The following is a 72089-nucleotide window of genomic DNA, read 5'->3' as shown; positions in this document are numbered from 1 at the left end:
GGGAGGGGCGCGAGGACTTTTCACAATTACATGTAGGTTTCAGCCCAAGGAGGTTGTCTCTTTGCCAAGAAAATACACAAAAACGTATTCTACTAAGTAAAAGCGACGGGATTTAACTAGCTTAGGTGTGTAGGAAACTGTGGTTGTGGTGGTAAAGTAAAGTAAAGTCGTTATTAGGAAATTTGAATTAAAAAAAACAAAAAAAAGATCAAGCCTAAACATGTTAAGAAGATACTGCACCAGCCAATCAACGCACAGTTTTCATTACAACACAGACTTATTCATATAGAACATTTTGAATAGGGTAAAAATACATTTGACTGTGCATATTTTAGTGAGATTTGGTAAAGAAAAACAGCAAATAGGTAAATGAGGAATAGACTGTAAGCACGCAAGGCATTCCCCCAAACTTATGCATCATACTTAATCATTTGGTTAAATATAAAATGGGGAAAATGCAGATAGTTTTAGCCTTTGAGTCACTACATATTGTTAAACAAAGCAGGAAATGGGCTACTTGGGATTGGTAGGTACATGAAGGTTACAAGGTTTCAGTCCAAACTAGATTAGTCATATCAAAACAAAACCTACAACTTCTTCTATACAACACTAAACTTTTAGAGTAAGTTTAATTTTGTTTAATGTTTCCAGACAAAGCTGTTGCAACAAAAAAGTTATACCATTAAAAATAGGTCAGTTATAGTCTGTTTACCTTTCATTGTAATCCACGGATACAAGAAACCGGACCAGTGATTGAGTTATTATCTTCCTGTATCTAGTGATCAAAAGGTGAGCAAGGAGGGAAGTCATTGCGCAGAGATGTGATGAAACTAATAGGATTTGGGTCTGTTAGTGTAAGAAAACAGAGAACTTTATCAGCCAATCAATGCGTTTCAGAATTGTGAAGAATATATAAGCACTGTTGCAATACCAACTGACAGTTTAAACAATATATTAGTCTATTGAATGGTGAAAAGTCCTCAAAATGCCATCTTGAACAGGAAGCTGAATGTTTGCAAAAGATGAACAGGAAATAGGCAATTTGAGAATAGGTTGTAAGAAACCAAGGCATCCCCCAAAGCTTCTGCATTATTCAAGAGGAGGAGTCAGCAGTGTAAACTACTGTAGCCCATAGTTTAAAGAATCCATTTTACACTATTTTCTGATCTATGCTATAATGTTGTTTCCTCATCACAAACAGACCTGGAGTGTCACACATGTTTAACACACAAACCCATTTAGTCTGAGTTCTTCTCTCAAGCAGAAAGCACTCTATTCCACTTTATGATGTCATCTGGTAATACAGGAAATTCTCCATTGTGTTTTTAACCTCCATACACCTTCACTAGAATAATTTTAGCCCTGAAGCTGCCAATCTCTACTGAACAAAAGGTAAAATGTAACTGTTAACTTGAAAACTACGGCTTCATGACATCACAAGATGGAACAGAGCATTTTTGAGCTTTGGAGATGTAGACAGACTAATAATGCAGGATTACATACATATATTACATATATTTTGTAAAAGAGGTAACACTATGTACTAACTCTTAGACTTACTTCACACTGACACTGAGACCGGAGCAATGATTAAGCTTTGCACTATAATAAACACTGTGTGAAATGTATTTATAAAGGACTACTTGATACGCTGCCTGAATATCTCACTTGTTGAACTTTGATACAGAAACTTTTAATACAAGATCTCATGCTTGTAAAAGTCTAGGGACTGGCTGCACCAGAACTGAGATGGGAAAAAGGGCTTTTGTCAGTTTTGCTTCATAAAAATGGAATATATTTCAAGAACAAGCAAAATTGTTTATATTGGTCCCACAAATGCACTTTAATAATCTGGTGACATTTATACTCAGACCTGCTCCTGTTTTTAATGTTTTAAATTGACTTATATACTTCTTTGTTTTGTTTGTTGATTTTTTTCTGTATCTTGAACAGGGCACTCATGAAAAACAGAGTCTAAGTGCTCTCACTGGGTCTCCCTGTATAAATAAAGATCAGTTTAAAAAATGAAATAATGCTGTTACTTCCATTGAGAACATATTATATAGTCTAATAGTAAAGATCCCCAAACCACTTTCAGTTCAATATTAGATCTGTAATATCATGTTTGTTTTTTTTCTTTAGTCTGCTCTCCACCCCACACGGCACTCACCAATTTCAGTATGGTCCATTGAAACCAAGAATGTTGGAATTTTCTCAACAAAATAAGCTGGAAATATCCCATTTAAAAACAGACAGAAGCCGTATATGGTCATTTTTGACATAATATTCAAGTAATTTTAAATGAAAGAGTGGGAGAATGCATGGTTTGATTGTAAATGGATGGATATTTAGATGTATTTTCATTGTTTGTAACTGGCCCAGGGACTGCAGATGGAAACTAGCTGTAACTAAATCTGGCGTAAAGCATCTCTTCTTTTATGAGATGAATGTGTTTGCACATGCACACTGAAGAGACGCAAGTAGCAAATCACAAAGGCTGCAGTTTTTGAAGTGCCATTATTTCCTCCACAAATAACAACATCTTCTGTCTTATTCTGCATAAAAAACTGCTTGGGCTGTAGTTCAGATCTGTTCTGAAATGCCCTTATGTCAGATGCCCTCCCTATCTCTCCCTGGGGTCTTATTTTGCATAAAAACTGCTCACCCTGTAGTTTCATCTGTACAAACATGTTCTGAAATGTGATTCTTGTGTTAGTTTGTCAGTTTGTCATATTTCAGTCCTTTGTCATTTCTTTTGGAGGCATTTGGAGGGTGAAGTTTAAATAATAACCACTAAATTGATTTGTCGTTCAAAATACAAAACTGGAACAATATATTTTGGGGCTCCTTTTTTATCATGTGCATCTTTTTGTTGCAATACTGGGGAGATTTCTGCTATTTCTATGTTATATGGAAAGATTTGAGCTGTAGAGGGCTGAAAAAGTCATTTTCATTCTGCTATGTATTTGTTGCAGCTCATGCATTTTAATGATGCTGTATTAAAACATTTCAACAGGAAGTAGTAATGTCAGATACTTCAACTGACACACGCACTTCTGTTAAAATGACCTTTATAGAGTTTTACATGAAGTTGCTGCATGTTTTTTCTTTGTTTTGTTCTCTTGTTTAGGCAGCTCCCCAGCCCCCAGGCACTTCCCGGGTTTGGCTCTTTCATTGGACCTTCAACACAATCAGATGTGTCCTTTTTGTGAATCGTATTACTTACACCCATAGCGTACTTTAATTTAACAATATCATTTGGAAATGTTCAGAAATACTTAAAGATCCGTTCCCTGCTTGTATCTATGGAGATGTTTTTGTTTTGTTGGTAATCAGAAATATTATCGCTTTGTCTGGAATATGCTTTGTGTACAGGAGCATGCTAGCTAGCTCACTGTGTCTCAAACATAGACTATATATATAAATTAACATAGCTAGCTGTCGCGTTCCAGATATTAAGTGATCATGGGTGCTTTCGGCTCCATTGGCTTTAAATCCCTTTAATTTTTCCCTGAAAAATAGTGTTAATATGTTATTAACCCGCTCTACATGATCCTGGTATTTTTATTTTGCTATGTTGTCCATGAATCAAGACATGAACATTAATAACAGACAAATCAGGCATCTCCTTTCCCTGAGGTCACTCCTGCTAGCTTTATCCCGGTCCCTGCTAAACCAACAGTTCGGGCGTGAAGGGGCATTACCTTCACCAGCCTTGTTCCGTATTGGCTCTTTGGTTGCTATGATACTCGCTGTCGGAATTCCAAATGTGTAACTCTGCCCCAAATTCGCACCTATAACTGTTAGCCTTTCCACTGCTCCCACCCTGCTAACGCTACTAGGCAGGTCAGATCTGTGGAGAGGCAACCCTGGTAACTGTAAGAATGTATGTTATCAAAGTATTTTTGTGCAGTTAAAACATCCATATTGAAATAAATGCTAGATAGATAAATTTAATGACATACTCTGGAACATTCCTGGCAATGCAATAACATCTCCATAGAGACTAGCAGGTAACAGAAAAGTTACACAGTGCACCTTTAAGAATAGACAACATATGGCTTTCGTAGCTTTCATTATAATCCACAAAAAGAAAACCAGTCCAGTGATTTGCTTATTAGCATGCGTCACCTATGGTCTCAGAGTACTGAAAAACGGGGATTTGTTGGGGACTGCTGCCATAGAAACTAACTATTCAAATCAAAACATTCTATCTTTTGAATCGTGAAAAGTCCTCAACATGGCTTCCCAACAGGAAACAGGAGACCAAGGAATGAGTTTCACTGGGAGCACAAATTTAATACTAGTATTGTAAATCAAAATTTCACAGTTCACAGTGAAAATATAAACCTAGTAGCTGCTTTTTAAATTTTATTTACTTTTCAAAATTTGTGCAAAAATGTAAATAATAGCAATTGCATCTACAATAGAACCACTGTCTCTTTAAAGTATCCCTTTAAAGCCAGCTGCCCATCCTCCACTCTCCCCTGCACTTTCTAATACCATATGGATTGCCTTAACGTAATTACGTAACTAGACCACTAAAAGTATTGATATGTAAATAGTTTCAAGTATACTACTGATAATTACAGTGCTTGTTTCATTTGATTAAATGCTGTGCTCTGAGCACAAGTTAAATACCAGCTATAGCTTAAGGAACTCCACCCACCATAGAAACTGTAAACAAAGGCACCAGTTTCCAGTGATGGGGAGTGCTTTTACTCAAGTAACTGAGGGCATCATTTCAAACTCAATTTTAATACAAAGAAATAGACCCGATACTCTTTATTTAGACAATAGAATGTGATTTTCAACATTAAATGGTAGTACTTTCTTTTCTATTCCCATGTGTGTTATATCTGTGTACTCCCTCAGTGTCCAGTAGGTTCATAGTGGTCCATGGGTGTACACTAGTCTATGTGTCTTATACTTGTAAAAGATACAGCTCAAGATCATTCTAAGATATTCAGGAAAGGTGAATATGACCTTTTTAGTATCAGTACTTGTTCAAATGAGTATCTAGTTTCTATACTAGTTTTAGTACTGATTTTGATCATCCTAATTAGTCATTTTTACTAGCTAAGCTATTTGTTTTGAACTAACAATACTTGTATGTAATATACAATGGTTTGGAAAAAATCACTAGAAAAGCCTTATATTGTCCAAGGAAGAAAATTTATATAGATTTTTAAATGTATCATTTATTTATTTATTTTTTATTATTATTATTTTTATTTTTTATTTTTTATTGTCCAACGGCACATAGTTTCCATTTGCCTTTGTCTTATTATTCAACACTATTTGAAGTTATGTAAAATTAAGACCACTATCAGAGTAGTAAACAATCAAAAACTTCTATCTTTTCATTTGCCACGTCTTCAAAATGGAGTCTGTGACTGGTCATGTCAATTTTTCCTTTCGCACAAAGGGGAGGCAGGAGGACAGTTGGTAGAGAGTTCATCCACTGATCCAAAGGTTGATGGTTCGAGTCCCACAGCAGCATCAACGGTAGAGCGGTTACATCCTCTGACCCACAGGTTGCCGGTGCAATTCCAGCTCCCTCAGATGAATGCTGACATTGTGTCCTTGGGCAAGACACTTAACTCACCTCACCCCCAGTGTCTCTGTACACTAGTGTGTGAATGGGTGAGTGGTTCCTTGATGTAAAATGCTTTGAGAGCCTTGAAGGTGTATAAGTGCTATAAAAACATGACCAAACCCCTCGTGAGTAACTTTTTCAGACATTAACTTTACACTCTTTCTCTTCTAAGTCATTTTATTTTGAAGTACCAATACTCTTGAATAAATACAAATATAGTTCTGCCCTTTGCTTGCTCTTAATACAATATGTAATCTCCAAATCTTATACCAGATCTGTTGCTGTAAAAAAAAAAACAGCAACAGATGCTCAGTGAAAAGCGGTTAGTTTTTTATCACACATTAATTGTCACCAAACAGGTCGGACGTATTCAGCCTCTCTCTGAGTCTGAAGCAGGTTTGACAGGCATTTCAATGTGAAGGCAATACAACGGTGCTGACAGATTAGCATAGCGCTGATAGCACCTATAAGAACAGATAGTACACACTGTATATGCAATCAGATGAGGGCTTTACTAACAGTCATATAAAGGATACTTACTTTAAAATATATTCTCTGACATGGGCTGATCATCAGTGGTGGAAAAAGTACTCGGATTTGTGACTTAAGTAAAAGTACAAATACCAAAGCTAAAGAATACACAAGTAAAAGTATCACATGAAAAAATTAACTTAGGTAATGGTATTAAAGTACCCGTTTAAAATGTACTTAAAGAGTAAAAAGTAAAAGTAAGATTTGTTAAATATGAATGCTTTTCCTGCTTTTCAGCAGGTCTCAGACTATAATAAAACTACTTTTACTTTTTAGTCCTGTTCAAAAAAAATGTAGTGGAGTAGAAAGTACAGATACCTGCTCTCAAATACAGTGAAGTAAAAGTAAAAACTATCAACTTTAAAATGTACTCAAGTTAAGTACAGATACATAAAATGTTTACTCAAGTACAATACTTTACAACTTTTACTTTGTTACGTCCCACCACTGCTAATCATAGTACTGTATTCTGAATACTTTGAATCCTTTCAGTTTGAGTTGTATATTATAGTGTAAAAAGACACAATTAAAAAATCTTTTGTGCAGTTTGAAGCCTAAATTTCATGATCAAATACTGCAGTGTTGCAGTGACTGTATTCAGCCAAATGAAATGAAAGAGTAACTCCAAGAATACAGTTACTCAAAGTCAGTGGTGGAAGGTAACGGAGTACAAGTAGTAAAGTACTGTACTGAAGTCAGATTTTACAGTGATTCTTTTTAGTTTTACATCACTACATTTGAGAGCAGTATCTGTACTTTCTACTCCACTACATTTTTGAACAGGACTGAAAAGTAAAAAGTACTTTTCATATGATTTGATAGATTGTTTGTTCGTGGTAACATCCTGACTAAAAGAACCAATTTGTATTTTCACTGTTGAACAAAATGTCTAATTTTTAATCAATATCTCTTGCTATTTACTCTTAAAGTACATTTTTAAACAGGTGATAAAACACTTTTACTTAAGTAGAGTTTATCATGTGATACTTTTAATTTTACTTGAGAAACTTTTTACCTCTGTATCTGTACTTTCACTTAAGTAACAAAAGTGAGTACTTCATCCATCTCGGCTCAAAATTAGCATGAATGTTCTGTACACGTATTTAATTACTTCCAAATACTGCTTATGGTACTTCAATCATCAAGTTGCAGTGTGTTTGGACATGTTTTTGTTCACATACACATGAATTACAGACTCAGATTGTTCTACCAGTGCCTCTCCCTCAGATGGAGCCAACAATCTATTCTTGTATAGAGTTTATAATAGAATTGTAAACATGGATGCTACTGGAATATCCCACAGTATGGCTTTAAACTTATCTAAATGGTACTAGTTCCATTTTTATATAGCACTTTTCCACTTTAACTTACTCAAACATGTGTGAATGAAACAAAACACATGATGAGGTAACAGCATTATGACATGACTTAAAGCTCATTAGAGTCCATGTTGTGTAATATATGACCTTGTTCTTTAATGCTTTTTTTTTGTTTCCTCGTGTTTTTTGTAGTGTTTCTGTTACACAACACGGTGAGTACGTGAGCTGCCGTCTCCCCATGCGTCTCCGTGAGGGTTTGGGAGGCCTCCTGCTTCTTCCATTGTTCTCGCTCCACAAAGAATCTCAATCACAATGAATCAATGTGGGCCAATGCTTCTGGATGAAACCGAGCAGACAGCACCAAAATGTCTCAAGAAGTGTAGTAAGTAATAGTGCAGCAGGGAGGTTAAACACAAGGGGCTTTAATACAGGGTGAGGATAGGTGCATTCTTTGGCTGTTTAACTGAGATGTGGCCTCAAAATTGTAAATGTGGGAGTGTGGTTGGATACATTTAGCAAGAGAAATACTTAAATATTAATTGCAAAGTGATTTAAAAAAAAAAAAAAAATTGTGAATATACATGTACATCTTGGTAGTTGGTAGTCGGATTGAGGAATTTCTATTGTTTATTCAGTTCAATTCAAGCTTATTTCTATAGCACATTTAAAACTTCATCTGACCAAAGTGTTTCACATAAAAGTCAACAGAAAATATACAGGTAATACATAAAGAATAATAAAACACCAAGATTATTATTTTAGTTTTTCTCTTGCAAAATGTATCAAACCACCACATTTACAAGAGAATGTCCAGTTGCCCTCACCCCAGTTAAACAGTCAAACAGTATATCTATACTCACCCTGTAATGAGGGCAACTGAAACAGACAGACGCTGTAAAAAAGAATCTGTCGTTCTTACAGGAAAACTCTGACAGCTGTGGTTACCAGAGTCTTCCTCTAAAAAATCCAGCTATACAGTAAATAATAACTTACCACAGAAATCAGTTTAAATCAGTTTGAATCAGTTTAAATCAGTTTTGAATTAAGCTTTTCCATATATTTGACATAGAATCTATTCATATATGTATTTTTATGTTTAAATGCAGTTGTATTTAAGTTTCTTATTAAATTATTTCTTACTGCTACTCCTGTAATAATTACAAAACATGCAGTAGTACATGACAAGAGAAATGTATTACTTTGAACATGTATTTAACAGTTTCAACATAGTAACTAGTTGTAAACAATTGGATCTTTTTCAGTGTATAGAACACAAATTGCAAGGAAGCTACATACTGGCCGTTTGACTTTGACTGAATCCAAGTTTATTAGCCTCATTACCTCTGAATATTTTCTGGAAACTCAACACAATTTGTTTTTACAAAAAGACACAGTTGATCATTTTTAGAAGATCAAACACTGACTGATTTTCAGCTGACTTAAATGAACACACATTGATCTGTTGCTTGTTGAATGGCACTAGCTTACACTATGTTTTTGTTTTTTGTAATTTTAACAAATAAATGTGATTATAATCACAAATCTTCATACTTTGTCATGCAAATTTACATGACAAAGTACTGCTACAGTATGGATTCCTTTTAATTTGGGAAAGTCACTGTATTCTGAAAACCACCAAATGAAAGAGTAAAAGTACTGGAATACAGTTACTCAAAATTCAGAATATGTATTTTTAGTACTCTGCCTATAATACAATATAAATACTATATAACTGATACAGGAATGGATGGACGTCTGTCCCCATGTTAAGATGTCAGCTATTGGATATATCTGTGTGTCTGCCTGTCCATCTGTGTATATAAATGTATGTATGTATCTATCTATGTATCTATGTGTCTGTCTGTTCATTCTCCCAAAAGTAATCACATACATTAGTTTAACAAGTTAGTTACCACTGGTGACCCAGCTCTTTTGTTTACATGTTTATATTGTTTTGGCTAATACTTTTTATCATGTTCATTTTGTCTGTTTATACCACACATGGAGGATTTCGTTCTTAATATTAGATGTGTGCCCTTTGACCCCCCGGTCTGTGTGTGTCTCTGTGGCCCCTCCCCCACAGCTGCTGAGACAGAAACAAGTGTGTGTCTTTGTTTACTTGGATGTGATTCAGATAACTCCTGTGTGACGATAACCCTTTACCTACACTTTACAGTCAGGAGGTGTATGTTTACAAAAGGCTTTAGCATGTAAATACTTGTACTTTTATATCAAGTACATTAAGGTAAAAAGAATAAAATACAAACATGCTACAGTTTTCTTAATAACAGGGTTTATAGCTTCACAAAGAGACAATATTGGTCTTTAGAGAAATGCCATATCATTAATATGGCAACTTTATGGAGCCAGTCCCTCAGATAAGGTTCAACATTGTTCTACAGTGTGAATGCAGCACATATGGGGTTTGTTTCTTGTTATTGGTGACATTTTGAGAACCTTTCACCATTCAAAAGATACAATATTTAGTTTTGAATAGTTTCTTCCTATGACAACGGTCCTCATTTTTTCTTAGTCACCCATGAATTCACATAATTTACTGCAGCGGTGGAATGTAACGAAGTAAAAGTAAAAGTAAAAGTAAAACCAAATTCAGCACAAATCTTTATCAAAATCACTACATTTGAAGCTTTTTAAGACCTCAAAATCTGCGTGAAATATTTTTACTTTTTACTGTTTAAGTACATTTTCAAATGAGTACTTTAATACTTTTACTACTTAATACTTTTAATACTTTTTTTTTTAAGTAGATTTTTTCATGTCATACTTTTACTTGAGTATTTTTTTGCTCCAATGTCTGTACTTTTACTTTCTATTTTACTTATCTGAGTACTTTTTTCCCCGTTGACTTATTGTAATGAATTCCAAGTCCATCTATAAAACCTTCATGTCTTTTATAAACTGCTGAATCACGTCTTATCTACAGATAAGACATTTTATCTACAGAATTGTATATACTGGTTTTAGTCACATGACCTTTTCCGGCTGTGGACTTAAAAAATACTGCTCTGTCTTTTACTTTATATGTTTATGTTTGTAGATCTGGTGTTAGCAAAACTATCACTTTTTCAGTGTTTGTTCTAGGTTTTTTAAGGAGATATTTGTCACTATGGGATCAGTGACAAAAATGCAAAGGAACAAGCCTGACTTATTTAGTCAAGTGTGTGTTTCTGACACTTAAATGTACTGTGCTGCCTTCACTGGTCCGACACAGCATGGGAACTTTGTGAATGGGCCACACAGGGAGGGAAGGGGGGAGGAAGAGAGAGGGAGAGAGAGAGAGAGAGAGAGAGAAATAGAGGGACTGAGCGAGAGAAAGAACGAGAGGGAGAGAGAGAGAAAGGGTGAGGGTGACAGAGGGAGACAGACAGAGAGAAAGGAAGAAAAAGGGATAGATAGAGAGAGAAAGAAAGAAGCGAGAGAGAGAGAGGGAGATGGGGAGAGAGAAAGAGAGAGAGAGAAAGACAAAGAAGAGAGGGAAAGAGACAGAGAGAGTGGGAAAGAGAGAGGGAGAAAAAGAGAGAGAGAGAGGTGGTGTCTGTTTTTGTGTGTCTGTCAGGAGCAGCTGACCGTATTGTTCTGCTGCATTCACAGTCTGGCTCCTTTCATAATCCCCCGCTCCATCTCTCCATCTGACAGACGACAATAATTCACAATCTCTCTCTCTCCCTCTCATTCTCTTTTATCTTTTTGTTTTGAGTTTCTTTCCTCCTTCTCTCTCTCTCTCTCTGCCTCTTTTTCTTCTCCTCTGTCCCTCTCCTCTTTATCCCACTCTTTCTCTCTCTCTCTCTTCTACGACTCATGATGTTTATTCAAATGACCCAGCTGTTCTTCCCTTTGTGACAAAACATGGCTACTTATCTGTTCCCCTGTGTCTGTTTTACGTCCCAGTCAACTTCAACTGCAAGTCAGGTCTTTCTGGTCCTAGTTCTGTTACTTCAATGAGTATTTGAGTAATATATCTGACAGTGTAACAGTACTCTTACTAATACTCTTTGTCTCATGTTTTGGTTTATCCTTTAAAGATACAAGATTTTGGACATTCTTATGGACACACCGATCTGATACTGGTACTGATACTGAAACTTTGGCTGGATTGGCTCCCAAATATCGCTTCAGCTGATCTCCTGGTTGGGTCAACTGATATAATAAGACTATTTACTGTTTGTAGTCAGCCCAGAAAGTGTCATAATGCTTGAATTTTAAGTTATTCTGTAGTTACTTGCAAGAAACATAACAGCTACTTAACACATTTGGATCAGTTTTGTTTTATTTTATTTTAGTTCAAAGGAAATAAATGCTGTTTTCAGTTTCTGCCATAGACTGTATATATAAATGGACATAGCTAACCTGCTAGCCGCCGTGTTCCAAATAGGAGATGATCATGGGCTGCACTTCCGGCTCCATCGACTCTGGCTCCAATTCACTTTACATTATAAAACTGTCACCCTTCTCTCTGTAACTGCTGCTGTGAGCCTCGCCATTTTGGTCTTAGAATGTTCATATTAACTCGCTCTACATGATCCTGGGGTTATTATCTCACAATTGTGTCCGTAAATCAACATATGAACATTAATAAGAGACAAATCAGCTGCTTTCTTTCCCCTAAGTCATTCCCACTAGCGTTAACAACAGATTTCATTGATACCTTTACTAAGCGCCCGCTCTCTACCAAACCAGCGGTGCGGGCGGGAAGGGGCGTTAAAATTCAACAGCTTTGCTCCAGATTGACTCTTTGGTTGCTACGATACTCACAGTCAGAATTCCTTATATGGAACTCGGCTCCAATTTGTCCCGTGTAACTGTTAGCCTCGATGAGCTTCATTTGACTGGAGCCAAACGCTGTGGGTGACGTCACACTCACTTAGTCCACATCTTTGTACAGTCTATGGTCTCTGCACTGGTATCGTTTGATATCGGGTATCGGCAGACACTTAAACCATAGTATCAAAATTCAGAAGTATCAGAACTGAAAAAGCTGGATTGGTGCATCCCCGGGCCACATACTATAAATATTCTTACTTGAGCATTGCGTAGTAGTTCCCCAAATACTTACATTCTTACCTAAGTAATTTCTTCCATCACTCCTTTGTACTTTTACTTTTACTAAAAGAACCCTCTTGAGTGCAGTTTAAGGCTGCCCCACACACCTCTGAGTATCTAAACTGTAAAACGATAGATATATTTCCCTCACATGTCTGCTCTTTGTCACATGCATGGTTTAAAAATTCTACAGAACTATAGCGTTGAACAGCTGCTATGACTCAGAGGCCACACCTGGTGATAAAACATGTCTCACCTGTTTTATCAATTTGCCAGTGTGGATCCACTGGTACGACTGCTGTTAAGAGTTTAAAGGACCAATCTATGCTTCCATGAACATGACCTCTCTGTGTTCCCAGATACAAGGTAAACATGTTCACATCGAATATCGAATATATATTTACTCATCATAAGTGTAATGCTGCTTTATTCTTAATTATAAAAACACTGGACGCCATGGCTGAGTTGATTATGTTATAATTTTGTGTTTTTCTCGGCTGGGATCCAGAATACACACTTCACGCTTTCTAATGAGTGTGATTGACAGGTGGATTAGCCAATCAGGGACATGCATGGTCGAAAAAATAAAGGAAAAAAAATATCACAGGGGGCTGAAAAACATTGCAGATTTCTGTAATTGAGCGAAGCAATAAACCCTGTTAATCTGAGGTGAGGTACATTTGATTTTATTTGTAAATTATAAATGACTAATTAGATGATTATCCAGTCAGTAAGCCCAATGAGCCTCACGTGTCTCTCATTTGCGTTGCCAGTTTCAAATCTTAAATCCAGTTGGTTTAAACCTAAAATGTCTCTCTCTGATCTGAATGGTCACTACCTAAACCCCAGTACCTGCAGACAATTATGAATCAGTGTTAGTTTGGCCTGACCTGGGCATATCTGTGTCATTTTTGCAGGTTTAGGAACTAGCAACCCAGGTTCAGTTGTTTTCACTTTGATTTCATTCTTTATTTTTGTATGGATTTTGAATGTTGCGGGGTCTTGTTTAAGCTTCTCAATCAGACTGATGAGACTGACAAAGGCGAACGTATGATTTATTGTCAAGTTACTGTACACAAATAAATCCAAATCAAACTAAGCTGTTATGAAAACACTTATACACAATACTATACTAATACATACATGATTAACACTATAACAGAACAAAAGTGCATAGAGTTAAAGACACAGACTGTAGATTACTACAAATACAACATAAGGATTGGCACATGATTTGTATCGGCATTACGGTTATGACTCGATCGGTGCCCTGTAAAAAGCACAGAATGTTAGTAATCCAGGGTTATCAAGCAATCTACAGTTGCAAGTTGGTCAGATCCTAGTTTTTGCCACCCGCCGCCATATTGGTTCTAGTTGCTAATGTAAACAAACTTAAACTAACGCCAAAGGAAACATGCCCACATATCAATATTAAACCAGTCTCCGGGAAAATTTGAACTTTCCAGTGTTAGATTAATAATTCTCTATAATATAATAATAATAATAATAATAATAATAATAATAATAATAATAATAATAATAATAATAATAATAATAATAATAATTAATAAGAGTCTTATAAAATGAATTGAATTGTACTGTTAATTTTTTAGAGTTTAGAACTGACACATTTTGCATATCTCCAAAACAATAATTACAATATGATCCATTTTTTGATAAACCTCCCACCTCTGCCCTTGAGCAATGCATTCTAAGATACTGCTAATAAAATCATATGGAGCAGTTTGGACTTTCCCATAGCAAAGCATGTTGAGTTATTATAGATAAACATCATTCAGACACTTTCATTTCAGCTATCTGCTTCATAATTCACTCATGCACTTCCACTTTCCCATTTTCACAACTGACTTTATATAATGATTTTAACTCAGTACTAAATAAACAGGGGGCGCTATACTCCTTATGTTATAGCAGTGATGGAAAGGAACAAAAGTCCAACAGTACTGGACTTGATACAAATTTTAGGTATCTGTACTTTACTTAAGTACATTTCAAAGTGGATACTTTTTACTTTTACTTCACTACATTTGAGAGTAGTATCTGTACTTTCTACTCCACTACATTTTTTTAACAGGACTGAAAAGTAAAAGTATTTTTTATTATTGCTTGAGACCTGCTAAAAAAGTCTGAGCGTTTATTTTTTAGCACATTTTTAGATTGGATTTGAACAAAATTTACAAATAAAAACAGGTAGGAAAAAACAATCAATTAAATTTTTTGATGAACAAAGTTCTGCACAAATCTGTATCAAAATCACTGCAACCGAAGCCTTATTATATCTGAAAATTTACTATTTAGGTGCGTTTTTATCATTTTAATACTTTTACTTCAGTAGACTTTATCATGTGATACTTTTACTTGAGCATTTTTTGCTCCAGTATCTGTACTTTTACTTAAGTAAACTGTGTACTCCTTCTACTGCTGTATTATAGTGATCCTTTTGTACAGACGGTGGTTTCACTTGGTTTTCTCGGCTTCTGTCGGGGCTCCTGCGTCTGTGGAGGGGCGCTTCTGACTCTGGAAACATAAATAAAACTTAACTTATTTAGGTAAAAAGATGTAATTTGACAAATGTTTCAGAAGACCAGCTACACGGCTGCTTCCTCACTGGGTTCCCCTTGGGTCCTAGCGCCATCTAGTGGCCGTTCTACCTTTTATTGCCATTGACAGTGCTTCTGCATTATGGTGAGACATAAAAATAAAATAAAGCTATAAAAAATAAGGGCATGCATTAAAATAAGGTAAAAAATATACCTTGATACAAATACAAAATATACAGTAGAGCAGAGCAGCAGTGTAATAATTAAGATGTGCTCCAAACATAACACAAATGCCCTTTAAATAACAATATGTAACAATAATACTGAAAAAATGTAAAGACACACTCAGTAACTTTACTAGTGATGACTCTGCAACCTGCTTGTTTCCAGTTGTGTACTCTAAGCATTTATTTACAGACTTTCCTCTTTTAATGTTAATTTAATAGTTATTATTTGTGATTATTTATGTTTTGATTTGTTGTATTGTGATTTTAATGTCTTTTTTATTGTAAAACACTTTGAATTACTTTGTGTACACACTGTGCTATACAAATAAACTTGCCTTGCCTTACTCTTCTCTCTTGTTGACTGGCATCACTCTGACCTGTCTAATACTTGTCATTTATTGTCCTACCAGGTTTTTGAAGAAGAGTGTGATGGAGTTCCTCTTCTCCTGTTTCTTGGGTGGAGTTGGGGCCTCTTCTCCAGCAGGTGGTGCTGCAGTGGTGGGTTTGCTCTCTGCAGGAGCCTCAGGAGACTTTGCTGCTTTTGGAGCTTCCTCTTTGGCTGGACCTGCCTCTGCTGTGGCCGGGGCGGGGGTGGCTTTGGGATCTGCTGCCTGTTCAGGTACAAAACATTAAAAAAGAGTTCAAGATTCACACAAAAATGGAAAATTACTCATATAAATTTTGTGCTTTTAAAGCTTAACATGTAAAGGATTCACATTTAGTAATTTAGTCACATTTATAACAAATACAGTCGCCTTATAACTAGAAGATCAGCAGTTCAATCCTAACTGAATATTGCCTGTCTGTTGTGACCTTAAGCAAGACATTTCCCTCACCTCTCCTGAGTAACAATATGGCCAGTGGCACATTCTGGCAGCCACATGTTTAGGGCAGCTATGGTTACAGGTTACAGAGTGTTGGGAATGAATAAAGAATGATATGTAAAAGTACTTTAAACTGCCCAAAACGCTTCATACAAGAATGATGTTTAACTGTTGTTACTGCAGACATCAATGAGACAAAAGTATATAGAAAATATATCAAGTAAAGTAAAAGCAGTATATGTTGCAAGTAGCTGGGATCTAACTGCCAACCTCCCTGTATAGTGGGCAACTATTTCCAGTGGTGGAAGGTAACAAAGTAGAAGTAGTAAAGTACTGTACTTAAGCAAACATTTTAGGTATCTGTACTTTACTTGGTGTATTTTAAAGTGGATACTTTTTACTGTTACTTCACTACATTTGAGAGCAGTATCTGTACTTTCTACTCCACTACATTTTTGAACTAGACTGAAAAATAAAAGTTTTTTTTTTTATTGTGTGAGACCTGCTGAAAAGTCCAAGGGTTTATTTTTACACGTTCATAGTTTGAAGAAACAAAAATATACAAATAAAAAGAGCTGGAAAAAATATTGATTCAATTGTTTCTGTTGAACAAAATTCAACACAAATCTTTATCAAAATCTCTACATTTGAACCTTCATTAGATTTCAAAATCTGCATGAAATTGTTTATATTTTACTCTTTAAGTACATTTTGGAGCAGATACTTTAATACTTAATCTATTGATAAGTAGATTTTTTTTTTTTTTTTCATGTGATAGTTTTTTTTTTTGATCTGTCCTTTTACTTAAGTAACTTCTTCCACCACTGACTATTTCTGCCCAATCAGAACCATAAGCCTGTGTAAAAACTGAGACACTTTTTAGTGACTGCAACAAGACAAAGCTTCAGAAGACTAGATGTGTTAGGGTCCAGAGAAAACATTGAAAACAACATCATTTAATAGACTATAGACTTGTTGCGTCTGTGTAGCGTTATAACATATATGTTTTTCTATTTTGTTAAAGGGGCCATATTACTCTATTTTCTGATCTATGTTATAATGTTGTTTCCACATCACAAACAGACCTGGAGTTGTGTTTTGTTTCATTCACACGTTTAACACACAAACCTATTTAAGATGATTTCTTCTCTCAAACAGAAAAATAACACTCACACAAATTAGTAGCATGTACTTTAAGGAATATTTTTGTCTCAGAAGCTAAGCAAGGCCGGGCCTGGTTAGTACCTGGATGGGAGACCACTGGGAAAATCAGGTGCTGCAGTGGGGTGGCAATGTTTGTGTCCTTCGGCAAGACACATTGCCTATTCTGAGTGTGGTGTGTATGTGAGTGTTGGTAGTGGTCAGAGCAGCCTCACTTCCGTCAGTCTGTCCCAGGGCTATTCGTAACAAGGATTTAACAACATTATAAATCACACCTAATAGCTAATTAAAAGTGCACTCAGTCACTTTTCGGGTTGAGGGCTTGTTTGTTTACGTGTTTTTGCTTTACCTGGAATATCGCACAGAATAGAATTAAACCTATCCAGGCCCGTCAACAGAAATTTCAGGGCCCAGGGCAAGAACTCTCACATGGGCCCCCCTCTAATAAAAATTAATAGAATGATAGTCCCCTAAAAACCTGGAGTCCGGTACAACAGACCCCTTTGCCCCCGCTGTCTACTCCCCTGAATTTACCTACGTCCAAGGAAACAAGCAGCTGACGCCACCAGGCTAAGTTCCAGGTCAGATCTGTGGAGAGGTAAACTCGCTCCCGATAACAATTCATGTTTTTCAAGGTATTTTTTGGCAATAAAAACACCTGTAATTGAGTGAATACCTGAGAGATAAGTTTAATGTCATACTGTGGAACATTCTGGGTAAAGCAATGACATCTTCATAGAGTCAAACAGCTGGGGGATCGTCCACCCAAAAAAAACAAACCAAAAAAAACCCAAAAAACCTCATTACCCGATATAGACATTCCCATTTTAATTACATTTGAAGTTGAACCATTCAAACCATTCTCATCTGTTCTCAAAACTGTCAGAGCAGCACATAGAAACATGAAAAGCACACATTATAGACACAGACACAGAGACTGCGACCACAGCTTCACTCTGGGGGTTAGTGCTTTTACCGCTGCTGGAGTTTTCATGAGCAGCTGCAGTCCACTGGAGGCCGTCTGGACTGTGGAGGTCACACGGTCGAACAGAGCCTCAAAGGTCAAGTCAGGACGTTAATTTAACTCATTACATATGGTGTATTTCATGTATTAGATTTAAAACCACAGTGCGGAACATTTCACGTGTGGTGTCCCTGGTAACAAGAGTAAATAAACTTTCCTTAACTATGCAATGCTCTATGACAATGCTTTTTTGCAGTGTTTGTGTTCAGAAATAAGTAAGGCACAAGATTCGGTTTTATTTGCAATATATGACTCATTAACTGATAAAATGACGCTGTGTACGCTGGTGTGGCAATGTGTGAGTGAATGGGTGGGTGGTTCCTTGATGTAAAGTACTTTGAAAGTGAAGGTGGAAAAGTGCTATATAAAAATGTGACCATATATTACACTTGATAACCTTTTAATAAACCCATGCATTACTCCAAGTGCAGTAATCCTATATGCAGACTGTACATGTGGGTTTTTGCATTCACAATCAATACATGATGCAAACTGCACATGGATTTTGGGTGTTTTGTGTATTTTTGTACCACACCCAGGCCTGTCAACTGAAATTTCGGGGCCCGGGGCAAGAAGCCTCACATGGGCCCCCCCTCTAATATAAATCGGAAGAGAGTCCAATTCTCTGGGCCCCTAAGACCCTTTGTCCCCCTTGATAAATATGCTTTTTAATGTGATTTCATGCCTCTACAGTTAGTGGTCCTAAAATTTTGTTTCACCAAATGAAAAAAAAAAAAAAAAAAAAAAAAAAAATCATAGCATAATATCAGATTTACAAAAAAAAAATAAAAATGGTAATAAGTTCACAAAATATCTAATCGGCAGTGCCCCAAACCAAAAGAGCAGTAGTCCCATGAAGATGAGCACGTTCTACCTCATCTCCACACATATAAGTCAGGGATCAAATCTGCGGAGAGGCGAGCCCAGCCGCAGTAAGTGCACATGTTTTTGAATGTATTTCTCACTAACACAGACACTCCTAATCCAATTAATGTCCTCTATATGCATTTAACACAAAGTTCCACAGAAGGACGTTAAGTTTACATGTACATATGTGTATTTGAGTGCTCTTACTTTGGGTTTGAAGAAGGAGAGCACAGACTTCTTGGCCTCAGGTTTCTTCTCCTCGTGAGCGGCTGGAGCAGGGTCGGGTTTAGCAGCGGCCTCTAGTGTTGAGGCTTTGGAGGCGTCAGGCTTCTATAAAAACACAGGGATAGTGCTGTCTGTTAGAGGAGTTATAATGAGCTTTACAATGTCTGTTTATGTCACAGTGGCATTAGGCACCTGTGAATAAGAAGAAGAATAGAGATCACTCAGTGTTGTCTACAGAAGATATAACCCAAGTGTAGGTGGTGAGATTTCATCAAAAATGGACGAACATGAATGAACAAGTTTATACATTCAGTGGTGGAATGTAACAAAGTAAAAGTAGTGAAGTACTGTACTTTACTTATACATTTTAGGTATCTGTACTTAACTTAAGTACTACAAGAAAAATTCAAATCTGTCAACTGGACAAAAGGTTGTAACAGTGAAGACGTTTCATCTTCAGTTCTGGTCACATTACTGGTGGACACTGTCTTATATCTGTCTTACAATGTTTGATCCAGTTGACAGATTTGAATTTTTTCTTGTACTATGGATCATACCTGGACAACTATGAGATTACACAGAGATTTTTACTTTAGTACATTTGGTACAGTACAAGTGGATACTTTTTACTTTTATTTCACTACATTTGAGAGCAGGCATTTGTGCTTTCTGCTCTACTACATTTTTGAACAGGACTGAAAAGTAAAACTATTTGTATTATTGTTTGAGATCTGCTGAAAAGCCTGAGGGGTTTATTTTTTTAAACTTCTAAAACACCAGAATTGATTCAATTGTTTCAGCTGAACAAAATTCAGCAAATCTTTATCAAGATCAATACATTTCAAGCTTTATAAGACCTCAAAATCTGTGTGAACTAGTTTTTTTGTATGTTCAGTATCTTTGGTATGCAGTAGAGATGCGCGGATCGGGCTTTTCTTGATCCTGCGGGCCCCACATTTCTGATAGCGCCAGTTATTTGCATAAGTAAACTTTATTATCAAACATAGTCAAACATAGGCCAATGGAGATGAATATTAGATTGTTTTAAAAATATTTTATAGGCTATAGTAATAATAGTCTACATATTTTTCTTCTATGAAAAAATTACCTGCCACCATACATAGATTTTTTTCCAGCCCACCCCAATCTGAGATGCCACGCTTTTTTAGTGTCCGGTATCTGTACTTTTACTTAAGTAACAAAAGACCGTATTTCTTTGACCACTGACTGTATTATATAGTTTTTTACTTGTTGAGTAAAGCCATTCTTGATAACCTTGGGCAGCATGATGATTCTGGTCTATTTTAGCAGAAATACAGAGTGTTTTGTGTGTGAAAAACATGCAGAGGGTTGGCGCTTTGTGGATTTGTGGATGGGAAAGTGTCTGTGGTTTTCTCTCATCTGGATTTAACCAGATCTTGACCAATATCTTTTGTCAAAATTGTGTGTTCAATGAAAGTGGGGCAAAAGTCTTTGGGGGAGCTATGAGGGTACATTGACCATTTTCAGGGAGGCTAGTGCCCCCTCAAAACCCTCCAACCCCCGGCACCGCCCCTGTCTTCAAATATTTGTCAGAACATTCCACCTTCTCTCTACTGAGTTCAGTACAATTAATTCAAGTATGTCTCCCTCTGCTGGCTGTATTGAAAACACCTCAAAACAATCAAACAAACTTCAAACCATTTGATCAGTTTATGGAAAGAAAGCAACACGTATCCCAAGATTTACAGATATAATTTAGAAATATGACAGATAAAGCCCATAGAATCTACCAGAGAACATTGTATTACCTGTTGGTTTACCACTGTCTCTGCCTCTGCTGTGTCCTGTGTGCCTACTGTACTGTCAGTCTGAACACATTTAACATCCAAATAACTTATGTGATGAGACAGTTCGAGTTATTATCAAATATTTCATTTCTAAATCGTACCTCGTCTCCAGAAACAGGCGGTGGAGGCTCTAGTGGTGTCTGGGGCAGAGTTACATTTGTTGGTAGTGATATTAAATACATAGTTAATATCTACTCCACCTTATAGAACAGTATTATTTGCTTTTTACCTGTGGGTCTGGGTGGGCGTCTTCTACTGCGGCGTGTGGTTGTGTTTTCTTTGACTGTTAAAGGAATGGTTAGTTTGAGTTAGAAAGACAATGGGGCTTGTACAATGACTAAAGGTCCTATGGTACACAAAATGGTCCTGTATTACACAAAATTGACTCTTGTGAGCTATTGTGATGTTATAATGCTGTTACCTCATCAAAAACATACCTGGAGTTGTGTTTTGTTTCATTCACACATGTTTGAGTAAGTAAATGAAACAAAGCACCACTCCAGGTTTGTTTGTGATGAGGAAACAGCATTATACATCAGAAAATAGCGTAATATGGGCCCTTTAAAGGTGCTGTACCCGAGTTCTGTCCATGTAGTTGAGTAAAATGTGTTTTTCCTCACTACAGATATATTGTAAAAGCAGCTCAGGGTCAAAATAAGACTGCTATGCCAGAAAGTAATGCTGGTACACTGTTAGCAGGGTAGTTGTTGTTAGCATACTGGTGTAAAACTCCACTTTAACCTTTTGAAAGTTGTGAAATGTGCTTATAAATGGGATGTCTGGAATGTGTTAAGAAAGTGAGGAATACAAAGGACCGCTGTACTTCTGTTTTTGGTTCCAGCACGTTTATGTTAAGGGCCCATATGACATTTGCGTTTTCTCCTGTAGGATAATGCTTGCTATTGATAAAATGGTTATAAATACCTTCCTGCATCCCTAACCTTCCCATATTATATGTTTTGTCCCCTATGGGCATTGGTGAGAAGTGGACAGCTTTTATCAACATGACACTAACAAATGAATTAGCATGTGGTTAGGAGCAGAGTTCAGACTATGTTAAATATAGCAGTGATTAATGAAAAGTTTGTATTCTTTATGGTAGGAAAATAATACTCACTGTGATATAGATTATTTGCTATGTTTCCCACATCTCTCACTATTTCTTTAAAAATACAAAATACTGCTCTATGCGTTTGTATTAGACTACTGTAACTCACTGGCCTCTCCAAAATGCTGCTGCTCGGGTCCTACTTAGAACCTTTAAGTACGATCACATAAGTCCTGTGCTCAGGTCTCTGCACTGGCTCCTGCGTTTCAGTTTTATGCAGCTGAAACCTGGAACAGTCTTCCTGAAGATGTGAGACAGGCCTCTACTTTGACAATGTTTAAATCCAGGCTCAAACAGTTCTGTTTAGCCATGCATATGACTGAAAGGGTTTTATTCTGCACTTTTTTCCTTTAATGCAAATTTTATGATGATTATGTATGTTTTGATTTGTTTGTATTGTGATTTTAATGTCTTTCTTATTCTGTAAAGCACTTTGAATTACTTTGTGTACGAATTGTGTTATATTTAAATCAACTTGTCTTGCCATAAACTTAACATATAATTGTATTACCTTAGTCCTGAAGAGCCGTGTGAGAGTGTCTCTGGCTGATTTGGCCTGGGGGCTGTCCTTTGGTTTAGGCTCCTCTTTGGGCTTCACAGCTGGCTGTGCTCTGGGAGGTTCTGGAGGAGGAGGAGGGGGCATGGGCATTCCTTTAGGGGGCGCCGGCGGGTCTGAAATCTGCGCGACCTGCTCAAAAACAAAGCAATGATAGCATTTGTGAAATGCACTAACTTGTATGTGCTGTTTCTCCTGCTAATACTGGCACAGCTGGACTCATGGACTAAACCAGGGCTAAATCTAGTATAAACTAAGACTAAGACAGAACTAATCCAGGACTAAACCAGTTCCAAACTAGGACTAAACCAGGTTTAAACAGTCCATATTACTCTATGTTATAATGTTGTTTCCTCATCACAAACATCAGTGTTTGTGTTTTGTTTCATTCTCACATGTTTAACACACAAACCCTGCATATTTAGGCTGAGTTCTTCTCTCTTGTGATGTCATGTGGTAATACAGGAAGTGCTCCACTCTGTTTTAAACTCCATACACCTTTACTATAATCATTTGAATAATTGGATAATTTCTGCCCTGGAATTACCAATCTCTACTGAACTAAACGAAAACTAAATGCAGGTGTTACCTTGAAAATGACCAACTCATGACATCACAAGGTTGCTCAAACATGTGTGAATGAAACAAAATATAACTCCAGGTCTGCTTTTGAGGAGGTAACAACATTATAACATGACTTAAAGCTCACATGAGTCATTTTAGCATAATATAGGACCTTTAAACCAAGACCAAACCAGGTCTCAACTAAGAGATGGATTAGTCCTTGTTTAAGGACAAATCCATCTCTTAACTAAGACTAGAACCGGATCCAAACCAGGCTGATTACCAATTGTTGGAAAGGCATGGAAATTTTTGTAACTTTTTTAACATGGGTAAGACATCCCCCTCCCTCACTTACATCCACATTACATTACCCTTTAGTCTCAGATCTGTGACTGGTACCAGTGTTAGAGGAGATCATTGTGTATTATAAGTGCAGGTTAAGTGAAGCATAGGGCACTGAGCGTGTGTTTGTGTAGGCAGAGCTCACAGTGGTGGTAGTGGCTGGAGCAGGCTGGGTCTCTGAGGCCTGAGGCTGATGTGCAACAAAAGAGAAAGCAGTTAGAGAAGGTTATGGATCAGCAAAGCAATATATAATGGCTATAAAAATATACTTATGAAAACAGCAGTGCTTCACTACATGGGTCAAAGCTGCTGTTTGCATGGGGGAAATATTTGAGTTAAATCTACCATCTGTAATTAGACTGGCCGACCTGCCCCATATTCTCACATGCCACCACTAGATGCTATCTACGTTACTGCTGTCGGACAGTGTGCCAGCTTTGTCATGACAAGAAGACCACAGAGCACAGGTGAGTCTGAACAAAGGCCAGGTGAGGGCAGGGGGAGCGGTCAGGTGAGAGGAGGGGTCAGGTGAGGGGGAAGGTTGAAAATCTGCCATTTTCTGATGAAAAAAATCAGATAAACTTACAGATGGCAGCTTTTATACTATAGACTGTTTAAAGAAGTGGACTAAGGGAGTGTGACGTCACCCACAGCGTTCAGCTCCAGTCAAATTAAGCTTATTGAGGCTAGCAGTTATAGGGACAGATTTGGAGCGGAGTTCCATATTAGGAATTCTGACCGCGAGTATCATAGCAACCAAAGAGCCAGTCTGGTGCGAAGTTGTTGAAGGTAACGCCAATTCCCATCCACACCACTGGTTTAGCAGGGAACTCTGTCAATCAAACCTGTTGCTAAAGCTAGCGAAGGAGGTCTCGGGGAGAGAAGGTTGTCTGTTATTAATGTTCATATCTTGATTTATGGACACAATAGTGAAATAAAAACACCAGGATCATGTAGCGCTTCTTAATATGAACAATTTAAAAGCAAAATGACAGCAGCAGGTATGAAGAGCGGAGCAGCATTTTTTATTAGAAAATGAATTGGAGCCAGAGTTTATGGAGCCGGAAACGCACCTATGATCACTTCCTATTTGAAACATGGCGGCTAACAGGTTAGCTATGTCCCTTTATATATACAGTCTATGTTTCATACAGATGACTAAACAGTCAACCAAAAAGACATTTGACTGTAATAATTTTAGATCAATCAATCAACAGTCAGTTTTCAGTTTTAGACCAAACAAAGGTTGCTGTTTGCATTATAACATGACAAGTAAAGGAGCACTGTGTAACTTTTGTGATCGAGAGTCCACCTCTTGCTGTCTCCATAAACTTATTCCACTGAGTCAGATCTGAGCATTACCAACCATCAACCAGTCCTATTCAAAATGTCTGCAAAATGTCTTGTGCATAGAAGTGTTTAAATGTAGAACACGTAGGTCTAAAATTATTTAAATTACCCATAAATTTGGAATTAAACTCACTAGCCTAACCCCTGTGTAATCCATACTAGCCTCACTCATCTCAGACCTCATCTCATCTCAGTCTTTACATTAGAAAGGGAGTCACATTTGTACCTGTTCTTTTGCGGCATCTGGAGCTGGTGCCTCTTTTTTTGTTTTTGTGGGAGTGACCTGAAAGAACATGAAAGTAGTTCATCAAGAGTTGTTCCTCAGCTTTACACAACAAAACCAACCGACAACAAACCAAACTCACTACATTTAAACATCTTGATTTATAATGATGACTGAAATGATTTAATGGCAAATGTATAAACAATCTAAACAGGCCTCTAATCTATTTGAATCAACTATAAGACTTCATGAACTCTGAATAAAACAGGCCCTAAAAGGAGGATCCGCCTACTTGTTTCCATGGAAATGCTATTGCTTTGTCTAGAACGCTCCACAGTATGGCATTTTATACAGGCTAGACAGGATATTGGTGTTTTCCTATGTATTGTATTATCTTGTATTAATAGTTTTTTTTCTTGTTGATTTTTACATGAAGCACTTTGGGCAGCTGGTTGCTTTAAATGTGTTGTATAAATAAACTTGAATTGAATTTAACTTATCCATCTCCGTGGAGATAAGGAGCAACCAGGCCAACTCGCAGGTCAAATCTGTGTGGAGGCAAACTCGCCCACAGCAATCAAAATGGAACATTCTAGGGAAAGCAATAACATCTCCATAAAGACAAGGAGATGGCAGACCGTTTATCAGAAAAGTTACATAATGCATATTTAACTGTAGTCGTTCAACTACAGTCAAAATTAGTTTTATGCCCTAATGTAAGATTATAGACAAATGGAAAATATTTCCATGGAAACAAGCAGAAGGAAGCCCTCCTCCAAGCCAAATAAGAGTCAGGTTTGTGGAGATGCAAGCCCACTCGCAGTAAAGACTCATGTTTTTAGTGCAATAAAAACTGATGATTTTTTTGGCTAAAAAGTGGCATACTGCGGCTTTAAGTAGACATTCTTTTTCAGTTTTATCACTGTCTCGCTGTTATAAATGGCCCTCTATAATAAATGGTTTTATCCATAGCAGCACAGAGCCTCAGTGAGTCTGTAGACAGTGGAGCTTACAGTATCAGTGCCTTTGTGTTCTGGAGACAGCCTCCGCGATCTCCATCTTTACCCCAGTCCCCCGGCCCAATCACAGGGCGCGTTTGTGCGTTCACAACGGGCTCGAACAATAGACCACCACAGAGTCTACAGCCTGGTCAAAGGCTGGGCTAGCACGCAGCTAAAGCTCAAGCTAGCTCTTTAACCTCCCCAAGACAGTCAAATGAAGAGGGAGCACAATAGAGGCTTGTTGCTTCTGTCAAGGCCAAGATTCTTCACTGCATAATTTTGAATAATATGAGTTTTCCCATCAGAGCCTCAGGGCCTACTAAATAACTCTGAATCACATTTCAAATGTCATTTCAGACTTTTACTCTTAATTGAGTAGATTTGACACTGTAACAGAGTTTATTACTTGCTCATAATGTAGATTTATATATATAAATTTGTGTCTATCCTTTGATCTCATTGATTTGTGCATTATTTACTCAGTTACTCTTACAAACACATGAGTAACTGTAGGTTATTTTTTAAAGTAGTTTTTATGCCATTGATTTTTACATCTATTTGAGTAACAGTACTTTTACTTGAGTACAACACTACATTTAGTTAGGATCAGGTCTGTAGGGAAATGTCACTCATTGATATTCAACAATGTGTGGAAGTTATGCTCTGACAGATACCACACAGTTTTAGAAGCAGCTTTTGTTGGAAAGTAAAGTTACTGAATGAACTACACAATGAAATAAAGAGATATCTGACCTAAGTAAAAATGACCTCAGAATACAACAATACATTTAACTAGGATCAGGTCTGTACTGGCTGAATTAGCTTCAAACTCTTAAATTAGTGATGAATGAAAGTGCCTTGCCCTGGGACACAGTGGCAGTATGTGCTTGCATCAGAATCACACCAGCCACCCTCTGGCTAAAGATTTGTCAAATTTGATATCAATAGTTCAATTCATCCAATGATTTGAACAGATTTATGAGTGTATTAATGGAATTACTCAGTTAAAACTATATGAACTTTCACTGCAGTTATAGGACAATACATCTGACCTCACCTCAACTTTGAGAATTGAAATGAATTAACTAAACAACTTTTATGATCTAACTTAAATTGGTAGAAAGATTTCTCAAGTAATAGTAGTACTTACATACTACAAAGAAACTATGACTCATTTTGGGCAGTTTTAGATGTGTTTACTTAAAGGACCCAAACTGTTGAACAAATCTTCCCAATATTTGTGACTAGTATCAAGAGTTAACATCTAAAAGGTGTAAAAATATCAAATAGTATGAGATCATTTGATGTTAAGACAATCACATAATACATAAGACATAATAAAAGACATTTTCATTTGAAATAAGAAGCAACAGATGTTAATGATAATTTAAACAGTTCAAAAACTTGCTTCTACTACTACAACTACTTCTATCGCTACCAATACTACTACCTCTACTACTACTACTACTACCACTACTACTACTCCTAGTACTACTACTGGTACTACTATTGCTACTACTACAACTACTAGAAATCTGTATAGTTTATTTGAAAAAACAAAAAACAAACTTAAAACGTAAAACTTAATCTTAAAACTACTTAAGTATACAGATCACAACACATAAAACTTAATTTGGATGAGTCATTATGAATGAGACATTTTGAGTCCCTCCCACCTGCTGTTCACTTACTAGAGTTTTGAAGAAACTCATAACTGGATTATCGTCTGCAGCGTTGTCCTGATTTTCTCCTCTTTCTGATTCACTTTCTTGTCCTTTCTTCTCCGAGTCTCTCTCTCCGTCTTCGACCTCCTTCTCTGGCTCTGCAGTTAGCTTCCCAGTTTCCTACACATACATTAGAACAACATTAACTTAAAGGCATATATTAGCGTAGCGGGGTAGTGCTGCGCAGCTGGGATCTTGAACACAGCTTTGAGAGGGTTTCACAATTCCATCCATGCCGCTGCCTACTCGTCCCATCTCCAACAATTAGCCTTTTATGAACGTCACTCATTGATATTCAACAATGTGTGCAAGTTATGCTCTGACAGATACCACACAGTGTAGTTTTAGAAGCAGCTTTTGTTGGAAAGTAAAGTTACTGAATGAACTACACGATGAAATAAAGAGATATCTGACCTAAGTTAAAATGAACTCAGAATGGGTTGCATTCACATGACATCATAACATTGTAGATTTTCTGTAGTTTAAAACTGAGCTGCAGGACAGGTCTGGATTCTATGGTGGAGTTTGGTAAATGGTTGCATTTTTATATAGCGCTTTTCCACCTTCAAGGCACTCAAGGCCCTTTACATCAAGGAACCACTCACCCATTCACAGTCACATTCACACACCAGTGTACACTGTAGACTGTATATATAAATGGACATAGCCAACCCACTGGTCCAAATAGGGGGCGCTTCCGGCTCCATCGAATCCGGCTTTAATTCTATTAAAAATAGAATGCACAACATGTGCACTTCAGGCTCGTCATTTTGACTTTAAAATGTTTGTACTAACCCTCTCTACATGATCCTGTGTTTTTATTTCACTGTTTTGTCTGTAAAAGACAAATCAGGCAGCTTCTTTCCCCAAGGTCCCTCCTGCTAGTGTTAGCAAAAAGTTTGGCTGACAGTGTTGCTAAGCACCTGCTCCCTGCCAAACCAGTGGTGCAAGTGGAAAGGGGCGTTAACCTCGCTCTGAATTGGCTCATTGGTTGCTGTGACACTTGTTGCTCCAAATTCACCCCATAAGTGGTAGCCTCCATGAGCTTTATTTGGCTTTGATGTCACACTCACTTAATCCACTTCTTCATACAGTCTATAGTGTACACAGACACTGGGGTGAGGTGGGTTACCCAAGTGGCAGCAGGAATTCCACTGCCAACCTGTGGATCAGTGGGTCTGACTGGAGCGGGATTTGAACCTCAGATCAGGAACAAACACACATGAGCTACTGTCGCCCCATTTGCTGTTTAACTGTCAGATTGGAGGTTTGTTGACTTGTTTTATGATTAATATCTCTTAATTACTAGGCCTATCCACATGAAACAAAAACTGGTTCAAAGTTCAATGTCTTCTCTGTCAGCGAAATCATTTTTTCACAATAGCTTGAAAAGGTGGTGCCATTATTTAACCCCAAAGACGTGACCTTGTTGCCAGTTGAAAGACCTGGTTAAGAGTACTAAGACTGACAAATACGCAAAAGGAATTGGAATGTTTTATTTTGTAATAGAGCAATTAACAATTAAACCAACACCTCAATCCATTCCAATAGGTAATTACAAGTGTTTTCTTTTATAATAGAAAACACAATGGTGATATCCTCCACCACAGTGCAAAAACAAGCTCAACAATAAACAGGTGTAACAAATTATATACTGTATTATCTCAATTTAAATAAATAAAATTAAGAAAACTACCGGTATTTTAATTACAGATCAAAAAGAACATTATAATGATTAAACAAAAGGCAATAAGTGACACATTTACTAAAAAATCTTAGTATAAAGAGTTGTATTGTTATTGTGATGTTACTATACGATTGGATCCACATCACTGTTACATATTTATTGGGCACAAATGGATTTCCAAAACTTTTATCTCATTATCTTCTCTTATCTGCCATTTTATTATTTTCATAGTGTTCAGAATCCATCGCAATCTTTTGACAACTTCCTCTTTCCAAACTAAACTTTTATACGTAACTGACAATGGGCACATTTCTACCACATTTTCAATTTTATATTCTATTCAGAGTTGGGCATATTGTGGAGCGCCTCGTCAAACGTTTCTTCTGGAAGTTCTCGGATACTTTTGAGGTTTTTAGGTCCACTGACGAGCACAAACTCCTCACCAAGAAACCACGCCATCTTGTAGGTCCAAAACTGCAAACATTCTTCTTCCAGTTCACCGGAATTCCCAGTTTTTGTACTTCTTCTGGCTGGAATCTGCAGCATCTTTTGATTCAGATGTTTCCAAAGATGTAGCCCCAGTTTTGATTCTTTCTACTTCCATTTCAGGTCTTGGGTTGGCTGTTACGGTCAAACTCTCTTCAAATTCTGAGCTTGTGTATTGCTCTGATAAAACTGCCTTTATGCAATCTGCCACTACTTTGGGAAGACTGTACGAACCTTCAAGAGAATCGTAGAAGCTATTGGTTGAATTACACTGAAATTTGTCACTTTCTTGTTTATTTAAACCACATTTTTCAGAAACGGCACTGATTTCTGAAGAAGCAGCATCGTCAAGGGCAACGCAGCATTCTCCCAGTGACTCCAGGGCCTCCTCCGCTTCTGAAACGGAGCCCAAATCTTCGTCGTTGGTTGGTAGATCTGGTAGACTTTCAACAGAAGAATCAGCTGAGGTGGTTTGGCTGCGCATATCCACAGGGTTTGAGGTTCCATTTCTTCTTTGTTCTTGTTGGTCGTCTTTGAAGTTTGAAGAAAAGTATTCGCAGATCAAAGTTGACTCCTTAATCATAAAGATCAAACATTTTCAGATAAAATTGGGTGGATAGAAACCTGGGGTGTGGTTTCTGTGGTAATATTTCTAAAAAACATGACTTCATGTTCATTATATGATGTACACAATATGTTAGTTTCTTAAGTTATATCGTACAGTTGGAAGGAAATGTGTTTTTAAGTGAAGAAAACTGAATATGTCAAATTCATATTAAAATAATGGAATCAATAATGATCTGTCATAAAAACTGGGAGTGAACTTGGACTAAACATTGAATTAAACAGACTGGGACTAGAACTGAACAGTTTTGCCTGAAATATTCCATGATATAGCATTAAACTTATTATCTGACTTGCATTTTTTAAATTACAAGTACACGTATTGCTCAAGAAATACGTTGAAGAATGTAGAAAGATAATCCTTAAAGGTCACATTTTAATATAATGCTTTTCCACCTTCAAGCCACTTTACATCAAGGAACCACTCACCCATTCACACAAACACCGGGGGCGAGGTGGATTAAATGTCTTGCCCAAGGACACAACAATAGCATTCATCCGTGGGAGCTGGAATCGCACAGCCAACCTGTGGATCAGTGGATCTGACCGCTCAGCCAATTATGTCAAGAGCCGGATTCAAACCACAAACCTTCAGATCAGTGGACAAACGCTCTACCAACTGAGCTACTGTTGCATTACCACACGTTTTGAAGTAAATAAAAACTGAATACGTCTAATTAATATTGTAATAATGTAATCAACAGTAACTCATAATAAAAACTGGGAGTAAACTGGGACTAAACACTGAACTACACCTGGACTAGAACAGAAACAAACAAAATCTATATTATCAAACTGGGCCCAAACCACAACCAGCACATATATTACTGTGATATTATGAAATAGTTAGAGTTACATTGTTCTACCATTTGAAACTCGACTCATGCAACTTCAAAAATATCTCAAAACTCACCTTTGCTTATAACTGAAATGACTCACTGTCCCTGTTTTACGTTAAACTATAGTAAAGTGTCTTTGAGTTACAAGAGCTATATAAAACTGTATTATTATTATTATTAACCCTGAACTACTACCTAGTCAAAATTGTTGCTCTGTCAGTGAATATGATTTTCCTTATAGCATATTATAAATAAAACTTAGGTTAGTCATGTTATTCTTACCAGGTGTTGGCCCGTATGAGCAGGACTTCTGTCTGTCTCATCTCCACTCGTCGTCTCTGTGTATCTCTCTTCCTCCGGCTTCTTCTCTGGTTTCTTCGCTTGCTCCTTGTCGTGTTCTCTTTCAGGTTCTCTTGTTGGTTCAGTGTCCACCACAGGGACTGGTTTCTTCTTGAACATTTTGCTGAACAGACCTGCTATCTCCTCTTTGGGTTGGATCTCTTCTCTGGGAACACTTGGATCAGGAGTTTTAACTTCAGCTTCTTCAGGGTCTGGAGAGTTGGACTTCTGTTCAGATTGTGGAATACCTGGAATATTCCCATTGCAGATGCCGGTTCTGTGTTTCTTATGAATATCATCATTTTGCTATGAAAGCACAAAACACAAACATATTAAAGGCCCGCCACTTGTTTTGTGTGACTCTTTTGTCTGAAATGTTCCAGAGTATGGTATTAAATGTATTATCTGGACTTGCATGTTTTCAATTACAGGTGTTATATTGCTCAAAAATACTTTAAATAGGGGGTATTAACACACACAGTAACATATTTAGATCATCATGCTGCCTTTTACTGTTTCAAAAATGCTATATTCACAGAAAACTTACAGTAAGTTTCTCCCTGCGCTAAGTCACTCTCCCTTCAGAGCGCTATCACATTACAAAGAGTGCATTTCAGATCAGGTCTGTGAAGTTGATTAGATCTCTAGATTACTCAAACATGCACAGATGACATATAAAACCACTTTAGGCACGTTTTTTTTTTTTTTTTTGGTTAATGAGGGAACAACATTATAATGTGGTAGAATGCTCAAAAAAGGTCATTTAGCATAATATCCCAACATAAATAAAGGCTCACCATTATGAGTGACGTTACTTGGTCTGTTTGGCTCTTCTCTGTCAGATGTAGCTCTGGCTCCTTCTCTGGCTCCTTCTCTGTTATAGGAGGTGGTTTCTTCTTGAACATTTTGCTGAACAGACTCACTGTCTCCTCTTTGGGTTGGCCCTCCTCATTGGGAACAGTTGGATCTGGAGTTTTTGGTGTTTTAACTTCCTGTGACTGAAGTACCACGTATTCTGTTGATTTTGTAGAGTCTGTCTGGCCACTTTGGTCCACGGTGGTTGCAGGTTTGACTAGAAAAAGTAAGAAAGAAAAGTCAGAAGATTTACTCCAAAGTACATTAGGGCTGCAGCGATTCACTGCAATAATAGCAAGGAGTGGGCACTTAGCAACACTGTCAATCATCATATCTTGACTTATGGAAACAAAATAGCGAAATAAAAACACCAGGATCATGTAGAGCGTGTCAATACGAACATTTTAAGACCAAAATGGCGAGAGTCATTGGAGCTGGAAGTGCGTTCATGCTCACTATAATAATGTATTTTTAATTATCGTTTGACTTTAGAAGCAGCATGGTTTTGACTCTTACCTTCTGTCCCAGATCGCTTCAGTGAGGATCCATTGATGTTTGCATTTTCTTGCTTCTCGGAAATATGCCCTTTCTATTACAGAAGGAAAAAAGTGAATCACATGACTTTGGATCTGACTTACCCTATAACCCATAACCTGCAATGTAATGTTTTAGTGCAGTTTTTTTACTTACTTTATTCCTGCCTGGCAACCAAATAAGGGCCAAACCTCATTTCATTTAGTTGGTAATAGTTAAATAGTTAGTATAATATGGAAATAGTTTTTATATAACAAATATAAATACATTCCATCCAGCGATAACAAATTTTGAATCATGACATATCGCTACAGAGAAATACTGCGGTAAACAATAATACTGAAACTACTTTGCGCCATTGATTAAGATTTAAATAATGCCAGTAAACCATTTTGAAATAGACTGTTTCATTAAAAGACATGAGCTGCAACAAATAAATATCAGGTTGTACCATTAAAGGAACTAATTAATCTTTCTACAGCTCAAATCTGATCATATTACAACAGAAATTCCCCAAATCTCCCCACTTTTGCAAAGAAAAAGTACTCATGGTAAATACTGACCACAGGTACTATCCAACCAAACGAAATAAGAATCAGACAAACAAGAAAACCAGTCAAAATCTAAACTCACTGGGGTTTGTTGTTGACTCACAGTACTTGTGTCAGTCTGATCCTCATTTGAATGGGATGTGCTGCTGTTTCCTTCCTTCTCTGCTGATTTCTTCATGAACAATTTACTGAACAGACCACTTCTCTCCTGTCCTCTGCTCTGGACCTCTTCAACAGGAACACCTGGATTAGGAGTCTCCGGTTCCTTATCGGTCTGGAGTTTGTCACTGGGAACGCTCGGATTGGGAGGTTGAACTTTGGTTTGAGGAGGTGCAGTATTTGATTCCACAATGATGTATTCTGTGGTTTTCACTTCTGGTAATGGGGAATCCACAGTTTTGTCTTTTGGGAGCTTAGTCGGAACTGCAACAAAAAAAAAAGAAAGTGACTGGTGAGCATTCCGCCATAGACATACATGTAGAACCCCCCAAGAGTGATGTCACTGCAAAGTATCAATACTCAAAATACCTTTTCCTATTTTTGCTCAGCTGCTTCACCTAGCCTAGGCCTTACCTCAAAAAACGTTATAGAAATAGTTGGTAATTAAGGTATTTGGAAATGAACTGGGCCAGGACTAAATATAAATCTGATCTCTCCAACCTGTGTCCATGGAGATGCATAAGTCATTCCAGGCAAGACAATAATATCTCCTTTGAGACAAGCTAGCTGCCGACCCTCTATCAGAAAAGCTACACAGTGCACCTTTAATGTCCTAACCATTTGAGACAGTCCATAGAGTAAACATGGGCTTGTCTTTTCTTCAGAAGGACATAAAGTCTTGTGTCTAAAGCTAAGATCAATAAAAGGCTTGGACTCCCTCCAGGCTCCGTGTGGGCAGAACACAGAGGTTTGGAGAGGGCAGGTCCCATGACAGCTCCCTCATGATTCTACCAAACATCACAGGGTAAAAACCCAAACTGTACATGTGGATATATCTGTTTACAGAGGATTCAACCAGGCTTATCCTGTGTGCACACTGCTGCTGCACTGGGCAAAACAGGATGTGGATTAAAGATGCGCTGTGGAACTTTTCACGGCTCAGCCACTTGCTTGTCATTTTGGAGATGTTATTATTTTATGTTCCACTGTATGGCATTTTTTAATAGCTAAAATTGTTTTTACAACACTTACTGAGCAGGGTCACCTCTCCTCAGATCTGACCTGTAACTAAGTCTAGTGGCATAACCTGCTGATCTCCATGGGAATAGATATATTTGTTGATATACAACAACATTCTAAGCAAAGTGTCATCTCCATGGAGACAAGCAGGAGGCAAACTCTCCATCAGAAAAGTTCCAAAGTGCACCTTTACTTGACTGTGTTGAAATTACAGATTGATAAATTGGTGTTTTAAAAGCTGTGAAATTATTCATCTCTTTTCCTATGAATAAACACTATTTGCTTTTAATTAAACGGCCCATATTACTCTGTTTTCTGATCTCTGTTACAGTGTTGTTTCCTCATCACAAACACATGGAGTTGTGTTTTGTTTCATTCACATGTTTGACACAAACTGCATATTTAGGGTTTGTGTGTTAAACATGTGTGAATGTTCTACTCTCAAGCAGAAAACACTCTGTTCCACTGGAAAAATTACAATTCTAGATGAAAAGTAATCAATTTGTGAAGCTCAGGGAGTTTTGAAATACAGCAAAGCTTTATTCTTTGTTACAGCAGAAACAGACAAGACCCAGACCTGCCCTGGACACAGACTGGTGTCCCAAGTCTCTCTGAGTCTCTCCCCTCGAGCGTCTGTCCCCCTGGTCCTTAGTCTCTCCCATAGTCCCCTCGAGTATCTGAGCTCTGAGTATTTATACCAGAATGACAAACCTACATACATTTCAAAGCAGTGACTTTTGTTTCACTCCCAGAGATAATGAACTTTTACACCTGAGACAGATAAGACAACAAAGAGTTTCCTGGAGGATGAGACAGAGCCTTCACACATGTTAATGTTTGCTCTGGCTCTGACAGACTGACACAGATCAAATGCAGTTAAAAACAAATGATGAGAATGTTTTCTTCACAACATGAATATACTTAAATTGTGATGTCATGTGGTAATACAAGAAGTGCTCCACTGTGTTTTTAAACTCCTGACACTTTCACTAGAATCATTTGGATGATTTCACCCCTAGAATTGCTAATCTCTACTAAACAAAAGGTAAAATGTAGGTGTTAACTTGCAAACTACCACTTCATGACATCACAAGGTGGAACAGAGCATTTTGAGCTTTGGAGATGTTACAGACTAATAATAAAGTTACTCAAACATGTGTGAATGAAACAAAACACAACTCCAGGTTTGTTTTTGAGGAGGTAACAACATTATAACATGACTTAAATCTCACAAGTGTCAATTTTGTATAATATAGGACCTTTAAACTATGCAGATACATCTAAAATTGAAATAAAGTGTGTTTTTGGTCCTACCGTCCACTTTGTGTCCATTGGTTGTGACGGTCAGAGAAATCCCATTCACTCCTCCGTTCTCATGCTTCACAGGGATCCTCCCATTCACCTCCTGGAAGTCAATACAACAACAATAATATTCAGATGTGTTTTTCATTATAATCTTGTGATATCTGGATTGGGTTAAGTGAATTGCAAAAAGTTAAACTAGAAAAAAACAGTAGAAGAAATATCTAAAGGTGCACTGTGTAACTTTTCTGATGGATGGGCTGCTACCTGGAGGTCTCCATGGAGTTGCCATCACTTTGCATGGAATGTTCTACAGTTCGGCATTAAACTTATCAATCTCCATGGAGACACAACCAAGATATATTACATGTCAGATCTGTGGAAACGCCAGTCTCACCGTAAGAATGATTTTTCAAGGTATTTGGTAACAGTAAAAAAAAACCAAACATCTGTGATTAAGGTTTAGTTTGGGACATTTTGGACAAAGCATTAACATCTCCATGGAGACGAGCAGGTGGCAGATGCTCCACCAGAACATCCAGAAAAGTTACATAGTGCAAAAATCTTAAAATGCAATGAATTAAATTAAAGTTTCAGTGTAAAGATAAACAAAAGGCAACATCATAATGCATATAAACTAGTATTATATTCTAATTTCAATGTTTTTGGAAACTTACCTGGATATTTTCGATGTCCTTTGAGTTCTCATTCCCCATTCTCTACCGATGAGAGGATGTTTTGAACAGGGGTCTGCAAGAAAATTCAAAAACAAACCAAAAAAAAAATATATTTCATAAATTTTTTTATCTTTTATTCTTGTGTAACCTCTAGTAGACTATGCAGTACCTACACGTAGTTCCTCCTTCTTCAGTAAACACACATATATGTCCCTTAGAGTCCTTATGCCGCTTGTGTCACTTCACAGTGTATTTAAGAGGGAGAGGGTAAAAGTGGGCGGAGCTGTCATTTCGAAAAACTGTTATCTCTGGTCTGGGTTGAATCCTGTTTAAAAACTCTGTTGATGATCGTAATGTGATTAGCTCAAAGTGTTGATTAATAAGTGACCTATTAATCAGTAGTACTGGAAGCAGGAGGTGTCATTTAAAGAGCCCATATTACGCCATTTTCTGATATATGTTATAATGTTGTTAATAATGTTGGTTCAGCAGACACATGTGTTACATTACATTGAAAAGATGGATTATAAGAGCCTCTTGTCACAGGCATTTGTAAAGCTGCAGCGTGTAACAGAAGCAGCTGGTTCCAAAGAAAATAAGTTAAAATAATTATGTGTAGCGTTCTTGCATAGAAGAGAAGTTCATCACAGTGTCAACACACACTATTCAACACAAGGTTTAAGAACAAAGAGATGAAACAAAATCATGCCTTCAAGCCTCTCTTTTTTGTTTTGTTTTGCTTTATTTTTATTTTTACTTTTACTTATTTTATTATTCTTTTTATTTAACTGTGGATGTGGTAGACCTGTAAGTGTGAGAAGGGGAAAAAAAACAAAACAAAAAACAAAACAAAAAAAACACCAGGGCACTAACCTCTAACTTTCAACATCCTTTAACCTTTCCAGTGGGAAAACTCGACTCATGACCCAGATGCCCCCGGCCATCTATCATATCCATGTGCAAACACACACACAAAATGAAAATTGGTAAATTATGTGATAAAAAAGACAAATAGTAACAACAATGATTATAATTTTACAAGGTCTGAAAAGGATGAGCAGCACCAGAGCAGCAGCAGAGACCTGCTGGATACTGAGCAAGAAATATGAATACACTGTGAACATATTGTTGTTGCAATTCTTGCAAATTTGTGAGATCCTGTGCTGATCTCTTTTGCTGCTAAAGGAAATGGACCCATTCATAAGAATTTCATAAGGAGATAACCCAGTTGTTCTGCAGGGCATTGCACTGATAGAGATAATGCATCTAACCATGTCATTTGTTGAGATGTAAATTTTCAAAATTGTGTTTTTTATTATTCTGTTAAGTCTTTTAACCGTCCCACTTGAAGGTGGGTGCCATGGCACATGAAATTGCCACTTGATGCCCATTATCATTCACTGCTGGATTACAGCAGGCACAAGCATCCATGAATATACAGCCTCACATGTTTTCTGACCCTACAGTAAACATTTTTTTGTCAATATAGGCTGTGATCGCTTGAGTATTTGCATGTGTGATACATGTACATGTCATACCATGCACATGTGTGATACATGTACATGTCATACCATGCACATGTTTGATACATGTACATGTCATACCATGCACATGTTTGATACATGTACATGTGTGATAATAATAATGTGATAATGATAATGTACATGTGGGATAAAAGACAATTTTAGGAAGTACTACTCTGAAATCTGTGCTTTTCCACATCCCGTCAGTGTCTAACACCTTTTCATTTCTCAACTCTTCCTTTCTGTTTCTGAAGCCTTTCTTGAATTGCCAACAAATCTGTAATTGAAAAAGGGGGATTGAGTGCACGTCTTTTGATCATCTACAACTGCATGTCCTGCAAACACAGTTTGATCATCAGGTCTCATGGCTGATCCATCACAAAAAACTATCAAATCACTGTAAATCCATTCTAAAGCTTGTAGCTCCTGATAGAAGTTTTAAACAGTCATGTGATTCTTCCTCAAGTTCACACTTCACACTTGAGATTCTGAGTACCTGTTAGGATATGGTCAGAATTACCCCTCCTATGACTTGTCATAAGCTGAGTAATAATATTGTTCAAGATGATTGAAATCATGTGTGTTGTATACAACACCAAAGGATGACATAACACAATGGATTGAGATTTTTCAAACATAATGCAGCCGTCACCGCCGTTAAACGAGTCATCATTCCTTGAAAAATGAGAGGCAAGATTTTAGAATAGGATTCTACTGGTGACATTTCTCCCCCATGGGGCTGTGCCAAACCATCATTTGATGTGTCGAAATTCATGAGTCCAAAATACAGTCAGTTTTTCTCTTTTAATGTAGCCTTATGCAGAACAGCAACATATAAAGCATAATTGGGAAGCCTTGGACGAGAGTAATTAACAAGTCCCAAAAAAGACATCAGTTCATTCTTTGTATTAGGTCTTTTGAAGTCCATGATTCACTCACATGGGGTGTGAATGTTGTGAAACTTTTTTGACAGCTGCATGACCCACGTGGTTACTGTCCTTGTGGCACGCCCCCTCCCGCATTGCTGCAAAAGCCACGTAAACACAACAAATGACCAAATTATGGAAAGGAACATGGAAAATACAGCAAAAAGACCCAGAGATGCTCATACAACCAAGACCGGGGAAGAGAATAACCACGTATAAACCAGAACGAGAAGAATCTCAGCTTGTTTATTGTGAATTCAAAGACAAATTCTCAGTTGCTCACGATGGGGAATATGATGTGAAGCAACACATGAAACAACGACAAAAGAATAATCCAGGTCCATGAATGACTTTCTTCCATAGAGCAAAGATTCACATGAGATAACAGCAGCCGAATGAACTGTGGTGTATCACGCCGTACACCATTCACATTCCTATAGAAATGTAGACTGTGCGATGAAACCAATCAGTTTTCCAGTCTTTCATGTGGTGTGTACCACAGCAGTAGCTTTAGTCACAGATGTTTTAGCGCATGTGTCTGTTGAAACGTGTCTAAAGGAACTAAAAGAACTTGTTATTATGAATTCAACACCAGTCAAAAGTGAACCCTCACATATGTCTCTGTGGCCTTAGGCGCCTCCAACCATGGCTGTACAAAACTTTTCCCTTTGTCTCTCCCCGATATTGGACGCCAGATTTAGGTGTGAAAAGACAGTGACAAATTAGCAGCTACTATACATAAGCTGATAGCAGCGAAGACAAACAAACATGACATTAGCCTGGACATAATTTCTGCCTTTGGTGCTGACAATGCAAGTGTAAACTATGGGAAAAATAACTCAAACTCAGACAAACTGCATGGCCCAGATTGTGCATAATACAGCTAAACATGAAGACACACTGGACATTGATATAGAACCAGTGGTGAACAAAATATTCAGCCACTTTCTTCATCTTCCAAAAGAAATGAAGAATTAAAAACATTGTTTGTTTTTGTGAAAGAAGAGTATTTAGCTATGAGAAGATGTGATGTGATGTGCCCACCTGGAGGCTGAGCTTGTGGTACAGCTGTAGGACGACTTCAGGAATGTGGGACTACCATCAGGAGCTTCTCTGGATGGTGAAATACAGCCCCTTGCACTGCAGGGGACCTGTCATTTCTCAACAGTACACTCCTTTTTTGGGATGGAGACAAGTACCCTGCTACAAAAGTTCCCAGCCTAAGAAGCCACTTAAAGTAAGGCTGATAAATAAAGGCTGATCTAACAAGCTTTTATCAGTCTGCACTGGATTACCTTTAGAAGTGGTATGACTTTTCTGATGCAAATGAACAAAAACGTGCAGCAACCCTGTCTTTGAGAAACCAGTTTAACTCTGACCATCTGTGTGAGGCAGTGGATGTCGTCCAGTTAAACATAAAATGGATGAAAATGGATGAACTGTCTGAGGAGCACTGCATGACATCACACTGTGAAGAGGAGGTCCTGATCCTGAAACACAGAGAATATTGCTCAAAGGCACAAATACACCCCACATTACAGTCCTTGCATCATTTCTCCTGAGCAGGCCCAGTGCTGCAGTAGAGAGAATGTTCTCTTACATGACGGCTGCCTGGACAGACCAGTGTAATCAAAGCTCTGTGGAGTTAATCAAGTCTGAAATTCAGATTAAAAACAACTATGATCAAAGCTGCAAAGACTTACAGCTGCGTACTGAATGAGAAATCAGAATGTGCACAATCCAACAGGAAATACAACACCAAGAAGAACTTGGAATGTAAGAATGTACCAGTATTTGTTGAAGAATATTTAACCTTATATAACATTTATCCTTTTTTAATTAATGAATAGTTTTTAACCATTTCTACTTTGTTCCTTTGTCTTGCAAATGTTTGTGAGTTTGTGTGATCCTGAAACAAGTCTGCAGCCAGACCTGCCCTTCCTCATGGCCTGTTCAAAATGTACAGTTCTATCCCAAAACAGAATACAGAGTTTTTCAGTCATTTAGCTTCAGTGATTCAATTGGAGGAAATAATAATAACTACTGGCCTGGACATATTTGGATGTTCAAAGTTAAAGTAACATTGCATATGTCAGTTGTTGGCCTATATCAGGCATACCCAAAGTCCGGCCCGGGGCCAATTGTGGCCCGTGTACAAATTTCCACCGGCCCGCAGCCTCTGGAATAAAAATAATTATGTGTGGCCCGTTGCACTGTTGACCAACGTAAAATACACATTTTCAAGCAATATTATATTTCACCAAGGATGGCAGCAGACTGTGCTCCGAGGTCGTGCTCTTGCTGACTTTTAAATTGGATAAAGACGACAGGTTTAAAGAAATTTGAACATTTGCTAAGAAAAAGCTGAGTTTGTTTAGTTCTTGGTTATGAACTGAAGAATCGTGCGAGGACAAGACTGACTCACCTGCGTGACGTTTTGCTCATCCAAACCACCGTCTTTGAGCCAGACCGGGCCTATTTACTACAGTCCAGATCTCAGTTTCAGTCCAGTCTCTGTTTGTTTGGTGGATCTGGTAGGGGGTCCGACGCCTGCTTGTCTCCATGGAAACTGCAGCACTTTGCCTGGAATATTCCACAGTATGGCCTTAATCATACATATCTTGCATGTATTCATCAATTACAGTTGTTTCTGCTGCTAAAAAAACATGCATTTTTTACTGTGAGGGGATCATCTCTCCACAGATCTGACCTGTAACTGGGCCATCTGCTTGTCCCCATACAGATAGATCTCAAACAGAAACTCAGGAAGTGCTCCACTGTGTTTTTAAAGTGCATACAGCTTCATTAGAATTATTTGGATCATTGAAGCCCTGGAATTGCCCATCTCCCCTGAACTAAAAGTAAAATGTAACTTGTGAACTACCACTTCATGACATCACAAGGTGGAACAGAGCATTTTGAGCTTTGGAGATGTAGACAGACTAATAATAAAGGTTTACTCAAACATGTGTGAATGAAACTAAAAACAAGTGTAGGCAGTGGTTGCCTCTTGTTGTTGTGAATAGTGAAATTAAAGACACATTACATAACTTTTCTGGTGGAGGGTCAGAGTAATTTCTCTGCCTTGAATCTCCCACAATATGAAATAAAACATATCTATCATCATGGGAACAAGTACGTGACACCACAATGCAGTACAGGTCAGAGCTGTGGATAGTGGCCCTTCTCAAAGAATGAATGTTTTTTGAGAAGTATTGATGTATTTTTGAGCATTGAAGTGCACTGTACTTTTAATGCCATACTGTGGAGGATTCCAGGTAATGCAATATTATCTCAAACCAATCAATCAGTCAGTGATGATTGAGATTATAATGAACTTTGATTAACACTGATCAAAGACATAAGCCACAATACAAGTGAAGTACGGAGCTTCAGGAAGAACACAGAGTGAGAGTGAAGACGAGTGTAGAGGTAAAACAGTGTGGAGCATAACCAACTAAAAGTAGAAAGGTACTGTACCTTAGTCCAAATTTTAGGTATCTGTACTTTACTCAAGTACATTTTAGTCGATACTTTTTACTTTTACTTCACTATCTGTACTTTCTACTGCATGACATTTTGGAGTAGGACTGAAAAGTTAAAATATTCTTATTATTGTTTGAGATCTGCTGAAAAGCCTGAGGGTTTATTTTTAACACGATTATATTTTGAGCAGAAATATACGAATAAAAACAGCTAGAACTAAATTCAGCACAAATCTGTATCAAAATCACCACATCTGAACTCACAGTGGGAAGACAAAAGTACTGTTATAATGTACAATATATTACTCGAGTAGAAGTTAAAGTTCTGAAGCCTACTAACAGAAGTATAATGAATAAACATCAAAACCTGGTGAATGCAGTTTAAAGCATAAACATGAGTGCTAACTGTCTCATACTTATACAGTAGTTTTCTATTGGAGTTTTCTGTTGAGAATGTGAAGAATGTCTGAGCACAAACATCCATTGTAGCCTATGGCCGCACACATAGGTGGGAGGGTGGAGTCCTCATGTCCTCTCTGCTTCAGCGACCAACGCAGCACAGCTCATAGTTTACTATCAAAAAATAAAAAAATAATATATGACTTGAAATTATATTCTATTCATGGGTGGGTAGAAGTAAATGGTCACATTTTTATACATCAAGGAACCACTCACCCATTCACACATTTATACACCAGTGTACACAGACACTGAGGGAGAGGGGGGTTAAGTGTCTTGCCCAAGGACACAATGACAGCATTCATCGGTGGGAGTTGGAATCGTACCACCAACTTTCGGATTAGTGAACAAAAACTACCAACTGAGCTTCTGTCGCACCCAGATTAGAAGTCCAAAAATCAAGTAAGAGTAATTTAAAGAGTAACTGTCTGGGCAAAACATCTGATTTTTCTGAGTTAATTAGAAGGATAAAGATGAAATGTACAGTACGGAACTTTGTGAAGGTGGAGCATCACCTGCATGAGTCCATGGAAATAAAAAGTCAGACGCCGTACTGTGGAAGATCATAGCCAAAAGAACATTTCCATGGAGAAGTAAGAGGGGGCCCTTCTCCAGGTCAAATAAGAGTCAGGTCTTGGGAGATTTGTAGAGTATTCAATGCAATAAACTGGGGAGTCAATGGGGGGCGGGCAAAGGGGCCTGTGTCCCGGGCTCCAGGGTCTTAGAGGCTCAGAACTGGACCTTCTTTCTTTATATTAGAGGGGTGCCCATTTGAGGCTTCTTGCCCCGGGCCCCCAAATTTCTATCGACAGGCCTGTCAATAAAGATATCCAAAATGAAGAAAACATGCATTTATTTGAGTCTTTTTTTTTTTTTTTTTTTTTTTTTTTGTTAAAAAGTAACAGAGTGGATTTAAATAATGGACAAAATCTAGTATTTTTAGACTCAAAACTAACTTACAGAAACTAAATCTGAAAAAGCGGTGCAAGAAACACAAATATTTAAATATAATATAAAGCTTTTGTCACTTTAGACTTACTCAAAGAGGAACCTAAAACTTTTACTCGAGTAAGAGTACTGCTACACTGAAGTAGGAGTAAAAATTTGGTATGATTCCATTAAAAAGTTATTCAAGTTAATGCACTACCCTCTTAAAGTAATTAATTTCACAATCACAGTGCATATTTTAAACATACAGAATACCATGCATTTCAGCTTTTATGCAGAATAAGACCCCACGGAGACACAGGGAGGGCATCTGAGTTTTAGTTCTCTGCAAATGAACACTGTAATCATGTGCAGCATCAGTGGTGTGGCAGGTTGGGTGTTGATTTAGTTTATTCCCAGGTTTCAGGCTGAGCAGATGTAGTGCACAAATATTTGAAATTGGGTGCAGCCCTGTGTAATGAGGAAATATTTACAGAGGACAGAGTTCCGCTTGATATAAAAACAACGGATTAGAATTATAAGTGCACTGTATCGTCTCTGCAAGATCATATTGAAGTTGTTGTTCTCAAACACAACTCCAGGTATGTTTTTGATGAGGTAACGACATTATGACATGACTAAAAGCTCACAATTTGGCTTAATATGGGACCTTTAACTATATGTAACTTTTCTGCTTGTTTCCATGGAGATGTAATTGAGAAAAAAAACCCCAACAACTTGAGATGGGTCTATAAGGTGATATTTCTGCACTTCATTTCAGTCATTTTTTGTGCAATCTTTGAACCTAAACCTAGATTGTTATATGCACATTTTGGCCCATTTCTCATATTGCATTAATAGACCAATGATCTGATTGTTCAAAGCAGGGGTTTAACTTCTCAACATTTTTTAGCAGAGACCCCAAAATAACAACATTTACCATACCCGGCCCCAAATAAAACCCCTGAAATAATCTTGTGAAAGAACAGTAAATATAGTGACAATAGCTCAGCTGGTCGAGCGTTTGTCCAGTAATTCCACGTTGGCGTTGAATCTCGCTCTTGACATAAACATCATTAGTTGAGTGGCCAGATCCAGTGACTGCGACTCCAGCTCCCACAGATGAATCCTTTCGCTGTGTTGTTGGGCAAGACACTTAACCCACCTCTTCCCCAGTGTCTGCGTACGCCGGTGTATGAATTTATGCATGAGTGGTTCCTTCATGTAAAGTGCTTTGAGTGCTTGAAAGTGGAAAAGCACTGTGTAATAATTTGACCCTTTATCATTCAATTATTTTCAATATGACTTTACTTTATATAGGCTGTATTTTCTATGTAGGATGCTTAATTAAACAACATAATTTTGAATGCACTTGTTATTTATTTAAGTATTTATTATTTTGTATTTAATTAATAACATGTTAAGGTTAAAAATTAAGGTTATCTTTATTGTCATCATACTAGGGGAATTTGTCCTCTGCATTTGACCCATCCTTCAGTCCCACAGTGGGCTCAAAAGCTTTGTCAGGAAGTCAAAGCTGGAGGATTTTACCTAATGTCTTATGTGCGTGTTTTAGATTGTTTAGAATTAGAACCACTTTTATCATCTTTACAGTCCAAAACTACAACGAAAAAATCTAAACTTTTTAAAAACTTTTACCTGCAGTACCTCAGTTTTCCCACACGGAGGCGGCGTAGCTCCACTCTCTCTTCACAGACCTCCGTGAAGAAGGCACAATGGCCGCCACCATGAAGGGATCTGTCGTGAGTTTAATCTGATTTTTCTGCTTTAAATTCGGCGCGCTCGTGTATTTATCCAGTGCAGCCAGGTCTATCGACCTGTACGGCTTGTGAAAAATGCGTGTGATTATTCAAAAGTGCCTTAAATCTGTTATAATCGGACCCTCGTGTCTCTGCAGCCGGGTGCATGTTGTTAGCATGTTAGCAGCATGATAGCAGCATGTTAGCATCAAGCGTGGTGAATAGGGTAGATCTAATTAATAATATATAATCTGTAGATGGTATACTGTTGGTTAAATGTTGAAATGAAGGTGATGAGGGAAATGAAGGTGTTTATAGTCCAGGTTTTGTCCACATGAAGGTGTTGATGTTGGCATACAAGCTAGTCAGCTGTCAGGGGAGTGGTCAAATGTGGTTTTACCCACGAATAAGCCACATTATAACAGTATTAACGTCCCGTGTAACCAAAACATGTAGGAGAAAGAGAGGGTGACGTTTTATCATAATATATATTTTTATTTTCATGCAAATGTGTTAATATGCAGGAGAAATGCAGGAGTAGGGCTGCAGTGCAGAGACTGAAAACTGCATTAATTTCCTTAAAACAAAAATAAAAATGACAAAACTGATCTAAATATGCTATGTAGCAGTTATTTGTCACTCAAGTAACTACAGAACAGCTTTGTATATATAAAAAAAATAATAATAATAAAAAAATAAAACATTCTGAGACTTTCTGTGCCATCTATGACCAGTAAATATTCTTATTACATTCATTTATGTGTCCAATGAGGATCAACTGATATTTAGAACTGAATGTCCTTGTTACACTATAATTATACATACTGTTAATAAATACAACAGAGATTTAAATCAGAGACTTTTTCCTCTCAAATTTGTATTAGTGAAAGCACATGTTTACAATCAGAAAGTTCTTTGGCAGATATAAGATGTAAGTTAGTGATAAACTAAAAATGTGGCTGTTTTAATCCCAGCTATTACTGCGTATGTGTTTGACAAGCTTCTTAGATTAAACAGAACTTTCTGCTACATATGAATAACTATTTTTCTCATTTTCTGTACAGGCTGTTGACGATGTGAATGTCACATTTGAGGACCAGCAAAAAATCAACAAATTTGCCCGAAATACGAATCGAATGACAGAACTAAAGAATGAAATAGAGGGAAAAAAGGTGAGTTTTATTTCGATTATTTGACTGATTGCCTAATTACTTTTGCTGGAAGTCCGACTCAAACACTGGTGTGATGGGGCTTTCTGTCACTGGCCCCAGACTCTGGAACAAACTGCCCCCTGATATGAGCACTATCACACACTTTGGCCTGTCCAAATCCAGGGTCAAAACGTATCTGTTCAGACGGGCTTTAACACTCACTAATTTCTTTTACATGTTTTTATATTGTTGATTTTACTGGAAAGCACTTCACCTTGAGTGTTCTGAAGAACTCTGTAAATAAAGATTGATTGATAATTAAAGACAAAAATGTGCATACTCAGACAGTCTTATTCTGTCTGCTGTAAGTTTCAAGGTGCTGTCTCCCCATCCATGGCATTAAGCAAATGATGGGAAACTTTGAAGTACCCTAACAACTGAGTGAGTTTGTGAAGTTGTTCAGGCAAACTGTTTTTAAATATCCTCTTTACAGTTGTCTGTTGTCATGATTTATGAAAATGCAAAACTATACAAACTATTCTAATAAAAAAATTAAAATACATGAGAAACAAAATGATGCGTCCTGGAAAACATGGAAAATAATTGGCCTGTTTTTCAGACATGGAAATGAGATACTTTCTTTTGCTATATTGGGTATCAACTTAATTGAGACTTTTACTGCCACCTGGTGGGAGTAAAAATCTTTGTCTTCTGTCCTTGGCAGTACCTTAGTCTCACATGTAGCTGTCCTTTAGTTAACTGTGTTGTAAGTACAACACTCGACTCACAAAGTTCCATTTGAATGTGGAGAATGAGTCTCGAAAATGTACTTCTTTATTGTAAATGGATATGACGGGATTCACATGTGTTCTCCCACGACCTATTTGAATTGAGGCATCTACATAATTTCCCTAGACAATTCTCTTGTTACATGTGACTGTACTTGAATGAATGTAAACTCTGCAAGTACTTTTTATTTTAATAGTATTTTTTTAACTGAGTTGAGTTAGTTGTTCTTCTGACCCAGACACATTTCACTGCTTTATTGACAGTGTCAACTTGTATATTATGAATAAATCTAAATCTATCTGTTTACCTTGTTGTTTTGCAGAAGTCTCTCCAGAACCTGCAGGATGCGGCGGACGACCTGATGATGCTGGACGATGACTCTCTCCTGGTGCCTTTTCAGATTGGAGACGTCTTCATTAGCCACTCGCAGGAGGAAACGCAGGAGATGTTGGAGGCTGCAAAGGTGAGGGGCTAGAGATGGGCTGTGAGGTTTGAGGGTCATTTATGCTTCACTTTTGTATGTAAACAGATCCATATGTTCCAAGCGTAGCAAAAAGTCTCTGCATTTATTGGTTGTTGTGGCCTTGAGCAAGACTCTTAATCCACCTTATGTACACTAGTGTATCAATGTGTCTGTGAATGAGTAACATTGTACTTTGCTGTGAAATATCCAAAAAGTAAATTCATAAATGTCATACCTGATATGGACTAGACCCAAGAACTCGCAGTATAACAACAAAAGTCTGCATTTTAATACTAATTTTAGCTGTCCCCCATCTGTATTAAATAATATTGGCCTATAGACTGTTGTGATGTCTTCTGAAACCCAGCAATATTTCCGAATGTTTCTAATGTCAAATATGTACTCTGTTAAAGTGCCATCAGAGGGCGCTAAAAGTCAGAGAGTTGACCAAAACAGAAGAACTAGAGCACCAAATGAATAAAGATGGAGGCAGACATATTAGTTTTTAAGATCAAAATTGATGGGACAGACCCAAAAAAATGAAGTGAGAGAAGTGACATGAGTGAGAGCTTTTTCCACAAAAACATACTTGGCATCATAATAACACCCTCACTTTCAGTTTGACCCATTTAATCTTAGCCTTGATCACTTCTATCTGTAATTAGTTTGTTGTAGTGCTGTCACAACACTAAAACTATCGACCGATAAAACATGCTCCTTTTTTAGTAATGCAATGTAATTTTCATACACAAAATAATAGTACTTTCTTTACCATGAGGTCTGACATTTGCTCTGACAAAGCTCAAAATGACACTAAAACTGTTCAGGAAAGCTCAGATTTCATTGTGTTAATGTGATGTTTCCATACTTGCCCCAATGAGTGTGTAGTTTTATATTAGTTTTAGTATTGATTATTATCTCATTTTCGATACTTCTGGCAACCCATTTGTAGATGAAATGAGCTCTCACATTGGTTTCTATCATATTTGTAGCATAAAAAGAGCCAGTCCTCCGAACGGCTTTTTGAAATGAACAGATCCAAAAGATTGAGATTCCATGAAAGAGCCAAAAGTCCCATCACAAATGTTCCCGTCTCTATGAGGTGTTTTTTAGCTTAGACCTCATTCCAAAAGTTTCCAGGGGTTCTGCCGTTATCATTCTGGTTGTGTGATTTTAGTTTTTTTTTTTGTTTTTGAATAGAGCTGCTGTTTTTAAGCCTCCCAGAGCATTGTTGACTTGGTGCTACCAAAGCTGCACCACTATTCGAAAGATATTTGCAATTTTCCGAATAATAATTTCCCTTGCGATTTCAGTTGCGATTTAGGTTTTAATAAGGATTTTGTTCAAAGTTCACATTATAAACACATCCAGGAGAACTGACAAAAAGCCTGAAGTACTGTAGCGGTCTGGTGTAAGGAAACGCGCCAAATTTTTGTTAGGGGCTACAGTACATTGTAACCAACGCAAAATCACGAGCGAAACAACAGCAGTCTCAACTCACTAGAGCCAGTCTCCAAAACAGACCAGTATCTGACCAATCGAACCTCAACATCAACTCGCATAGCAACCAAGTGTTACAAACAAAAGCAATTACGTTAACAACACATAAACAGCTACAAGAACAACAAATGTGTCAACTCTGAGCTAAACACAATATATCACATCATTACAATATGAACTGACAAACTAACACAAGAATCACATTTCAGAACATGTTTGCACAGACCTAACTACAGGGTGAGCAGTTTTATGCAGAATAAGACGGGAGATTTTATTTGTGGAAGAAATTACGAATCTTCGAAAATTGCAGCTTGTGAGGTTTGCTCATTGGGTCCTTTCAGATTTCAGTTTGATTGTGATTAATCTTGCAGCCAAAGTTGGTGCAAATAAACATTGAAACTTTTACACAACCTACTTATCAGCCTAATCTATCACCTTACCAACCTATCATTATTAGCACACGGGATCATTGCTAGGGTCGAAAATCAGATATGAACTACTATCGTAACAAGATACTCATTTGAGCAGGTTTTGATAGTAAAAAAGTCACATTCACAGGACAGAAATGAACCTTTCCTGAATATCTTTAGAATGATCTTGAGCTGCATCAGAACAACATAACACATAGACTAGTGTACACCCTTGGACCACTATGGACCTATTGGACACTGAGGGATTACACAGATATAAGACACATGGGAATAGAAAAGAATATTGAAAATCACACAGTATTTTTTAACATGATTATCGTATCAGAATCGGTATTAACTATCAAGTCTATTCCTTAGTATCAAAATAGAGGTTGAAATTTTACACTTGCGACACTTATCGTTGGCAGTATTTCCTCTTGTGTCTTATTTATTCCTCACATAACCTGGGCAGGTCTGATGGGAGCCTTGACTGAACTCGTAATTACCCAGCATCCCCCTGTCCTCTGCTGTGGAGTCATTCATGAACTCATCAATGCAGTAAAACAAGTGTCTAGGTCCATTCAGTACTAAGGGAGCCCAGTGCGAAGGCCACAGTACCAGTCTATCTGACAGGTCCTATTCACGCTTTATGCCATCATTAAAAGAAATGCTCCTCAAGATCATTTTATTATTAATATGACCAAATAGACCTTGATTTAAGTCATCAGCATATACGCCATAATTAAATACTGAACTCTGTATATCGACATCTGATGGAGTCTTGAGTCCAGGTCTGGGTGAGAGCAGGTCAGGTCAGGGAAACAGTAAACCTGACCAGAACTGCTTTGATACTAAAATTAACATCACATAATAATGTAAATTCGATATTACTAGAAATTAAAATACTAAAAATGCTAAAAGCTGAATGAATCACAGCAAATAAGTTCTATAGGTACCACAGAGCCGTCTTAACACCTCCCAGAGAATCGTGCGTTGTGACTCGTTGGTGCCATAGACTGTATATATAAATGCTAGCTAACATAACCAACCCGCTAGCCGCCGTATTCCATATAGGAAGTGATCATGAGCGTGCTTCCGGCTCCATCAACTCTGGGTCTAATTCACTTTCTTTAAACAAAAAACCGTGGCCCCTCTCTCTGTAACTGCTGCTGTCGGACGTATTAACCCGCTCTACGTGATACTCGTTATTGTGCCCATAAATCAAGATATGAACATTAATAAGACAAATCAGGCGCCTTCTTTCACCAAGGTTGCTTCGGCTAGCGTTAGCAACAGGTTTGATTGACAGCGTTGCTAAGCTAGAGGTGCAGGCGGGAAGGGGCGTTACCTTCAACAGCCTCGCTCCAGATTGGCCCTTTGGTTGCTATGATACTCGGGTTCAGAATTCCTTTTATGGAACTTGGCTCCAAATGGGCCGCTATAACTGCTCCAGCCTCGATGAGCTTCATTTAAGAAACATACTGTATTGGACATGGGGTCATTTATTGTTTTTTATTGCTAGTGTCAATGATGAACTGTTAGTCTTATTATGTAATCATACAGAAATGTGTATTTTAATGTGTCTTCACCTGCCCAGGGACTGCAGAAAAGCTAAATCTGGTACAAATCATCTCTTCCTTTATAAGATTAATGAATTTGTAAATGGTCCCTGACAATTAAAGAAAAAAAGAAAGAAGAGAGCGTGGTTTTGTAGCATTTAGAGGCAAAAGTAGGCGGGGTGGAATAAGGTTAACACCCCCCACCTTGTTGCCCCATAATGACATCATCTGATCCCAGTGTAACAGATGTGTCTTAATAATTGAATCGTCTTTGCAGGAGACTCTGGAGCAGGAGGTCAAATGTCTCGAAGAGCGCGTCTTGTCCATTCAGCAGCTTCTGGGGGATCTGAAGGTTCAACTTTACGCCAAATTCGGAAACAACATTAACCTGGAGGCAGACGAGAGCTGAGCGGAAACATGACCTCAAATTGGACACTTTGTTTGACCCTTGACCTGGTTCTCGCATCATATCCCCCATGGACCTGCTGATTTAAACCCCTCCATCTTTGCATGTAATGATGCCTGTTAGAATATTGTGTTTTCCAGGCCGTTTTGGATCGTTCACAAGGACAGTAGCAGAAACTAGCATAAAAATAAATGCGTTTTTGTTCTAACCCTAAGTGTAGTTGGTGGTTTATTGTTAATTTTTGATATAAAATACACATTTAATTTTAAAATAAATTCATTTTAACTCCCAGATCATTTTCAGATTGTAGACTAATTCCATTGTTCCCTTAAAGATGCACTATGAGACTTGTCTGGAGGATGATATGCTTCCCAACTGTCCCCATGGAGATGATTTCTTTGACTGCAATGTTCCACAGTAAGGCATTGCTAAGTGATAATAGGATTCAGTTCAAAGTGACGTTTTTAAACATGGAGGAGTTTTACATTTAAGTAGAATGGAATATGAACTTATAAACTAATACAAAAATCACATGCATTTCAAGTTAATCTTTGTAGAGGTCTAAACTACAGTGGTATTTTTTTACATAACAAGACATGGTGTTTTTGTTTATTTATACAAATTTCATATGAGTCTTTGTGATTCATTTATTTCTAAAATCCCTACATGGCAAAGTCCAAAGTTACTGTGTCTGAGATGTGAAATCCATGTTTACTTTCTATAAGCGCATCTCTAAAAAAATCACTATAGTAACATTTTTATTTTATCCACAAAGTATCTCCTATTGGGGTTTTTTTGTTGCTATTATCCTGTTTTGGTGCGTTTGTGTCCCTTACCTGCTGCAGCTCAAATTTGAATCAGACACGGTTTAGAGGGACGTGTGTCTGTCCATTTTAATGAAAGCTCTCGAGGTATTCATGACATCAGTGGGTTTGTGTGATTCAAAGTGGAACTGAAGTCACCTGTCTGCAAAACAACGTGAACACTGTGGCCCTGATCATAAAAACACCAAAGTTTAAAGTCTAAAAACAAACGCAGTGATGTTATCCAAGCCCCTGAAAGATTTTGAAGATTATATCAGAAGAAATACAAGTGGTTTATGATTGAAGTAGCTTGGCAAAACAAGCTGGAGAGATACAGTTTTTGTAGTTTACCTGAAAGCAGCCATTTGTAATAAGACCGACCCCGAAGTGACCCTGTTGTATTCTCACATATCACCACTAGTGTGCCAGCTTTGGTCTGATAGAAAAAGACCAGAGAGTAGGAATGGAATTAATCATAACTATATTAAGACAAAGAGTGTGCACCACCAAACCAAACTACAGGTCAGATCAGTGAAGAGGCGACTCCTTTCATAGTAAAAATGTTTTTGATACCTTCACCTTCCAGGCCTTCTCCAGCTCTTCTTTGAGCCCCTGGTACAGTATTTCTCTATTTTCTCATGTTCCTTTTTCCTGATGTTCCCATCACTTGCTACTGCAATGTCCACCACAACGGCTCTGCTCTGTTGTTTATCCACCACCACAATGTCCGGTTGGTTCGCCGTCACCATTCTCTCAGTCTGTATCTGGAAGTCCCACAGGATCTTGGCTTGATCATTCTCGACTACCTTTGGACGTGTTCCCCACCTTGACCGTGGGGGTTCCAGTCTGTACTCTGCATAGATGTTCTGTACACTATGGCTCCACTGGGTTATGCCTCTCCATGTATGTTTTCCCTGCTGCATCTTTCACCCTGCAGTTCTGTGCTGGATTGTCTCAGGGGCCTCTTTGCACAGCCTACACCTTGGGTCTTGTCTGGTGTGGTAGATCTGGGCCTCTACTGCTCTAGTGCTCAAGGCCTGCTCCTGTGCAGCCAGGTGAGTGCCTCTGTGCTGTCCTTCAGTCAGCTCTCTCAAGCCATTGGTAGGATGTCTTGATATCAGCCACTTCAGTTATGTTCTGGTGGTACATCCTGTGCAGGGGCTTGTCCTCCCATGGTGGATCCTCCAGCACCTCTTCCTCTGCGCTCCACTGTCTGAGACATTCACTGAACACGTCATCTGTTGGGGCCTTGTCCTTGATGTACTTATGGATCGTGGATGTTTCATCCTGGACTGTGGCTCTCACACTCACTACTCGTCTGAGGTATTTGACTATGGCTGCTTTCCTTGTTTCCTCTTCAAGGTTGTCATTTGCTTGTGGGATACCAAGGTACTTGTAACTGTCCTCAATGTCTGCTATTGTTCCTTCTGGGAGTGAGACCCCTTCTGTGTGGACTACCTTCCCTCTCTTTGTCACCATCTGGGTACACTTCTCAAGCCCGAATGACATTCCAACATTCCACACCATTAGATCTTGATGGTGTGGATCAGTGAGTCGATGTCTCGCTCATTCTTGGCGTACAGCTTGATGTCATCCATGTAGAGGAGGTGACTGATGGTAGCCCCATTCCTGAGTCGGTGTCCCTAGCCAGTGTTGTTGATGATTTGGCTAAGGGGGTTCAGACCTATGCAGAACAGCAGTGAGGACAGTGCGTCTCCTTGGTATATGCCACATTTGATGCTCACAAGTTGCTTGCCACTGGCCTCAAGGGCGGTTTTCCACAACCTCATCGAGTTTGCAATGAAGGCTCTTAGAGTCCTGTTGACGTTGTACAGCTCCAGGCATTCAGTGATCCATGTGTGAGTTATAAGCTTTCTTGTAATCAATCCAGGCAATGCACAGGTTGGTCTTACGGGTTTTGCAGTCTCGGGCGACTGTTTGGTCTACCAGGAGCTGGTGTTTGGCTCATCTGGTATCTTTGCTGATGCCCTTCTGTGCTGTGCTCATGTATTGATCCATGTGCCCACTTAGCTGCGATGATGACTGACATGAGCTTCAGAGACAGATTATTGGCCGATAGTTGGATGGGGCTGTACCCTTTTGAGGGATCATTTTGGATAAGGATCGTACGCCCTTTGGTTAGCCATTCAGGGTGAGTCCCATCCATTAGCAGCTAGTTCATTTGTACTGCCAGGCGCTCGTGGAGAGCAGTGAGCTTCTTTAGCCAGAAGGCGTGGATCATGTCAGGGCCTGGTGCGGTCCAGTTTTTTATACCTGAGACGCTTTCCTGGATGTCTGCCACTGTGATGGTGACTGGATTCTGTTCAAGGAAGTTGCTGTGGTCTTCTCTCAGAGCCACCAGCCACTGTGCATAACTCGCTGTTATGTGATGCCTCCTCCCATATACCTTTCCCAGTACTGCTCGGTTTCCAGCCTTGGTGGGTCTGCTTTGGTGTTATTACCCTGCCATTGAACGTACACTTTCGCTGGTTGTGTTGCGAACAGACGGTTTATTTGTCTGGCTTTAGGTGGATTGCCAATGCTTTGAGCCTTTGTATGGCAGTTTCCAGTACTTTAAGTATGGGCATCTGGCTGTACCTCTTGGGTACTTATTTTTTCATCGCACCTCTCTGCGTCTGATAGTTGGCTCACTTCTCCCCGCGCTGCCTTGATTTTAGCCTCTGTCTGTCATTTCTATGGTGGGTATTGTTTCTCCCATGGTTGCTCTTATAGCCAAACATCTCTAGGATCACTGCTGCTGAAGTGTACAGTGCATTCGGAAAGTATTCACAGCGCTTCATTTTTTCCCACATTTTGTCACGTTACAGCCTCATTCCAAATTGTATTAACTCCATCTCTTATCTCAAAATTATACACACAATACCCCATTATGACAATGTGGATTTTTTTTTTTTTTTTTGACATTTTTTGAATTTATTAAAAATAGAAAACTAAGAAATGACATTTACATAAGTATTCACAGCCTTTACCATGAAGCTCAAAATTGAGCTCAGGTGCATCCTTTTTCCACTTACCATCCTTGAGATGTTTCTATAGCTTAATTGGAGTCCACCTGTGGTAAATTCAGTTGATTGGACATGATTTGGAAAGGCACATACCTGTCTATATAAGGTCCCACAGTTGACTGTGCATGTCAGAGCACAAACACCAAGCATGAAGTCAAAGGAATTGTCTGTAGACCTGCAAGACAGGGTTGTCTTGAGGCACAAATCTGGGGAAGGATACAGAAAAAATTCTGCTTTGAAGGTCCCAATGAGCACAGTGCCATTATTCATAAATGGAAGACGTTTGAAACCACCAGGACTCTTCCTAGAGCTGGCCGGCCGTCTAAACTAAATCAGGGGAGAAGAGCCTTAGTCAGGGAGGTGACCAAGAACCCGATGGTCACTCTGTCAGAGCTCCAGCGTTCCTCTGTGGAGAGAGGAGAGCCTTCCAGAAGGACAACCATCTCTACAGCAATCCACCAATCAGGCCTGTATGGTAGAGTGGCCAGACGAAAGCCACTCCTTAGTAAAAGGAACATGGCAGCCTGTCTGGAATTTGCCAAAAGGCACCTGAATGACTCTCAGACCATGAGAAACAAAATTATCTGGTCTGATGAGACAAAGATTGAACTCTTTGGTGTGAGTGCCAGGCGTCATGTTTGGAGGAAACCAGGCACAGATCATCACCAGGTCAATACCATCCCTACAGTGAAGCATGGTGGTGGCAGCATCATGTTATGGGCATGTTTTTCAGCAGCAGGAACTGGCAGACTAGTCAGGATAGAAGGAAAAATGAATGTAGCAATATACAGAAATATCCTGGATGAAAACCTGCTCCAGAGTGCTCTTGACCTCAGACTGGGGCGAAGGTTCATTTTTCAGCAGGACAACGACCCACAGCACACAGCCAAGGATTTCAAAGGATTGGCTTCAGAACCACTCTGAATGTCCTGGAGTGGCCCAGCCAGAGTCCAGACTTGAATACAATTGAACATCTCTGGAGAGACCTGAAAATGGCTGTGCACAGACGTCTCCCATCAAACCTGATGGAGCTTGAGAATTACTGCAAAGAAGAATGGGCAAATCTGCGTAAAGATAGGTGTGCTAAGCTTGCGGCATCATATTGAAAAAGACTTGAGGCTGTGATTGCTGCCAAAGGTGGATCAACAAAGTATTAAGCAAAGGCTGTGAATACTTATGTAAATGTGATTTCTTAGTTTTCTATTTTTAATAAATTTAAAAAATGTAAAAAAACAAACAAAACGTTTTCCACATTGGCATAATGGGGTATTGTGTGTAGAATTTTGAGATAAGAGATGAATTTAATACAATTTGGAATGAGGCTGTAACATGACAAAATGTGGAAAAATCAAGCGCTGTGAATACTTTCCTGATGCACTGTATATCAGCTCATTAGTTTCTGAGATGGTTGAGGTAGGGATCGCTCTCAATGCTGCACTCACATTTTCTAGGAGACTTTCAGATGGTACTTCACTTAGTCTCTGCAATTGGGATCGGGGTTGCCTTGTGTTCATTCGGGCCATGGTCTTATCTTTCAGATCAGTCACTGCCTCGGTCAGCGTGATACTTATTGGGGCTTCATACCCAATCTCTGGTTGGGGAGTTGTTGTTAACTCCCCTCTGACCTGGCGTCCTGGCGTCCTGGCTCCCCCTTGCCGTAATATATTTTGTCTTGTCAATCTCAAGTTGTGATAGCAGTTGCCTTTTGTGGATGTTGGAACACTGAGCTACTAGCTTCTTAGCCGTAAGTTTGGACTGCGGGTTTCGAAGTAACCATTTTTCCCACATCCATGTACCCCCTTTGACTCAGGTCACTGGAGTAGTAGCATTCCAACAGAGCCTTGTTCTTGCATCTCGCCCATCTCCACCTTGATGACTTACAGTATATATATTTTCATATGGTATTGTCATAGTTCTGTCTGATTGTAAGATGATTCTTTAGATATTAGCTGTTTTTTTGTTGATTTAAGATGTATTATTCTTGAGATGTGTGGGGGGAGGGTGAGATTAATATTTTTAGTATTGTAGACTCTTTGGATCACAGATTTGAGTTGGTGGTACTCTATTGTGTCTTCCTGATGATTTTACCCTCATCCCAAACTGTGGTATGTGTGGCCCTCTGCAGTTTCATCATTCAAGAAATGGAATTATTGTGTGTACATTTCATATATATACACAGAATATACAATATATACAGATTCACTTGAAGTAGGCTTGTATTTTAAAAGCAGTTTGAATATTTGTTTTATTTAGTGACAAACTGCGTTGTAGACTTTGATTAACCCCATTGTAGACCCGATATAGTCTAGATCCAGATAGTCAAATATTATCCTTGGTGGTACTTGGTGTGAAGAGAAAATAAAAGAGAACCAGTGGTCTATATAATACTTGTGCTGTAAGAAGGTTAATCCCAAGTGGATAACACAAATACGAAGACAGGTTGTGTTCACATCCTCATGTTTTCAGATGGAGGGCAGAGACCTATATAATTCTATGGGAGATTCAGTTTTTTGGAAAGAAAATCCAAGGTTATGATCCAGAATCAGAATTTTTGGGATTGACTCCACTAATTTACCATATTAATCTTACTGTGAAAAAAGCATTTCAATTTTGATCGTTATGAGTGTTAAACTTTGTGGTATACTAGTTTTTCTTTCATGAAGAAATAGACCCAATAATTACAGATATTGATAGAGAGATTTTATTTTCTGCACTGTGCCAGCCCCTCTCTGCCAGCCTATGTAATCAGAGGTATAATAATCCCTACATCAGAAGCATAGGAATGGACAACACTACCACAGTGTTTGGAGGAATCATGTCTCTGGGTCCGGAGTAAATAAACTTCCAACTCTCAGGATACTTCACTTTATACAAACATATACACTGCCTGTTCAAAAAAAAAAGTCGCCACCAAAAAAAAGGTCACACACTCACATATATACACATATTTCGTTGTTCCACCTTTAGCTTTGATTACGGCACACATTCACTGTGGCATTGTTTCGATTTCGCTTCTGCAATTTCACAAGACGGAGTGGAGGAGTTCAAGTATCTCGGGGTCTTGTTCACGAGTGAGGGAAGGATGGAGCGGGAGATTGACAGGCGGATCGGTGCAGCGTCTGCAGTGATGCGGTCGCTGTATCGGTCCGTTGTGGTAAAGAAGGAGCTGAACCGGAAGACGAAGCTCTCGATTTACCGGTCAATCTACGTTCCTACCCTCACCTATGGTCATGAGCTCTGGGTAATGACCGAAAGGACAAGGTCGCGGATACAAGCGGCTGAAATGGGCTTCCTCCGCAGAGTGGCCGGGCGCACCCTTAGGGATAGGGTGAGGAGCTCGGTCACACGGGAGGAGCTCGGAGTAGAGTCGCTGCTCCTACACATTGAGAGGAACCAGCTGAGGTGGCTCGGGCATCTGCTCAGGATGCCTCCTGGACGCCTCCCTAGGGAGGTGTTCTGGGCATGTCCCACCGGGAGGAGGCCCCGGGGAAGACCCAGGACACGCTGGAGGTACTATGTCTCGGCTGACCTGGGAACGCCTTTCGGTCATTACCCAGAGCTCATGACCATAGGTGAGGGTAGGAACGTAGATTGACCGGTAAATCGAGAGCTTCGCCTTCCGGCTCAGCTCCTTCTTTACCACAACGGACCGATACAGCGACCGCATCACTGCAGACGCTGCACCGATCCGCCTGTCAATCTCCCGCTCCATCCTTCCCTCACTCGTGAACAAGACCCCGAGATACTTGAACTCCTCCACTTGGGGCAGAGACTCACCACCCACCCGGAGAGAGCAAACCACCTTTTTCCGGTCGAGAACCATGGCCTCGGATTTAGAGGAGCTGATTCTCATCCCAGCCGCTTCACACTTGGCTGCAAACCACCCGAGTGCCTGCTGCAGGTCCTGGCTCGAAGAAGCCATCAGGACAACATCATCTGCAAACAGCAGAGATGAAATCCTGTGGTTCCCAAACCAGACCCCCTCCGGCCCCTGGCTGCGCCTAGAAATTCTGTCCATAAATATAATGAACAGAACCGGTGACAAAGGGCAGCCCTGGCGGAGTCCAACATGCACTGGGAACAGGTCTGACTTACTGCCGGCAATGCGAACACAGATCCTGCTCCGGTCATACAGGGACCGGACAGCCCTTAGCAAAGAGCCCCGGACCCCATACTCCCAGAGCACCCCCCAAAGGACACCACGAGGGACACGGTCGAATGCCTTCTCCAGATCCACAAAACACATGTGGACTGGTTGGGCATACTCCCATGAACCCTCAAGGACCCGATGGAGAGTATAGAGCTGGTCCAGTGTTCCGCGACCAGGACGAAAACCACACTGCTCCTCCTGAATCCGAGGTTCGACTATTGGTCAGATTCTCCTCTCCAGCACCCTGGAATAGACCTTACCTTCACTGAAGTCAAACTAGAAAAAACATGTATGCTTATCTGGTTTTCTCTAGAAACATACATATGGCGGTACAAAGTACGTATAGCATAACAGTCCATGTTGGTGCCCATGAGAGACAAACAGGTTAAACTATAATTGTCACATACATTAAATGAAAAATTATTCATTAACAGTTGCAAGAGGCAGAGTTGTTCAGGCACTTAATAGTTTTTGAAAATCATTATTCAAATGTTTTATCAAAATGATTAAAATTAAAATCACTTTTCTCAGAAACTACATAATGTTAAGAGATAATTATTTGTTTTTACACTCATCAGATTCCACTCAGCCCAAATAACAAAGAGTACTTAATAAAGCATGTCATGCAAGAGCTCGGGTGTTAGGAGGTTAAACAGAAATCAACCTTGAATTAACTGTGCCATTTCACTTTTGAAACACACCTCCCAGGTCATCCTTAACAAATGTGTGTACCACTTGTTTGAGCAGCTGCTGTAGATATTTGTTGTTCTTCACCAGTGAGATGAGCGGGTTGTTTCCCATCATGGCCCCTGCTACATAGTATGGCATTGTGCTCATTTCACGTATCAGGACCTTGTTTATTTTCTCATTCAGTTTTTTCTTCTGTGTAGCACTCATATTCTTCAGTATCTCAGGGAGGGGTCTGAACGTTCCACGACTCAGCAAGTATCCACACAGACTTCCTAGTGTCCCTCCTGAAAACGCACGGGTGAGTTTGAGTTTAGCCTGGTACCTTTAAAGGAACTATCCTGTGCTTTTACTGTTATAAAAAAGGGATTGCAATCACAGCTGACACTGGGTTGACATTGCCTAAACCGAAGACACATAAGTTTGTCTCAGTGAATGGACTGGCCATATTGGAATAAAACACAGTGGATTTATTTTGACCTCAAGAGCTGCTTATCCAATGTAAGTCATATTTTTCTCCAATACATGGGAGAAGCCTTGTATTTGAAGGCCTTTAAATAGTGTATCTTACCAACAGCAATTCCAACTGGTCCACCCAGTAGACCCCCAGCGAATGCCCCACCTCCTGCCAAGATTGCGCCTGTTCTGGATTTTTCAACTGCAACCTTAATTTCTTCTTCGTCAGCTGCTATTTCATAACACAGCTCCATCACATGGTCAATACTCACACTCTTCACTATAAAGACAGAAAATATGTTATATTAGGATTACATAGAGATACAAGTTTTTATGGAAAAATGTTTTCTTGTTTTAATGGTTATACCATAAACTGTATAAAGTGGAGTGTGATGTCTCCCATATGTTTCGGCTCCAGTTAAATGAATTCTGTCAAGGCTAGCCGTTATAGTGGCTAATTTGGAGCAGAGTTCCACATTTGGAATTCCGATCGGGAGTATCATAAATGCCCCCTTCCTGCCCACACCAATGGTTTAGCAGGGAGCGGGCGCTTAGCAAATCAAACCTGTTGCTAAGGCTACTGGGAGTGACCTCCAGAAAAGAAGGCTCCTGATTTGTCTGTTATTAAAACCAACATTTTTAGAGCAAAATGGCAAGGCTCACTGCTGGAGTTACAGAAGAGTGATGAGTTTTCAATATAAGGTGAAATGGAGCCAGAGTCGATGGAGCTGGAAACGCATCCATAATCACTTCCTATTTGGAACACGGTGCCTAAGCAGGTTAGCTATGTCTGTGTATATATACAGTCTATGAGTTATACTCACACAGTGTATCTAAACCAGCCCCTGCAGAGAGAGGAAGGCACTCTGACCCTGTGTAGTTGGGTTTGGGCTTATCTTGCTCACAGTGGTTTACACTTGTTGAGTCATTATTTGGTTAAAGGCATGCTATGTAACCTTTCTGGTGGAGGTCACATCATCAACTTGTCTCTATGGAAACTGTATTGCTTTGTACAGTCTGACATTAAATGTATTAATTTCATGGTGACAAGCAGGTGAGTTACAGGTTCGATCTGTGGAGAGGCGATGCTCAGATATTTAATGCATGTTTATCAAAGTATGTTTTAGGCAGTAAAAACACCTATATTTAAAAATATAAATACAAGAGGACAAGGTAATACCACACTGGGGAATAATTCAGGCAAAGCAATAACATGTCCATGGTTGCAGACCACTCATCAGAAAAGTTCATAGTGCACCTTTAAGTGACATTATAGACCTGGCTTTGTGTTTAGTGAACTCATCTTTGTCTTCTCCATCCAAATGAAATGATTTACTGGCGTGATTTACACCATCTAAATTAATGAGCATGCTTGTTATGCCTAACATAAAGCAAAGTTACTCACTGAGATCGTCGAAGGTCCAGTCCTTCTGTTTCAGCGATTTGGAAGCCTTTGGTTTCTTCATTTGAAAATTTGAACTTGAGATTGCACATTCTTCTGGCAGGAATTGTTCTGATGGTAATTCTTGTAATGAAAAGTCGTCTAACAGCCAAAAAGAGAAAATGAAAAATGAAGCTGTGCAATGGTCATGGAATTTCTTACATTGTTCTCACCTGTGTCATGTGGCTTTCCTAATGCGTTGTTATGACCTGTTTTATTGCACAGCCAGGTGCTGTCAAGTCGTACGTAGAAAAAAGGTAGGGGTTTTGCCACGTTTGCGGTGGATTCTGTTAAGTTTTTGTCATTTTCCAGATCAGGGCTTTATGTACCTTTTACGGCTTAAGTTGTTGCATGAACGGGATTTAGCTGAGTTTTTAGTGGCTATGTGGACTAAACAAAACAGACAACAATCTATCAGATTGTTTAGCACTTATGCATGGCTGTAAAAGCTCTCAGTAGAGTGGCTTTTAGGCATAGCGGATGATGTTCTAAGCCCACTGCACAGCGGTGAGGCAGTACTGTCATGGACATGTGTGACGCAGACGGCCTATAAAAATATGTGTTTTTTCCTGCGTTTAAAAATAATAATTTTATGATGTAAAAAATTTGTGTATGTGTAGACAGAAAGTAGCCCAGAAATATGGAAAATATGAGTTTATGTCTGTGTAATCCCTCAGTCATCTAGGCCTGATCCATAGTAAAAGAAATCTTCAATTCTGTCAAGTGGACAAAACGTTGTAGGAGTGAAGACTTTTCTCTGCTCATCTAAGCTGCTTCAGTTCTGGTCAGATTACTGGTGGACACTGCATTATACCTATCTGAAGAGAGGGGTTGACTACAATGACTTTATGAGTTATGCCTCTGTGCATTGTTCTTAGGGAGCATGTAAGGCATTCATCATTACTCATAGCCACAGGGCCATCGTAGGCTGTTTGTAGAAAATCTTTGACACAATCATTGAGCTGGCTACGAACTTACGAAAGCTCCACCAACACTGTGTCTTCTTAAAACGGCATCAAGAACGCCACAGAAAATTTGCAAAAAAACTGCTTGTAGACCATTCACAGCCATTGTACAGGTCATTATGACCAAGGCTTAAAGTGTTCCTGAGGAATACTTAAGGCCAGTGTAGAAACACGGGGGTCTCTGGAGCACAGTTTGAAGCCTCAGACGCTGTACAATATACATTTCAATAGCAGGTGTCTTTGGAAAGATCTAACAAAAAATATGAATTATTGCAATTGTTTAAAGCAGACCTATTCTGCAAAATTGACATTTCAGATCTTTTAATGTTATGTTTGTTTTGTCTCACCATTTACTCACTCACAGTTGTATATGGAGTGATGCAGTCATGCATGTTTGAGCAATCATTAATTGCTTTTATTCAACACGCCATATTGCTAATCAGCTTCCGTTTTCACCGCCACTGGGATATGCCCAGTGCTCTGAACCTGTGTCATGCTCCAATTTTATTTTCTTTAGTGGTGATACAGGTAAGATTCTGCAGTGTCGCGTAGTCATTTTGGTACAAATGAAAAAAAAAATTCTGCTCACTAGTGTGATATGCAGCTCTCCATCAGTGGTGCCAACTCATCCAAATTATAGGTAAACCTAGCAGGATTACCACAGACACTACTACACTGATAATATATTTTGACAATATATTTTCCAGTAAGGCCTGCTGATAAGTGACATAATTTGATGCATTTTTTTCACAATTGACAACTAAATCAAAGTTATATAAGCACAAACATTAAATAATTTCAAAAAAGACTTAAACAAGCTCATTTGGAATGATGTGTAGACCCAGACTGATCCCAATCATGCCTATGAAATGTTTTTGTGCAAATATATCAAATTATATGGAAAAAAAAAAAAACACCATAGCAAAAGGTAAGCAAAAATCTATATTGTGTTAAAAAGCCACGAGTAGCTAAAGGACTAGGAAATTCAGCAAGAATGGGTTCAACTACGTTTTGTTAACGGGTTTTGGTTGGGTCTTGCTCACAGTGGTTTACACTTGTTGTTACACTATTGTTTGGTTAAAGGTGCACTATGTAACCTTTCAGGTGAAGGTCACATCATCAACTTGTCTCCATGGAGATTGTATTGCTTTACCTGAATTATTCCCTAGGATGGCATTAAATTTATATATTCCATGGTGGCAAGCAGGTGAGTTACAGGCCTGATCAGTGGAGAGGCGATCCTGCTCACATGTTTAACAAAGTACATTTTAGCAGTAAAACATATATAAATGCAAGAGAACAAGGTAATACCACACTGGGGAATAATTCAGGCAAAGTAATAACATGTCCATGGTTGCAGACCACTCATCAGAAAAGTTCATAGTGCACCTTTAAGTGACATTATAGACCTGGCTTTGTGTTTAGTGAACTCATCTTTGTCCTCTCCATCCAAATGAAATGATTTACTGATGTGATGATTCTGTCAGAATCTAAATTAATATGCATGATTGTTATACCAAACATAAAGCAAAGTTACTTACCTTCCATTTTTGTCTTTGGATGTCTGCTGCCGAAACTTACTTTTGGTGACAGTCCTGCAGTAGCGATATGGTAAGCATTGTCATTTGGCCCAGAATTCACACATTTGTTAGGTAACATTTTACTTCTTTTGTTATGACAAAGAAACAACTTTAAAAATCAACTTTTCAGAGCTTTTAATGTTTCTCCTCACCATTTACTTGATTAAAACCCCAAACATTAAATAATTTCAAAGAGGAGTTAATAAACTTAATTGGAATGATGTATAGACCCAAACTGACCACAATCATGTCTATGAAACTTTTTTGTGCAAATATGTCAAATTATATGAAAAAATGCTCATTGCAAAAGATAAGCAAAAAAATAAATTATGTTAAAAAGCCATGAGTAGCTAAAGGACTAGGAAATTCATCCAAGAAAAATATTATTATATAAAAGAATTGTTGATGGGTTTTATTTTGTTAATGGGTTTTGGTTTGGTCTTGCTCACAGTGGTTTACACTTGTTGAGTCATTATTTGGTTAAAGGCGTGCTATGTAACCTTTCTGGTGGAGGTCACATCATCAATTTGTCTCTATGGAATTTTTATTGCTTTGTACATTATGACATGAAATGTATCTCTTCCATGGTGACAAGCAGGTGAGTTACAAGTCCAATCAGCGGAGAGGCAACATGTTTTCATGATCCGCACCGTCCGCTCCTGGTTTTCCTCCTGTCCTGTTCTTTCCCTCCCTCACCTGCCAGATCTGGGCTGGGCTCCTGGCTCCTCCTGCGTGCACCTGCAGCCCATCAGCGCAATCACCACACCTGCTGTGCTTAAGAGGAGCTGGGAGAAGAGACTCAGTGTGAGATCGTTGTCTTCCTGTCATCTCTTCATGTCCTCGGTTCCTGTGTTCCTGCATTCCTTGTCGTTCCTGTGTTGCTCCGTCCCTGCTCCGACCCTGCTTCCCAGCCCTGGTACTGTCTTGTCTGTCTCTGCACTCTACGCTCCTGGATCTGGGTTGCAGACCTCTCATCACAAAAGTTACATAGTGCACCTTTAAGTGACATTATAGACCTGGCTTTTGTTTAGTAAACACCCTCATCTTTGTCTTCTCCATCCAAATGAAATGATTTAATGACGTGATAACTCTGCCACTATCTAAATTAATGAGCATGTTTGTTATGCCAAACTTAAAGCAAAGTTACTTACTGATATAACAGTTGGCGGAATTGTCATAGTAGTCTTTTGTTTCTCCATCTTCTGTCTGTGATTCTGCAGTATTGGTATAGTTCCAAGATCTCTCAGCATACATTTTACTTCTTTTCTTTTGACAAAAAAAGAAATATAAAACTTTTAAAAGGATTTAAAATTGTGTTTTCAGATTTGAATGCAGAGCTTCCTGGCCTGTATCCCTTAATCTATAAACAAACAATTTCTTCCGTGCCTCATATATCCAGTGCTCTGCCTACACCATGACCTTTGGTCTATGGAATATCATGTTATGGCCATATCATGTATTATTGCCATGTCTTAGTTTAATGATTAAACTTTTATTTGTTACAATCAGCTGACACTACAATGTTCAACCCTTAATCACCCTGCTATTGATCTCTTTGTATGTTTTTGGGTCTGAGGATCGATCAAGTTATAGATGGAGGAGAGATTATGTCTCAGGCCCCCATTCCTGTTTAAAGAAGGATTGTCTTTCCTAACAAAAATAGCTTCTTTAATTCCCCTCTCAAACCATTTCTTTTCTCTGGCAAAGATCTGAAGTGGTTAGTGGCTTTGAGATGGACATGTACAGTAGACTGGGGTCCCAAGGAGTTCTCGTGACGTTGTTGGTCCATTCTGTTATGAAGTGGCTGTTTAGTTTCTCCAGTGTAACGCTCACTGCACTCTTCACTACACTGAATGGAGTAGACCACAATACTTTGTGTATGTCTTGGGGTTTTGTCCTTTGGGTGAACCAGTTTTTGTCTCATAGTGTTTGTTGGTTTGAAAAAGACAGGAATCTCATACTGTCTGAAAATTCTCTGAAGTTTGTCAGACTCATCCGCTGTGTAAGGAATAGTTACAGCTTTCCTTCTAGGCTCATATTCCCTATTATCCAGTTTTTACTCTCTTAGATCTATTGAAGGCCCATTTTGAATACCCACAAGCAGAGAGGGCTTTCTCCACATGTTGTTCCTCCTTCACTTTTCAAGTTCAGATCTGAGACATAATCTCGCTCCCATCTACAACTCCATCCTCAGACCCAAAAACAAACCAAGAGAACATTAGCAGGGTTGTAAAAGGTTGAATAGGGTAGTTTCAGCTGAAACTGGAGACAATAGTTGTTGACAGTTTCAGTGTAGTTAGTGTCGGTTTCTGTTCTGTTGCAGAAGAACAGGCGCAGAGGCTTGGGAATCGTTCAGTAGATTTTTATTTTACAGTCGGAAATCTCAGCCCAGAAAATCATAAGTCTTAGCTAAAACATAAAAAATATATAAAAATTGTCAATATCAAGTGGATAATTTCATAAAATGTTAGCAGAGCTTCAAATCATAAAACATTGTGTAAAATATGTGACACTCAGATTTATAAAATGTGTATGACACTTGGATAGCATGGATGAAACAAAGAGCAGCTACTGAAGGAAACACCAAGAATAAAATTAAATTTAAACTGAGTCAGTTTCAACGTCAGAGTCATCTGGTGAATCATTTGTGTGTGGTTGTTGTTTAGCTATAGCAGTAGTGATAAGTCGTAGACGTTTAGGTAAAGTAGGATTTTGTGGAAAGTCTGACTTGTGTTTATGGGTCCAGTCAGTAGTTAAGGCAATTGTAATCAAATATCCAGGTTTCATGTCTGATACAATAGAGATTTTTCTATTTGAGAGTTCACAAGGGTCAGTCGTGCAGGTCAGAAAGTCACATACGTCAAATTGTGCTGTACAGTCCTGTCCTTCTAAACAATTAATAGTGAATCTTTTTCCTCTAGATTTTAAACGCGTTTCTCTTGGTGCCCTTTTCAGTGCTCTCCATTTCATACCTGTATTGTTGCGATCCCCTCCAGCCGGAGGGTGCATGTCACTTGTTATATTTGTCGCGTTTGTGGTTGATCTTGTTGGCTGTCCGAGGTCCTCTTTCTCACTATTGTGTAGATACCACCAAGCTAAAACAAGAAAAATAGAAATGATTAAGAAAAAATAAAGAAGTTCAGGTAAGGTACATGGAAAACGAGGGCATGGTCTATACTCCCCCTTTTTCTCTCTCTTCTTCCTCTCCTGGAGCCCCGGGATTGGGTGTGCCTGGTCCCTCCCCATCTGGTTCTGGAGCTGCTGTGTTGATGTCAGCGCGAACCTCGGCAAGGGTACGTTGAGTGGGGTCCACTGGACACTTGATGCAATGTGATAGATGGTACCAGAACTTAGAATCGCCGTGCTGGACCTGCACAGATCTCCCGGTTGATTGAGTGATTTTGTAGGGTCCAGTTTGGTAGGGTTGAGTCCAGTTGTTGCGTTTGTGTACTTTAATGTAGAACCAGGAACCAGGGGCCAGGTCGTTGTCAGCGTCTGGAGTCATTTGAACAGTGTGAGTCCTTTCTCTACATTTGTGCATTTCCGAGACTATTTTCTGCAGCATTTGGACATAGTCATGATGTTGTTTGTCCCAGTCAAGGAAAGGAGAGTCCTCGTTGAAAGGTCCAATTGGTTTGTGCATTTCTCGTCCAGTCAAAAGCATGTGAGGTGTAAAACATGTGGTTCTGTTTACACTGTTCCTGATGTCCATCAAGACAACAGGAAGAGCTGTGGCCCAATCTATTTTGCAAGTTTGCCAAACCTTTGCTAGTTTTCTCTTAATAGTAGCATTCATACGTTCAACTTGACCCTGGCTTGAAGGATGGGAGATACAACAAAAAAAATCACATGCATTTCAAGTTAATCTTTGTAGAGGTCTAAACTACAGTGGTATTTTTTTTACACAACAAGACATGATGTTTTTGTTTATACAAATTTCATACGAGTCTTTGTGATTCATTTATTTCTAAAATCCCTACATGGTAAAGTCCAAAGTGGCTGTGTCTCAGATGTGAAATCCATGTTTACTTTCTATAAGCGCATCTCTAAAAAAAATCACTACAGTAACATTTTTATTTTATCCACAAAGTATCTCCTATTGTGTTTTTTTTTGTTGCTATTATCCTGTTTTGGTGCGTTTGTGTCCCTTACCTGCTGCAGCTCAAATTTGAATCGGACACGGTTTAGAGGGACGTGTGTCTGTCCATTTTAATGAAAGCTCTCGAGGTATTCATGACATCAGTGGGTTTGTGCGATTCAAAGTGGAACTGAAGTCACCTGTCTGCAAAACAACGTGAACACTGTGGCCCTGATCATAAAAGCACCAAAGTTTAAAGTCTAAAAACAAACGCAGTGATGTTATCCAAGCCCCTGAAACATTTTGAAGATTATATCAGAAGAAATACAAGTGGTTTATGATTGAAGTAGCTTGGCAAACAAGCTGGAGAGATATAGTTTTTGTAGTTTACCTGAAAGCAGCCATTTGTAATAAGACCGACCCCGAAGTGACCCTGTTGTATCTCACATATCACCACTAGATGCTATCTGCGTTACTTCTGTCTGATAGTGTGCCAGCTTTGGTCTGATGGAAAAAGACCAGAGAACAGGAATGGAATTAATCATAACTATATTAAGACAACGAGTGTGCACCACCGAGCCAAGTTACAGGTCAGATCAGTGAAGAGGCGACCCCGCTCATAGTAAAAATGTTTTTCTGTGAAATTTGCTCTATAAAAATTCCTTGCATAAAGGGGTACCCTCATGCATAATTTCTTTAATCAAAACCTCAATGTTTTGTAGTCCCTTCCCCATTGTTGTTTAGTTATAGCCTGATTTTATAAATGCATGAGATTTAGATGTAGGAATCATCTTGCAATCATCTGCCCTCAGCCTGATTTAACAATCATCAAGTATTTTTCCTTTGAAATTGGCGCCCACATAGCTGTTCAGAGATGGTAGCCAAAGACCTCAATACATTTGAATAGCTTATTTTAATATACTGTACAAATACATACAGTGAGGAAAATAAGTGTTTGAACACCCTGTGATTTTGCAAGTTCTCCCACTGAGAAATCATGCAGGGGTCTGAAATTTTCATCTTAGGTGCTTGTCCACTGTGAGAGACATAATCTAAAAAAAAATCTGGAAATCATATTGTATGATTTTTTAAATAATGTATTTGTATGTTACTGCTGCAAATAGGTATTTGAACACCTGTCTATCAGCTAGAATTCTGACCCTCAAAGACCTGTTAGTCCACCTCCACTCCACTTATTATCCTAAATTAGAAGCTCCTGTTTGAGGTCGTTAGCCTCATAAACACCTGTCCACCCCATACAATCAGTAAGACTCCTGCTACTAACATGCACAAGAGACAAAATTGTAGACCTCCACAAGGCTGGAAAGGGCTATGGGGCAATTGCCAAGCAGCTTGGTGAAAAAAGATCCATGGAAGAAGCTAAACATGACTGTCAATCTTCCTCGGACTGGGGCTCCATGCAAGATCTCACCTCATGGAGTCTCAATGATCCTAAGAAAGGTGAGGAATCAACCCAGAACTACACGGGAGGAGCTGGTCAATGACCTGAAAAGAGCTGGGACCACCGTTTCCAAGGTTACTGTTAGTAATACACTAAGATGTCATGGTTTAAAATCATGCATGGCACAGAAGGTTCTGCTTAAACCAGCGGGGGCGGGGCGGGGGGGGGGGGGGACCTCTGGAATAGCAAACAAAGGCTAATGTACCAAATATTAACGTTGATTTTCTTATTTGCAGCAGTAACAAATAAATTATTTTAAAAATCATACAATGTGATTTCCAGATTTTTTTTTTTTTAGATTATGTCTCTCACAGTGGAACACGCACCTAAGATGAAAATTTCAGCCCCCTGCATGATTTCTAAGTGGGAGAACTTGCAAAGTCACAGGAGGGTGTTCAAATACTTATTTGCCTTACTGTATATATACATTATACACACCTATGCACACACACACACACATGTATACATGCCAACGTCTGTACGACAGTATTTCTGTCCAACTCGAGCTTGTATGTTACAGTTGATTCCACATGAGTACAGCTCTTTTCCACACAGCCCTAATGCCAAACCTCATCAGACTGAGCGCTCCACTGTGGCAGCTCAATCAGATCAGGTGTGCCACACATATGCACCGAGCTCTATGTTTACAGGTTTACTAAGGTTGTTTTTTATTTTATTTTTTCACCCTAATTCCAAACTGTGATATGTATGGCCCCCGGCAGTTTCATCCATCCATCCATCCATCCATCCATTTTCTTCCGCTTATCCGGGGCCGGGTCGCGGGGGCAGCAGTCTAAGCAGGGACTCCCAGACTTCCCTCACCCCGGACACGTCCTCCAGCTCCTCCGGTGGGACCCCAAGGCGTTCCCAGGCCAGCCGAGAGACATAGTCCCTCCAGCTTGTCCTGGGTCTTC

General features: G+C 38.8%; 3 protein-coding genes across 7 annotated transcripts in view; 1 reads left to right on the top strand and 2 right to left on the bottom strand.

Annotated features, from left to right (window-relative positions):
• Nucleotides 1–2, bottom strand: part of znf217 (zinc finger protein 217) — a 15542-nt gene extending 15540 nt beyond the window's left edge. Inside the window, exon 1 of the mRNA XM_033970317.2 lies at nucleotides 1–2. This exon is cut by the window's left edge and continues 56 nt beyond it. The gene's annotated coding sequence lies outside the window, so the exon portion shown is untranslated.
• A 14140-nt stretch (nucleotides 3–14142) lies between these two features.
• On the bottom strand, nucleotides 14143–37383 carry bcas1 (brain enriched myelin associated protein 1). Of its 5 annotated transcripts, none has more exons than XM_055223086.1 (18): nucleotides 37339–37383; nucleotides 37170–37242; nucleotides 36505–36595; nucleotides 34094–34434; nucleotides 33443–33515; nucleotides 32869–33143; nucleotides 32015–32377; nucleotides 28064–28216; nucleotides 25375–25431; nucleotides 23944–23988; nucleotides 22848–23024; nucleotides 21458–21511; nucleotides 21330–21368; nucleotides 21190–21249; nucleotides 19382–19504; nucleotides 18260–18337; nucleotides 15706–15909; nucleotides 14143–15048 (listed from the first exon to the last, which is right to left on the bottom strand). In XM_055223086.1, the coding sequence occupies exons 2-18, from the start codon at nucleotides 37206–37208 to the stop codon at nucleotides 14989–14991; spliced, it is 2232 nt and encodes a 743-aa protein (XP_055079061.1). In that variant the 5' UTR covers nucleotides 37209–37242; nucleotides 37339–37383; the 3' UTR covers nucleotides 14143–14988. The 5 variants fall into 5 exon arrangements, with proteins under 5 accessions (XP_055079061.1, XP_055079063.1, XP_055079062.1 ...); XM_055223088.1 differs by having other exon boundaries at nucleotides 34115–34434; XM_055223087.1 differs by having other exon boundaries at nucleotides 37343–37383.
• Nucleotides 37384–46157: 8774 nt separating this feature from the next.
• On the top strand, nucleotides 46158–52741 carry pfdn4 (prefoldin subunit 4). Its single transcript, XM_033970214.2, has 4 exons — nucleotides 46158–46252; nucleotides 47314–47421; nucleotides 48512–48652; nucleotides 52399–52741. Exons 1-4 carry the CDS (start codon nucleotides 46226–46228, stop codon nucleotides 52528–52530), a joined length of 408 nt encoding a protein of 135 aa, XP_033826105.1. The 5' UTR covers nucleotides 46158–46225; the 3' UTR covers nucleotides 52531–52741.
• The last annotated feature ends 19348 nt before the right edge of the window (nucleotides 52742–72089 follow it).

Source organism: Periophthalmus magnuspinnatus, chromosome 7, assembly GCF_009829125.3.
Source record: "Periophthalmus magnuspinnatus isolate fPerMag1 chromosome 7, fPerMag1.2.pri, whole genome shotgun sequence".
Classification (NCBI taxonomy): domain Eukaryota; kingdom Metazoa; phylum Chordata; class Actinopteri; order Gobiiformes; family Gobiidae; genus Periophthalmus; species Periophthalmus magnuspinnatus.
The sequence above is the reverse complement of the archived record's forward strand: the minus strand, read 5'-3'. Positions and strand labels throughout refer to the sequence as shown.

What these genes read in the sequence shown, in the direction of transcription:
- bcas1 (XM_055223086.1), bottom strand. Translation starts at nt 37,208, where the DNA reads ATGGGGAATGAGAACTCAAAGGACATCGAAAATATCCAG. An exon ending in TGAGTCAACAACAAACCCCA is followed by an intron (nt 33,516 to 34,093) that starts GTGAGTTTAGAT and finishes CTTCTGTAATAG; the next exon opens with AAAGGGCATATTTCCGAGAA. An exon ending in TCTCCTTCTTCAAACCCAAA is followed by an intron (nt 18,338 to 19,381) that starts GTAAGAGCACTC and finishes TTGACCTTTGAG; the next exon opens with GCTCTGTTCGACCGTGTGAC.
- pfdn4 (XM_033970214.2), top strand. Translation starts at nt 46,226, where the DNA reads ATGGCCGCCACCATGAAGGGATCTGTC. An exon ending in CCACCATGAAGGGATCTGTC is followed by an intron (nt 46,253 to 47,313) that starts GTGAGTTTAATC and finishes TTTTCTGTACAG; the next exon opens with GCTGTTGACGATGTGAATGT. An exon ending in ATGAAATAGAGGGAAAAAAG is followed by an intron (nt 47,422 to 48,511) that starts GTGAGTTTTATT and finishes GTTGTTTTGCAG; the next exon opens with AAGTCTCTCCAGAACCTGCA.